At 45.5% G+C, this 60,948-nt stretch overlaps 2 protein-coding genes across 5 annotated transcripts; one reads left to right on the forward strand and one right to left on the reverse strand.

The window, feature by feature from the left end:
- Positions 1–3,633: 3,633 nt before the first annotated feature.
- Positions 3,634–21,355, forward strand: ZC3H12A (zinc finger CCCH-type containing 12A). 3 transcript variants are annotated; one of them, XM_003415305.4, is made up of 6 exons: positions 3,634–3,763; positions 4,603–5,077; positions 9,604–9,743; positions 10,725–10,959; positions 11,576–11,682; positions 11,879–21,355. In XM_003415305.4, the coding sequence occupies exons 2-6, from the start codon at positions 4,635–4,637 to the stop codon at positions 12,751–12,753; spliced, it is 1,800 nt and encodes a 599-aa protein (XP_003415353.1). In that variant the 5' UTR covers positions 3,634–3,763; positions 4,603–4,634; the 3' UTR covers positions 12,754–21,355. The 3 variants fall into 3 exon arrangements, with proteins under 3 accessions (XP_003415353.1, XP_023410313.1, XP_023410312.1); XM_023554545.2 differs by having other exon boundaries at positions 3,637–3,763; positions 4,358–5,077; XM_023554544.2 differs by lacking the exon at positions 3,634–3,763 and adding an exon at positions 3,827–4,471.
- An 824-nt stretch (positions 21,356–22,179) lies between these two features.
- MEAF6 (MYST/Esa1 associated factor 6) lies at positions 22,180–55,367 on the reverse strand. 2 transcript variants are annotated; one of them, XR_010321369.1, is made up of 8 exons: positions 55,241–55,367; positions 53,873–53,988; positions 49,068–49,155; positions 48,867–48,912; positions 27,679–27,871; positions 23,932–23,989; positions 23,278–23,311; positions 22,180–22,789 (listed from the first exon to the last, which is right to left on the reverse strand). XR_010321369.1 is itself a non-coding variant. In XM_064281740.1 (7 exons), the coding sequence occupies exons 1-7, from the start codon at positions 55,328–55,330 to the stop codon at positions 22,781–22,783; spliced, it is 576 nt and encodes a 191-aa protein (XP_064137810.1). In that variant the 5' UTR covers positions 55,331–55,367; the 3' UTR covers positions 22,180–22,780. The 2 variants fall into 2 exon arrangements, 1 of the variants encoding a protein (XP_064137810.1); XM_064281740.1 differs by lacking the exon at positions 23,932–23,989.
- Positions 55,368–60,948: the final 5,581 nt, after the last annotated feature.

Genomic DNA, 60,948 nt, shown 5'->3' on the forward strand with positions numbered 1-60,948 from the left:
GGCTAACTCTGGGAGGGCAGGGAGCTGTGTGACTCATCGCCGGTTCCTCCGGCTCCCGCTGGCACAGCGCTGGGCAGCGCGGGGGGGCCCCCGGGAGCAGGGGCGGAGTCCCAGCCCAGACCTGGCCCTACAGGAGGTCCCAGGTGGCAATTACAATACGGCACAGCATGTAGTGACAGAAGCTGGGTGTTGTGGGAACCTGGAGGAGGAAGCGACTCACCACGAGGAGTCCCGGCAGGCCTCAAGGTGGAGGTGACACCATCGAAAAGAAGAATGGAATCGGCTGGGCAGCAGTAGGGAGGGGAGAAGGGAAGGGCACTCCTGGCAGAGGGAGAGGCATGTGCAAAGGGACAGAAGCATCTGCAAGGCACCTGGCCCTGGCCCTGCTGTCTGCAAGTTAACATATTATTACTGGGATTGATATATCATCATTATTGTTAACTTGGACACGCCATTTAGTCACTTAATCTTTTTACTATCTTAAAGGTGGTTACTATTACTACAATGAATAAATGCCTGATGTCACTGAGCTCTCCTCTGTAAGAGGGGCTGTTGTGAAGACCAGAGATACAGTTATGTATAGCGCTCAGCTGGCATGGTGTGACACTTGTGGGGTGCCTAGTGTACAGGGTCTGACACACAGCCGGGGGACTTATGTTCCCTCTCTCCTTGGCCTGCCACCCCTGGGGTTGCTGTGCAGGAGTGGGGGGCACAGAAGAGGGGACACTTTGGGGTCTTCAACAATGAGCAAGTAACAAAGCAGGCTAGGTCGAGTCAGGCAAGCCCAGAGGAACAGCATCAGGACCCAGCTACAAACGTGCACTCACTCCTGCCCGGGATCTTCTGTGACCTCCTGGAACCAGCAGTGTAGACCAGCAGTATAGACTAGGAGACAGGCTGCCTTGGAGGGAGCTACGTGAAGTCCACTCCACCAGCTCAGTGACTCTAGGCAAGTCACTTCACCTTTCTGAATCTCTGAGAGTCACTTTTCTCAACTCTACAATTGCATTAAAAGACATACACAAGAACTGAATATCCAAAGCACACTCTTTGTAATAACAACAACACAAAAAACCCAACTAGAAACAACCCAAATATCCAACAACAGGAGCTAGATCACTAACTAGTGGTATATTCACAAAACGGAATACTATTCAATAGTTAAATAAATGAATTCAAGGTACACAGGCAACAGAGATGGATTCAAAAAAAATAATGCTGTGTGAAAAAAGGAAGTCATAGAACTATAGAATGATCCCAACTATATACACTAGAAAAAACAAAAAGCACAACTAAAATATCATCTAGAGATCCATACAAAGGTGGTAAAACTAAGAGAAAATCAAGGGAATTATTAGCACAGTTAAGACAAAATTAAGGAAAGTGTCCTTCAGGGTGGGGAGAAGAGGTTGTAACAGTAGAGGTAGAAAGGGAGCGCCCAGAGGACCTCAAAGGTAACGCTACTGGCCAATTTAAGTCATGTGATGGAAACATGAAGTCCCTGGGTGGTGCCAACAGTGAACACATTTACTGCCAACAGAAAAGTTTACAGTTCAAGTCCACCCAGAGACATCTCAGGAGAAAGGCCTGGAGACACACTTCCGAATGATCAGCTACTGAAAACCCTGTGGGGCACAGTTCTGCTCTGACACACTTGGGGTCACCCTGAGTCAGAGTTGATTCACGGTTTAGGGTTTTTTTTGAACGGATACATGGACGTTTTATTATGATTACTGTTATTCGTCAAGCTGTACGTGTGTTGTTGTTCTTAGGTGCCATCGAGTCAGTTCTGACTCATAGCGACCCCACGCACAACAGGAAGAAACACTGCCTGGTCCGGCGCCATCCTCACAACCCTTGTTATGCTTGAGCCCGCTGTCGTAGCCACTGTGTCAATCCATCTCATTGAGGGTCTTCCTCTTTTTCGCTGACGCTCTACTTTACCAAGCATGATGTCCAGGGACTGATCCCTCCTGACAACATGACCGAAGTATGTAAGACGAAGTCTCGACATCCTTGCTTCTAAGGAGCATTCTAGTTGGACTTCTTCCAAGACAAATTTGTTTGTTCTTTCGGCACTCCATGGTATATTCAATATTCTTCATCAACACCACAACTCAAAGGTGTCACATACATGTATACAAATTTGGAATATAACACTAATACCTACCTTATAGGAGCCCTGGTAGCACAGTGGTTAAGCACTCAGCTGCTAACCAAGAAGTTAGTGGTTCAACTTTCCCTCCACTCTGCTCCATGGGAGAAAGATGTGGCAGTTTGCTTCTGTAAAGATTTCCAGCCTTGGAGACTCTATGGGGCGGTTCCATTCTATCCCACAGGGTCGCTATGAGTCAGGATCAACTTGATGACAGACAGTTTACCTACCTTATAGGACACATGCCTATGATAAAGGCAGAGATAATGTATGTAAAGTATGGGCACACAGTAAGCACTCAGTTTTGAGTGTTTTGGCTTACTGGGCCTCAGTTTCCCCATCTGCAAAGTGAGCCGGTAGCACCGCAGAGGCTTTGTCCTCTAGCTTGTGGGTTCTGTGTTTTCTTTGTCCTGCCTCACCCCCCACACGGAAGGTCTCTTTGGGGCAGGTGTCAGCCCCCCCCGCCCCCGCACCAGAAGAGTCTCCCCTTGGCCCTAGGTCACTGGTGGTCACAGACGTGGCAGAGGAATGGGAGCTCTCGTTCCCAGTTTTAAGTCTTTCTAGCTGGGGCAACTTAGCCGTTTCTAGATTTGTCTTCTCTTCGGTTAAATGTGTATAATAACCTCTCCCTCACCTAAGCCCATACGTGGATACTGTGAAGTGCTGTGCATGTGAGGGGCCATGACTGATTGACCTGGGAACTTAAAAGCATCCTGGTGAAGGAGTGGGTGCTGCCTCCGGTGGGGGAGGAAGGGGGAGCCCATGAGTGTTAAGGCAGCATTCTGTGACCACTCACCTGGTGGTTGGTCTAAGTGTAGCTACCTTTGCCTGGTTTTCTCCTCAGTCATTGTGCATCTGCTGGTTGTACCTGTCTTTCTATCTCAGCACTGATTTCACAAAAAGTGTACCTGGCCCTGGGTGTGGTCCCACCTCTGTACACCTGCTTCAGTAAGGCTGTACCTGAATATACCTGCACCAGTCAGGGTGTACCTGTGGAGTGTTCCTGTCTCCATCTGGAAAGTGTCTGTCTGGAGTAACTATGGACTTACCTCTGTGTACCTGATTCACTCAACGTGTACCTGACTGTATCTTTTGTCCGTCAGGATGTACCTGTTAAGTGTTCTTAGGTCTGAATGTACGTGGCTGTACCCGTATTTGTATCACTGTATTTTTTTTTTTTTATGACTACGTGCGTATACCTGGCTCTCTATGGCTTACCTCACCCTTACGGCCGGGCTCCTCTCCTAGTCTCCTCGTCTCCCGGGCCTGGAGGCACCGGGAAGGGGCAGCGTCCCGGAGCCCCGACTCCGCCAGCGCCCGACGTGCCCCCACCGGCCGGATTCCGGGCCTGGCCGGGAGCCCTTGGGCCGCGGGGGCGGGGCCAGGAGCCGGGGCGGGGCGGGGGCGGAGCAGGAAGGGGCGGTGGCCACTCCGCCCCCTCCCTCCCCGCGGATCCCCCGAGCGGCTCTCGCCTCCTTTGCCCGGCTTCCGCGTCACTGTCCTTAACGCCACCTGCCCGCCCACAGTCCGGTATAAAGGCGCCGCCGGCCTCGCCCCCGGGACTCGGCCCCATGGAGACGCCGCGGGCCGCAGCTGGCGCACGGCGGGGTGAGAGCGCGCGGCGGGGAGGGGCGCGGGCCTTGGGGTCTGGTCGGAGGAGGGTGGGGAGGGCTCCAGCTGGGTCCGATTACAGCGAGAGGGACGTAGGGCTCGTCCCCCCGAGGCATATCCGTCCTCAGGAGCCCCTCCAACTTAGCTCAAGTTAGGAGAACCCGGGGAGCGGGGCCGAGGGACGGGCGGGGGAGCCGAGCGCGCGCGGGTCTCGGGGCCAGGACAGCCTTCGCGTCAGCGGCGGCCGGCGGCCAACCAGAGTTTCCCAGCAACTTTCCTCAACGGTGGGTCGCCTCGGAAACTTGCCCGCCCCTGGCCCGGGAGTGCGGCCCTACTGGCCTTGCGCCGCCTGGGCCTGGGCCCTGAGTGCTGTGCGGATAGGCGGAGGCGACGGCCGCAGAGGGGAAGCCCCGGCTTCCGAGCGCACGTCCAACTCTGGGTTTCCAGTGAAGGCTCCGCCCCGCAGCTGTCGGGGCGCGGCGAGGTCCTCTGAGGCCCCCCTAGCCTTTAGGTCCCCAGGGTTGGCGTGGGGGTGGGCGTAGGATAGGAGGTGGAGTCAGACCGACTGAGTTCAAACCCTTGCGCCACCAGTTAACAGCTGGAAGACGGGAGGAAGTTCTTAATGGCCCTGTGCCTCAGTTTCCTTCTCTATATGATGGGAAGAACACCCCCTCTCCCGGAGAGCTTTTGAGAGCACTGCATAAGGTAATACAGAAGGCGGCTCTAATCAGGGCCGTAGGTGGATGCTGCTTCATCGTGTTGGGTGGGGCAGGAGGGGGAGAGGAGGTGGGAGAGAGCACGGTTTCCCACCCCTGACCTTTACGTTTGTCTTGCAGGAGCTGACAGGTGCCTGCCAGGAGTCTGAACTATGAGCGCCCCCTGTGGAGAGAGGCCCGTCAAGGCAGCCAGCCCGGCCATGAGTTTTTGGGAGCCTGGGGACAGCCACAGCTGGCAGGGAACCTCCGGGCTGGCCCAGGAGCCGGCCACTGAGGAGGCATCGGCTGCGGAGCTACAGATGAAGGTGGACTTCTTCCGGAAACTGGGCTACTCATCGACTGAGATCCACAGTGTCCTGCAGAAGCTGGGAGTCCAGGCGGACACCAACACAGTGCTGGGCGAGCTGGTGAAACATGGTCCAGCTGCCGAACGGGAGCACCAGGTCTCATCAGACCCTTGCCCTCAGCTGCCCCTGGTGCCCCGGGGCGGGGGTACCCGCAAGACTGTCACTCTGGAGCCTTCACCCCCTGAAGAGGACAAGGAGAGCAGTGACCTGAGACCTGTGGTCATTGATGGGAGCAATGTAGCCATGAGGTATGTGTCACTTCTGTGGCCAAGACTCATGACTAGCAGCTGGGCATGGTGACCATGTCCTGGCTCTAGGAGTCTGACCTCTTCCCACGGACTGGTCTAGAAGAAGGGAAAGCCCTTTATTGAGGCCCTACTGTGTGCCAGCAGGCTCCCTTAATCTTCTGACATCTTGAGGTGGGTTTGAGAGGAATGTTTACAGATGAGGACATAGGCTCAAAGGCTTGCCTGTGGTTGCACTGCTGGTAAGTGGTGTGGCAAGGATTCGAACCCAGTTCTTTCTGACTCCAGCGGTCACCTTGTGCTGTGGATCTTTCCCTGAGTGCCACAACTCTTCACCGTCTCAATTCCTCTTCTGGATACGAGGCAGTGTAGTGCAGTGGATTAGACTGTGGACTCCAGTGTTAAAATGCCTGGGTTTGAATCCCAGCTTATTTGTGTAAGAGCTGTGTGACTATAAGCCAGTCACTTAACCTCTCTGAGCCTTATTTCCTCATCTATAAAATGGGCCTAACAGTACTCCCCACTCCCCAGGTGATAGTTGTGAGGAGTGAATGCACAAAGCCTGGTGAGTAGTAAGTGCTCAGTAAACATTATTATTCAGGGCTGGGACTTCTGAGACTGTGTTGTCCCAGACCCGGGCTCCCAGCTGCTGAGGCCTTTGTGGTTGTGACCAGGAGTCACCTTGAGGCTGGATCTGGCTCTGTCACTGGGAGGTGCAGGTGGTGGCCTGAAGCTCTGACTTCAGGTGAGCTGTGACTCAGGTCCTTCTGATTCTGCTGGAACTGCCTAGGAAGGACTGGGCTGTGCCAGGCTACCCAGAGCCAGAGCCAGGACTGGGCCCCAGTACTCCCAGTGCCCCGACACAGGCTGTCACAGGGGGTGGGGTGGGGGCAGAGGACCAGGCCACTGGCCTCAGGGAGCCCAGACTTCTGCCTTCACTCCAGGCCCCACCCTCTGGCCCTACTTTCTCCCAGTTTTCTCCAAGGCAGTGGGTGAGTCAGGGCTGGGTGGATCTCTCACAGGGAAGAGTTCCTGTTGGTGTGGCCAGGGAGACCCCAGGCAGGAAGGAACTCACAGGTGGGCTGCCTGAGGTGGCCATGACGTCAGCCTCTGCCCTCCACAGCGCTTGGCCCCTCCCACTCACAGCCTAGCCAGGCAAGTCAGCCTTCTAGCTGGTTCTAGCCCCGCTCCCTGCATTCATGCTGGCAGCCCTCTTGCTGCTGCCTGCCAGTCAGTCTTCCATTTCGGAAATGGGCTGAGATTGAGCAAAGCCAATTCCCATGTGCCAGGGTGGCTGGTCACAACCTGTGCTTTGCGTGTGCCTGGGTCAGGAGTTGGGATGGCACAGTGTCTCCTTCCTTGGGGGTGGGGGGTGAGTCTGGGCTGGAGTAGCTGAGCCCTTGGGGCCACCATGTGCTGTGTGTTTGTATCCTAGCAGGAGGAGGAGGGGCCTGGGAGGGAGGGGCGGGCGGTGGAGGGGGACCAGGGGAGCGGGCCTGAGAGGCTGAGCCGACAACGGGGCTTTCTGAGCTAGGGCAGTGGCAGGAGGGGAATTCCAGCCTCAAGCTTCCTGTCTGAGCTGCTACTGGGTTCCTGCCCTGCCGCCCCCTCGCCCCTAAGGGCAGGCAGGCCAGCCCCCACCATATGCAAATCGTGGGGAAATTCACCTCTGTTTCCTTCTAAGGGAATTTTTCTCCACTTGCGGGGCCCAACCCCGGCCTCTCTTCTCACCTGGAGAGCCTGGCCCAGCCCTACCCTGCCCTCTGTCCTGGACCTGGAACGGCTGAGCTGGGTCTCCGCACACTCACACGTCCATACCCGTGCTTGCCTTAGCTGGCTGGGGCCCTGACCTAGTGGGTCGGGGGATGTCAGTTCTCTCTGCCAGCAGGGCTTCCTTTGTTGCAGGGAGAGGGATGAAAGCTAGCTGTAGGGAGGCCTCCAGCCAGGCCCAGGAGAGCAATGTCTGGGCTCCATTCAAGGTACTAAAACCTGTGTTCTACTTCGACCGACTGTAGGGCCCTGTTGACTGCTGAGGGGCTGTTCCAGGGGCTGGTGCTGCTGACAGCAGACTGGTCCCCAGCCAAAGTTTTCAGTGCCTAGAGGCAGTGTACTGCCCTGGAAGCCTTTGACATCCCACTAGGTCCCAAGGCTTGACAATGCTGGCCTAGGATGGGGCAAATGCGTGTACACACATGTGTACCAAGGGAGGCAGGTGGATGCATGTGCCGACTACATACCTGAGACGGGAGCCACGCCGGAGATGACCGCACCCTCATGGGCTGTGGGGAGACCTAGCAGAAGGCCCAAGGAGGGCAGTAATGTGATGGGGGAAGCATGCGGAATTGTGACGGCACAGACCAGGGGCCTGACCCCTCCCAGCAAGTTAGGGAAGGCTTCTTGGAGGCGGTGACACTCATATGGGTCCAAAGGAGGACCAAGAGTTTGCCAGGTGCATTATTTCTTCTGTTCCCAGCCTGCCCCTCCGTTAACACTTGTCCTTTTTCAAAGGCAAGTGGGGAAGCTTCTTTCTCCCAAATAAGGAGCCCTGGTGGCTCGGTAGTTAGGTCAGCACTTTGAACCCACCAGCTGCTCAGTGGGAGAAAGATGTGGCAGTCTGCTTCCGTAAAGATTTTAGCCTCGGAAAACCTTATGGGGCAGTACTATTCTCTCTTATAGGGTCACTATGAGTCAAAATTCACTTGATGGCAACAATTTTTTTAAGCATCAGCACTTGTAGTGGTTACGAGCACAGGGTCTGAATTTGCATCTCTGTTCTACCATTACCGTTGTGTGACCTGTTGTGTGACCGTGACAACCTAGTCACCCTCTCTGGACTACAGTTCCCTCTGAAAACAGGGGATGATAGAGTAATACCTTCCTTTGCATTCTCTGGTTAATAAAATCTACTTTCTGGCTTTGTACCCCCCCAACAAAAAAAAGGGGGAGATATTGATAGTACCCTCCTCATAGGCTTGTTGAAGGTTAAGTGTTAAGCACCCAGAGCAGGGCCTGGCGCCTGGCTCTCAGTGAATGTTAACTTTTATTATGAGCAGGGCCAATGGATGGGAGATCATGCAGGAATAAGCGCTGTCTTGTGGTTGGACTTTGCCTCTCCTCCAGTTTACAGAGACCTTTAGCCCCTGGAGCCCCAGCCTCACCCCTAGACAGTCTCCATGACCCCCAGCTGCCCCGCCTGCCTCTGTAACTTTTCTGGGGCTCCAGCTGTCACCCCCCAAAGCCACGCACAGGATGTGGTCGGCCATGGACTTGTGTCTTTTGCGTAACGTTTATTCTGTTTTATTTACCAAATATGAGAGTCGGAGTTGCTCACCGAGGGGGCGGTGAGGGGGTTGGTCTGCTAGGAAGGGAGCCCCAGCCTGTCCCAAAGACCCTTCCCTGTCACCTGGTGTTACCTGAGAGCCCCAAGCCCTGGTCCGACTAGCACCCTCAGCTCCCAGGAAATCTGGGCTGGAACCTCACTTTGCTGAACTGTCTTTCGTCTCAAGCGAACAGGAGTTTTCTCACTGACACTGTTGTTGTCGTTAGCTGCAGTTGAGTCAGCCCCTGACTTGTAAGGACCCCATGCACTAGCCCTTCCTAATGAAGCTGCAGACTACTAGGCCCATTTTACAGAAACGAGAAACTGAGAGCCAGAGCAACTCAGGGGCACCTAAGGCTCTTTCCTGGATCCAGCCAGATTTGGCTGGGAGGAGGTTGTGGTCATCAGAGCAAGGCAGGGAGGACGTCCCAGCCTCCCCTGCTAGCCAAGTCCCCCAGTGTCTGCTGTCCTCCTGCCATAGGTCATGCCCTCCCTGAGAGGGGTAAAGAGAAGGCGTTTTGGGGAATTGGCAGTCTTGAGAGGAAAATAGCGTCCTTTCACTTTCAAAAGTTGAAGGTTCCAAAGGAGCGCTGCTAGTCTGTCATTTCCTGTTCCTTGTTTCAGGTCGTAATTGCTGGCCCCCTCCCCTTCACTCTCCCCAGGTCCCAGACCCAGGAGGTTTGTGCGAGCACTGAATTTTAATTCAGAACAATATGGTTTCTCTTCAGTTAGCCAGATCGGGTGCTTTCCCCGCCCCCACCCCACAGCACTGCCAGCAAGCGGGCCAGGATCACGGTGGTGCCTCAGTCGGCTATTGGTGTTGGTGTGAGTCCCCTGTGGTCTCAGCAGCTGCCTGGAGTGGGGTAGGGCAGGGACCATCCCGGTGCCTTTCCCCCACCCCCAGGTGTGTTGCAAGCCTCCTGACCCTCCCCCACTGTGGGGAGCGAGTGCTGCCAGATTCCTGGGTGTTTCCTCACTTTCAGGAGATGGAACCTCAGGGAAAGTCCCTAGCCTGGCCATCCTTGTGAGAACCAGGGCAGGGAACAGGCCTGGGGGCTCCACAGCCAGAGGGTGGTGGGCCAAGCCCCAGGCTCCACCAGGAAGGCCAGCAGGGGCTGGAGTGCTCCCTGCTCCCTTCTACTGCTCAGGCCCAGGGGATGGTTGGCCAGCTGCCCCTGGGGCTGACTTTGTCCCTCTTCTGCCCCCCTAGCCATGGGAACAAGGAGGTCTTCTCCTGCCGGGGCATCCTGCTGGCTGTGAACTGGTTTCTGGAGCGAGGCCACACAGACATCACGGTATTTGTGCCATCCTGGAGGAAGGAACAGCCCCGGCCTGATGTACCCATCACAGGTGAGTGCTCCACTGCCCCAGGAGCCCTGCCCCAAGAGCCCGGGGCTCCCCAGAGAGACCCTTCTAGACCTCACACAGGGACAGGCATTTCCTGTCCCAGCTCTGGCTGTCCTCAGCAACCCTGTTCTAAACAGCAGTCGCTGGGGGCACCTTGCCCAGCCTTCTGCCTCCAGCGTGAACAGTCCCCACATCCTCCTCAGCATCCCAGTGCAGGGAGGCTGTATGCATGGTGGTTACCTGTGGGCTCTGGGCAGAGGCTGCTGCCAGCGTTCTGCTTCTGGCTCTGTGACCCTGGATCAGTTACGCAGCCTTGCTCCGAGCCACTTGCTGTCATCAGTAATATAGCGGGGTGGGGTGATTAACAGCTCCTGCCTCACAGGGTGGTTGTGATGATCCCATGAGGAGTACCTGTGAAGTGCTTAGCGGAGTGCCTGGCGCACAGTAAGTGCTCAGTAAATGTTGGCTGTTATCACTGTTTTTACAAGGACCCCTATCCTTCTGGGTTAAAAACAGATCTGGGAGCAGGCTGGCTGGGGCCACCGGCTTCAGGGAAAGTAAACTTTTCCAGTTGGAGTCTAGCAGCCTCTTCCAGGCTAGGCAGGGCAGAGCCACGACACTCCCCGGGCGCGCTTAGGCTGGGGTCCTCCACAGACCCCTGCAGGACAAGGCTGGGTGACAGCAAAAGCCAAGACCACATCTGGCCCAAATAGGCCCAGTGGACAATAGGGGATAAGGAAAGGCCCTGCTCTGCCTTGGGCGCCCTTTCCGAGCAGGAGGTACAGCTCATTGTCAGGTGTTCTGGGTTTTCTGTCAGTAAGGTATCGTGCCCCTGGTGTGTGCAGGGCAAGTGAGGGGCTAGGGTGCAGCCATGGCCTCAGTAGACCTGGCTCCTGCCCTAGTGAACTTAGAGTCAACAATCCCTGGTTCGGGACCCCCTCGGGCCTGGCTCCAGGCTGGACCTGACCTCCACCCCCTCCTCAGACCAGTACATCCTGCGAGAACTGGAGAAGAAGAAGATCCTGGTGTTCACGCCATCACGGCGCGTGGGTGGCAAGCGGGTGGTGTGCTACGACGACCGCTTCATCGTGAAGCTGGCCTTCGAGTCTGACGGGATCGTGGTGTCCAATGACACTTACCGGGACCTCCAGGGGGAACGGCAGGAGTGGAGGCGCTTCATCGAGGAGCGGCTGCTCATGTACTCCTTCGTCAATGACAAGTACGCACCATCCTGGAGGGCACCTGGTGGGCCTCTGGTCCTGGTGTAACCAGAAATGCCCTGGGGAAGGGGTGGGCTGGGAGGAGCTCTGCGGGGCACCCTCTGGCCCTGGGGGCACTGGCCTTGGATCCCAGCAGCTTCAGGAAAGAGAGAGACATCCACCAGCATAATGAACCAGGGTGGGACCTGGTGGGGCAGGGGGCTGGGGCAGTAGCATTGATAACAGGATGTGGTCAGTGGTTCCAAGGCGACCTTCCTAGCTCCCAGCACTAGATCTCTGGTCCAGAAGCCAGTGGGGTTTGGACACAGGCCCTGGATTCAGATATTCGGGTTGCCGGTTGGAGTTCCCAGCATGAGAGTTGCCCCAAAGGTACGCGAGGTCTGGGGCCCGCTGGACTGAGGATGATTCTCCTCCACTACCTTGGAGAGACCCCACTGAGAGCTCAGAACAGTCCCGGGGGCCCTGCTGGGCAGCCACCGGTTTCAGGGGCTGTTCTCCTGTTCTTCCTAGCCAGACTTGCCTTCCAGCCCACGTACCCTCCCCACCCCGACATCTCAGCAATTAGAAATTCCCCTTCATGGCCCCCAACCCATTACGGGCTTTCTCCCTCTGCAGGTTTATGCCCCCCGATGATCCCCTGGGCCGACACGGGCCCAGCCTGGAAAACTTCCTGCGTAAAAAGCCACTCTCCTCTGAGCAGAGGAAGCAGCCATGCCCCTATGGTGAGAGACCCAACTCTACCCTCCTCGCGCTGCCCCTCCCTCTCTCACCTGTCTGCCTGTGCCCCGCCCCGTTCTTCCTCTCCGGGTCCACCATAGCTGGCTGCCCCAGCCCCACATTTCCGTGCTGCCGCCCTCCCCTCCTGTCCTGTTGCCCCAGAGCTCCCCTGCTCAGAGTCCCTTGTCATTCCTCTTCCAGGGAGGAAATGCACTTACGGGATCAAGTGCCGATTCTTCCACCCAGAGCGGCCAAGCTGCCCTCAGCGCTCCGTGGCTGACGAGCTCCGTGCCAATGCCCGCCTCTCACCTCCCAGGGCCCCGGGCAAGGACAAGAGCGGCCGGCGGCCCTCGCCTTCGCCTCAGCCTGACTCACTGCCTGCAGAGGGTGACCAGTGCAGCACCAGCGGGAAGAAGCTGGGGGCCCGGGCATCCCCAGGGCCCCGCCGGGAGGGTCTGACACAGACTTTTGCCCCAGCGGGCAGAAGCCTCCCACCTAGTGGGGGCAGTGGTGGAAGCTTCGGGCCCACAGACTGGTTCCCGCAGACCCCAGACTCCCTGCCATACACCTCCCAGGATTGCCTGGACTCAGGGATTGGCTCCCTGGAAAGCCAGATGTCAGAACTGTGGGGCGTTCGCGGAGGAAGTCCTGGGGAGCCAGGCCCCCCTCGGGGTCCATACACTGGCTATGGCCCCTATGGATCTGAGCTCCCAGCCACTCCAGCCTTCCCTGCCTTCGGACGGGCCATGGGTGCTGGCCACTTTAGTGTGCCTGCTGACTACACACCCCCGCCACCCACCTACCCACCTCGAGAGTACTGGTCTGAGCCATACCCACTGCCTCCACCCACCCCAGTCCTACAGGAGCCCCAGGTGCAGGGCCCGGGGGCTGATGGGCGCCCCTGGGGTGGGGCAGGCAGCCTCGCTAAGGAGCGGGCCAGTGTATACACCAAGCTGTGTGGTGTCTTCCCCCCACATCTGGTGGAGGCAGTAATGGGGCGCTTCCCGCAGCTCCTAGACCCCCAGCAGTTGGCGGCCAAGATCCTCTCCTACAAATCCCAGCACCTCAATGGGTAAGCCAGCCCTGGTGGCAGGCAGGGTGGCCATATCCAGCCTCCAGGGGTTGCTGGGCTGGGCTTGGGCAGCCCTGAGGCCCATATTGGCGGCTGGACAGACGGAGGACTAAAGTAGGGAAGGGAACCCACAAACCAAAGATACTGTAGGATTGATTCTGGCCCACGTGGCACCTCTAGCTGTCTGCCCAGTGGGTCAGAAGCGATCACCCTGTTGATACACATTGTATCTCTGTAGTTTAAGGAGACGCTGCCGGTAACGGCCGTCGGTCCGTGGCTGATGCCCAAACCCTCTTTTCTCTCAGAGGCCTGGGCTGGGGGCCCTGTGCACGGCCCCCTACCTCCGCCCCGTCCCTGGGACGCTGGCCTTGGCTGGCTAGTTGGGCACCATGTGCCTGCCCTCTAAGGGCCCCTCCTCTAAGCCAATGAGGCCTCATCCGTGCTCTGCCGGCACGAGGCTTCATGTTAGTAAGCAAAATGCTTCTTAATAACCCACCTCCTGTCCCAATGTGTTCACTTCGCTGCCCCTGTTGGGGGTGAAGGGCCTCTGTCCTCACCCTCTCTTCCTACCCCTTCCTCTGTACTGTCACCTTGCCCTTGCCCAAGGGTGGGGGGATGTGTATATGTGTATACAGGTATAAATGTAAAATACCCTCAGTGGAAAGTCTGTATTTCCCACAGCATATCAATAAAGTAAAACATGAGCCCTTTTGAGCGGTGATCTGTCTTTGTCGTGTTTGGAGGGTTGAGCTGGTCTGGGTGGCAGAAGCTCAGCAGGTGTGCCCCTCTGACCTGCCTTAAGCCCACACCAGCTCTCGGACCCCTTCTCTGGAACATTTCAGGGGCCCACCAAGAGTGCTGTCCGTTTGGGGCACAGGTATCTTTGCTGAGGCCTTGGGCTGGGGCTTGATAGTCAAGAAGAAGGATGTGGCCATTCAAGACAGAAGACACATGGGTGGGGGCGGACGAGCAAAAGTTAGGAAGCAGAAGTGTAAGTGGGCTTCCAGTCCTGTGGCAGGAGCCCAGGAAGGGTCTGTTTCCCTTTTCTGTGCTGTAACAAGACCGGAGGAAGGGGAAACCTGCCTGCAGAGAGATGGTGGCTTCTGGAGCGATGGATTGGATGGAATGTGTGTGGAGGCCTTGGACACTCAGCTCTTGGCCTGTCCTCCCAGCTATTACTGCATTCTAGACTCAGGCCTGCAGACCAGGGGAGTGCTGGGGCAGGAGCAGCCTGGAGAGGCAGCCATGGATGGACACAAGAGGAGGAAGACACGCTTCCGAGCAAGAGGTCAGGGGTCATGGTCCCAAATTCAGGAAATGGCTCTGCCACTGATTATGTCAGCTGCGGCAAGTGACTACCCCCCTCTGGGTCTCAGATTCCTCACCTATGAAATGGTGATAGTCATGGTGCCTACCTCACAGGGCTGTCACATTACATGAGATAGTACCTGTGGAGGCCATGACCCAATCCCTGGCACATAGTAAGTGCTCATTAAGAGGTGGCTGGTGTTACTCTCCGTGGAACGGTGTTTCTACCTCCACACTTCAACCTCATCCGACCTGAGAAGGAAAGAGGCTGCGCAGAAATACGTGTCTCTTCTTTTGCAGATGAAAAAATAAAGTGTGAAAGTTAAGTGAAAAGTTGGGCTGTCAAATGACCCCCACATAAACATCATCAGAAGAGAAAATAGAAAAAAAAATTTTTTTTAATAACTGTATCTTTGAATATCTCACCTAATTTGTCCTTTTTGTTTATGAAGCTTTTATGGCATCTGTATTTTTTTTGGAAACCGCTTTGCCGCAGAACAGCTGTGTGGCATGTTGGGGAAGCTTTTATAGTTGTCTGTATTTTAGAAACTGCTTCCCCAGGTAACAGCTGTGCAGCACGCTGGGGAAGATACCACACAAACGACCCCCTGCACACGGGGCCCCACCTTGTTCTGTACCCTGAACGTCCTGTAGAAGCCTGCACTTACAGCAGGGATCCATGCACAAGCTGGAAATCATTTCAGCCGACTTTAACTCAAAGCCTCCGCCCCCCACCCCATCTGGTGCCTCCTCAGGAGGCTTGGTCTGCACAAAGAAATGTTGCCTTATTTATAAAATATTTTTTTCCAATCAAGAACTGTATTCCAGATTAAAATGCTATTATTTATGGCCCCTTGTTTGCTTTATGGAAGCTAAAATACTGGATTGTCCAATTCATTATCAGCTACCTGGCAGTGCTGAGTGACTTGCCCAAGGTTCCTCAGAGGAGACAGACTAGGGCAGGGCCGTCAGGGCTGGTCCCCTGGCCCCACGAACATTGAGGAGGAGAGATACATTCTCAGGCCCCTGCAGGGATGAGAGATGGGGTACCCTCCACCCCACCCTTCACAGCCCTCTTAGGTCTACAACATATTCACAGAGGCATCTTCCAGCACGGTAGCTGAGATGGCCACCACCTCCCCCCGCCACACCTACTCAGCAGCAGGGGCCCCAGCAGCCCCAGCCTACCAAGTTCCCTCTGCCTCTGCACACTGTGGTGAGCATGGAGGCCAGTAGCCTCATGGATGGCCTGGAAGGAGAAGTAGGGAGCTCTCTCACCTCTCTTCCTGTCCCACCAGCCAGATGGCCACAGACCTGGCAGCTCACATTTGCTTCTTGACCATAGCTGAACTCTTGGTCATTTGCTGCTTCTGCTTCCATGTAGGGGCCTACCAGCAGGTGGTTAGTGGGCAGTAGGCCCAGGCTGGCTGTGGTCAATGTCTGGAGGCTGTGACTGGCCCTGTGGTCCACTGACAGGCACTAACAAAGGAAGGCAGAGCCCACGTGGCAGCCCAGGCTAGGCTTGGCTTGGGGTGGGTTGAGTCAGTTCATCCCCAGTCGGCCTGAGCCTGCATCCTGTGCTTTCCCAGCAGATCAAGCCATCCAGAGTTTGGAACCTCCCCTCAAGCCTCTTTCTCAATTTGACTTCTAGGCAGAGCCATTCAGAGGCTGCCAGGCCTAAGGCCCAGGCTGTTTGTTTCCCATGACTGGAGTTTTAACTTGGAATTTCTCCCCCTACGCCTACTCTGCCCGCTGAAGCAGCTTAGGCTGGTAGCATTCAATCCCAGGGCCTCAGTTCCCCCACCTGTAAAGTGGAAACAATGACCCTTGCCTCTCTAGGTTTGACAAGAAGATGTCTCAGTTCACATGGTGACAGCAGAGAGGAGGCAGTCTGGGTTCCAGGGCCACTCACTAGCTGTGTAGCCTGGGCCAGTGTCACACACACCCTCACAAAGCCTCAACTCCCTTGCCAGCCTCCCAAGATGGCTGCCAGGTCCACAGGGGCTCATGTGTGTGCAAGCTGTGAAGGAGAGGGCAACAGGGCTGGAATGTGATCCCTGACACGGAAGCTCAAGCCACTTAGGCGCTGGACGGGATCAAACTCCGAGTGGCTGCCCTGCTGCTCTTTCCTGCTCTAGTTTTCCTGGTTCCAGGTGCTGAGAAGCTGATGGGGAAACCAGTGAATATGCAAATTCTGGTGTTGTTGGGAAATGATCCTGGGAGCTGACAGAGGCTGGCCTCCTGCTGCCCTTCCTCCACCCCCACCGCCTGTCTCAACCTGACAGCTCTCACCAGCAGGGGCTGACTCTGGGTTTTCTTGCAAGTCCTGTCTCCCACAACAATTAACCCTGTCTTGGGGTACAGACTGTGGAAGCCAGGACAACTGTGGCCCATTTAACCTCAGGAAACCTCAGGCTTCCCTGGCAGAGGACCAGTCCACACTGCATGAAATTCCCTGTCCTGGACGTCCCCGCCCACACTTCGTCCCCATCTGCCCAGCCCACTTCTGCGGCCTGGGGGAAACCCGGCAGTCCCTAAGGAGCTGAGGTCCTAAGCGAGAAACAGGGGAGCTCTAAGGCTCCAGGGGGCAGCTCTCCCAAGGCCTCCCAGTGCTGCTAACATCCAAACACAGCTGGTCTCCTGCAGGGTCAGAGGGAGTACGGTGGCTGGGAAGACCACTCAGTGCCACAGCTGCCGCTTCCTCCATCTTCCTACCAGCAAAGCTCTCTGCTGGCCCTTCTCTCCTCCCTTATGTCTCCTGGAAAAGCCAGGGTTTAGCACCCTAAAAAGTTTTTTTGTTTACCCAGAAGGAGCCTTGGTGATACAAAGGCTAAGTGCTAGGCTGCTAACAGAAAGGTTAGTGGTTTGTTGAACCCACCCCACTGGGAGCTGAGAAGCTGATGGCGAAACAAGTAAGTATGCAAATGCCGGTGTTGGCTCTGAGGGAGAAAGCCCTGGTGATCCACTCCTGTAAAGATTACAGCAAAAAAAAAAAAAAAAAGCCATTACAGCAAAAAAAAAAAAAGCCCCATGGGACAGTTCTACTCTGCCACACGGGGTCACCATGAGTCAAAATTGACTCCATGGCACCTAACAACAACCCAGAAGGTCTTAACCTTGCAAGACCCATGACCTGAAGGAGGTGCTGGGCAGGCCTCCATCAGAGGCAAAGAAAGTGAAAAAAAAAACAGGACAGATATCTAGATATTGGGGGTGGGTGGACATCTGGTCCCCAGGGGCTCCTGCCCCCAAAAGGCAGCCGAAGGACTCAGCACTTTTACCCCAATTCTCAAACCTCAGGCTCATTTTTAACCTAGACCATAGCAGAGTGGGTGGAGCAGAGTAGGTGGAGCAGAGGGTGGTGAGTACGAGCCTGTTCTGGGGACCTTCAAGTTCATGGGAAGGGTGTGGGAGATTTGGCTAAAAGAGGCCGGAAGTAGGGCTCCACAGTTAAGGAAACTCAAGACATCCAAGGCCATGGCATGTAAATCCTTCCGGCTAGTTCCTGGAGAGGGGGAGGTTCCAGCTGTCAACCTGGGGTGTGACCTCTTGAAGCTCCTCTCCAGGCAGCTGCTGATGGTCTTAAACTGCTCACCTGTCTAAGAAATGGCTGCAACCATAGAGGGGAGAGAAGGACCAGGCAACTCAGCCCACCCCACACAGAGCTGGGCATATTGCTGAGAGGTCACTGGGAATGGTCCAAAGGCCCTGGTTCTGGCAGCTCTCCGGAGAAGAGCCTCGCTAAAAACCAGGGTGCTCGTGGTGCCCTGCCTGCCACCTGCTGGTACCTCCCGGTACTACTGCCTGTGAAGCAGGGGGCCTGCTAGTTCCCAGGGCCACCAGCACCGGCAAGGATCTTGTGGATCCGAAAACCAGAATCTAAGGAGAGTAACATGGCAAGTAAAGTGCTAAGGCAAAAGCTGGGAATTCATTCTTAACAGCATTTGTAGGTCCACCCTGGAAAGCAACACCAGAGGTCAAAGCTACACCTTCTACAAAGTTTAAAGTGCCAGAAAATTCCAGCTGTTCTGGGTAACAGATTATCCCAGAAAAGTTCATAGATAGGAACTGGAGAAATAGGAAGGAAAATGAGAAAAAATACAAGTATTCATATTTAAAGTATGGCCTGAAGAATAAAACACAATGATACACCATTTTTTCAACCCTGTCATTTGGGCACCGTCCTATTGCTGGTGGAAGCATCAGTGAGGGAGGGTCAGCTGCGGCTCCAGGTTACCTAAGGTACATATGCCCTCCGACTCAGCAATCCCACTGCTGAGAATTTATCCTACAGGCACTCACGTGTGCAAAACAATGTGTGTGAGGCTACTCACTGCAACACTGCCTGAAACAGCAAAAGATGGGAAACAACATTACCACCACCAACAGAGGATTGCTTACAGAAATTTTGGTATATGCATGCAAGGGAATATTAAGTAGCCAGTAAAAACGAGGAGGCAGCTGTATACACGGAGCGTTTTCTAAGCTATATTGCTAAAGGAAAGAGGCAAAGGGGAAAAAAAGCAAGGGCCTAACACTGTGGATGGTATGCTACCCTTTTTGTAAACACACACATGTATGCGTGCATATTGTTTACCTATGTACAAAATTCCTCTGGAAGGACACATGGGGAAACTGGTAGCCGTTGCCTCTGGGAAGAGGAACTGGGTGTCTGAGGGACAGACAGGCTGTTCGCTGAATATACTTCAGTACCATTTGCATGTATGCTATTTGCATGTGTTACTTATTCACATTAATAAGTTCCCCTTGTCGAGATAGAGAGAAGTCATTGGTGGAGGGGTGGAGAGGGTTGTATTGGTCAGGGGTCTTCAAAGTTCATTTCTGTATTCTAACAGTAAGAACTTGCCACATCATACGCACCCCCAACATACATATAATAAGTTGTTAACACACGGTTAGCTGCCATGTTTGTAGGTCAAAACGGTCAAATATCAGCAATTTTTTTGTGGGTCGACGTTTTATTTATAAATCTTCTACATGTACTACAGGACCAATATTTATGTACACTGCATAACACATTCAAGATGAGGAGCTAAATAAGGCTAACCTTGAAATTAAGTATAAATCAACCATCTAATATCGGCTTCTCATAACCCATGGGCCCTCTGGCACACCCCCTCCCTTCGGGGACACTGCCCTAATGAATGAGGACCAGCATCCACTCCACCACAGCCCGCTTCAAAGGTGAAAACTTTTATTGGACAAAAGTAGTTTTTTTTTCAAGTGAAAATTTTGTTTCAAGTCATGAAGCTTACCGCTTATCAAATTCAGACACGATGCTGCTAATTTAGATGGATGCTGGAATTCGAATTCTAATCCCTTCTTCTCATCGTCTCTGCATCTCGTGTTCACACCACCATCTAGGCACAGAATGTGACCCCACCCTGGGAGAAATCATGTTTACAAAGAAGCACAACACCCCTCCCTCTCCACTTTACCCAAACCAGTGCAGTGCCACACACTCAGGGCTTCAGACGCGCATTTTCAAGCAAAATAATGCCTCAGTAATTTGGAGTAAGGTTGAAGAGCAGAGGAGGCAAAATAAAAGCAAAGACCAAGTCACAGAATGTTTTGAAACAGCATATTTACTGCTTTCAAGTTTAGGCCATTTAACACTTGTTTTCATTCCCTTATTAGCCACATAGTAAGAAACGTCAAGCATACTCTTTATAGAATACTTACAGAGTACTACATCACCCCAGCACCCAAAGGCTCAACCCTGAAGTTGAAAATAATTCTCATGCCTGCTTCCTACTCTTCAAAACTAGATTTTCTTCTAAGCAAACGGTATAAACTCAATTGTGGGGAGAATGTCTAATCTACTTAATTATCAATTTCTTAAACCACCCGAAAGGCCCTAAGGTCTATGGCCTGTTCAGATCAGTATAACAGCTTTAAAGTCCATTGCTCTCCCAACCGCACTGGCCACGTCCAACTTCATCAAGTCCCTCCCCTTGCCCCAAATGGCTTATTTTTTCCTTTGTGGATTGTTTCGGCTCTCCATCTTCAACTTACAGAATCTGATAGTATTTAGAACATTTTGAGTTTGATTAGAATAAACTAGCTTCTCAGCCCCATGAAACAGTATACTTGAGACTCCTCATGAACCATGGGGCAGGCACAAAGACATTATAAGGCATTTTTTAATGTCTTATAACTACCAAAAGGAGCAAAGGAAGTCCTATTCCCATCTTAGTGATGAGGAGGCTAAAGTACAGAAAAATAAATTCACCCAGATGGCATGAACAAGCTGGTATGGCTCCTCTCAGCCCACCCATTTCCTCCTCTGTCCCTCTGGATTACAGGAAAGGAAAGAAGGGAGGACATATCATGGGAGTCAACTTCTTACAATTAGGCCACAGCTCTTTAAACCAATTCGTTTTCTGTCCTTAAGACATGAAGCAAAGTACTGCACCAAACCAAAGCAACCCAGTGAAGGCATGCCTGGAGGAAGTACCTTCGCAGAGGTCCCAGCAGTCGCCCCAGTTCAGGGATCACTGATGGGCTGCTAAGATGGAGGGACTCAGGCCACACAGCAAACTCTCCCTACAAATGCTATCGATGGGTACTGTAAAGGTAAATGCCACCTCAATTAATGTCTCCCTCCATGTCAGCACAATTGTACTTCTTGGTTGGTAATACACTTGATCAAAGTTATTACCTCAGCCTTGTTCAGAGTCACGCAATTTTAATTTATAACTGAAGGAGTTACAAATATCACAAGGATGGTAGGCAGGGACCCCTTGGTGTTTTCTAAGCCACCCAATGTAGGGAAACTAAGCAATCTCTCAGGACTTGAATATCTCCAGTATTCCTGGCCAACATACAGGAAAATTGGGAGGTCCCCTGATCAATGATTAAACTTTATAGAGAAAAGAAGTATAAGGCAAGCAGCCTGTTTCTAACCAAGATTATATATACACTCGAGTATGTACATAGACAGATATACTTTTAAATAATACATCTTTTTAAGAGTACTACTACTATGTCTCTAGCAAATGCCAAACTATGAGAGTCAGAAGTACGTGAAGGTTTTCTGTGTGTTTTCCTAAGAGGTGTCCTACCTCCCCCGCCCCAAAAAGAAGACAAAGAAGGGTACAGAACACTTCAGGTTTCCATTGCTGCTTTGTTTTTTTAAAAAAAAGAATAAATATAAGAAACTGTTTCCCTAAAAAACTCTGACATTGAGTTTTGCTACCAAAGACAGACATCTAAATAGCCAGAGTCAAAAAAAAAAAAAACGTTTATTTGAGAACAAGAGTAGTGAAAGCCTTTGCGCAACTGACAAGGCAGACTTGTTTTGACAAGGCACTGCCATCCATGCTGAGTTCTACTAAGATTACCACAAACGGAACACAGTGTTTCTAACGAAGATATGGGCATAAGTAAAGGACTATGGTTAATTAGAGTCAAAGGGAAGATGAAGCCCTAAACTTATCCCTTAGACTAATTCACAATATAGGATTTAAATCAGTCCCCTACTGCAGTAGCTCCAACTTGGCATCATATCAGATTCCCAGGGAACCTTTGACAGAAAATCCCAAGAACTAGGCTGTACCCTATCCAGTCTCCTGGGAGGGACCCAGGCATTCCAGGATTTTTTTAAGTTTCTCTGGAGACTCCAGGCAGCCAAGGTAAATCACCACTGCTCTAGAGGCATGCAACAATTACTAGTAGGGTCTGGGCCTAATCAACCCCCAGTAAGGAACAGCGGTCTGTGGGACATTTCACTCTGCTCAAGAAATCTGTACAAATCAGCATTTCTGAGCCTTTCCATATGCCTTAGTGATTTTCAAAGCAATATTTAATCAGGTAAATACCAGCAAAGATAGAAGAGATGGAAAAAGAAATTTCCATAAGGCATGATATGAATAAATAAATGGAAAAACAATCTCAGCTTTAAAAGTATAAGAACTCAAAGCCTGTGAAATTTTATTTATACAAAAGAATAAAAATATCTATTTTAAAAAGGACTGATTTAAACTCATGCTTTTCAGCTATTCCTATTCCCTGAACACGAAACTGCTTTCAACTCAGAAAGATTTAAGATAGGTAATTATTAAATAAACAATCTTTACCTTCCCCCTGCAAAAAGACAAAATAGCAAAGTTCTCCTTTTTATTTATGGAAAACCAGAGTATTTTCAGTTAAGAATATTGGCAACTTCACAAAACAGATTATCAGATATGTCAGCAGGAAGGTATGAGCTGTACAACGGCATTATAAAAAGTCCCAAAAGAAAATAAGATGGTAAAAACAATAGAAAAATAATAAAACACAAAGAAAATGCCAGATATTTACAGCCGCCATCTGAAATGCAACTTGTGTTCTATTTTCAGCACACAACAAAGCCAGTGAAGTTTCGGATGCGTATCACAGATGAAGCTGATGCCAACCACACTGGGGAGGCGTTCACTCCAAGAAGGGGGAAATGCACAGTTAGCAACTTGCTGGGATTATAACCATGTCTCGGTCTTGCTGCAGTTGTTACTAAAAATGACCCAAAGTAAATGATCCGGCCTGGTCTTATGGAAATGACTTTTTCTGTCACCACATTTCAGAACAAACTAAAGTCACAGGCACTGGGTGGAGGAAAGCAGATGTAGATGGCCACGCAGTCAGATGGGAGATGTTTATCTTTGTGAGGTCGGATAAGGGAAGCAGGGCTCTATAGCCTGGAAGCTTCTGTACTAATGAGTCTTCTAATAGTCCTAAAGAGAGAAAACAAAAGTCCCAGCTTACTCTCAGCAGAACATTGATTTGAACCTAAGAAAACAAATCTGATAAACAGCTCTGCTAAGTAGGTTGCTCTACAGCTAACAGTTCTATTTCACGTGTAATGTACCATATAGTGCACATGTGAAAATGGCCTGTCTTCTGAGTCCACAGAGGGAATGGAACATCAGTACTGCCCTTATTAGGCCACCTGAGCTCACCAGTCAATAAAGGCTAGTGGTTTTAACTTATTGTTTAATTGAAGGGAATTTTTCTTCAGTAGAAACGTGTATTATCTCTTTCTCTCTCCCCAACAAGTAAATAACAGCTAAAATAACACCTAAAAGTTAAGGTGGACATTCCAGACGTTAGAACTAGAGTTGTGACCCCAGATGAGCATCGCTCCGCCTCTGAAGACTGGAATGACTTTCTATATAATCTACAAAATCGCCAGCCTCTGTGGAACGGCCTGGCTGATACTTACAGCTCTTGGTTTTTTGTTTAACTTCAGATCAATCCTGTGATAGGAAAGATAAAAGATATTTGCATTTTAGTTTATGGAACAAAGGTCCAAGAGTCAGCTACTGCATAGGGTACAAGCTATAACAAAGACTATTTGGTTAAGTAAGGTTCACGTTCTCCATCAGACTATGCCATATTTAGTTGTTTACCCAGATGTTATTAAGCAAGTATCAGTTTAAAAAATGAGCAGATATTCTTGCCACAAGGCAAACTGAGATGACTCAGAGAGAAATATACAGCAGTTATGAAAGTCATACAAGTTTTTCAAATTATTCCAAAAATTACATGTTACAGGGACTGGATTAAGAGAGCATGCTCTACATTAATGTGTTAGCTCTGTCACTCTATCACCGAGAATTACTGAGACACATGGTGATTAAGATCAGGAAAGAGACTAGGAGTTTGTATTTCTGAATAAGAAACACAAAAGAAATTAAGAGAATTTCAATTTTTAAAACTTTCCAAAACGTCAAAATCTTAAACTATTAACCTCCTTATGAAGCAAAGCCAGAAATCAATTTAAATATGAATTAAAGGTTGTCTATTTAAAAAGAAATTAAGATGCATAAAAGTGAAGTTTACTTAATTTTGCTTAAGTTATTAAATAAAATGTTACCTCCATCACGTTTTTCTGTTTTTAAAAAAAACTTCCCAGCCTAACCTAATATACATACCTACAATTAAACAGATAAACTATGGGTTAGAAAGGTCTCAAAAAGGCATACTGGTGTCTACACACTAAACAACACAGCACAAATACTAATTCAAATCAAACTTACTCAAAGTCATAATCAAACATGCCAGACGGGCTGAGGGGCAGCATTTGAAAGGAAGAAAGCAATAGAAATTAATATACTAATTGAATAAATTAGTCAATTAGCCACCCTAGCAAGATTCATAGAAACAAAATCAGCTTTTAGAATCTTAAGCCATAAAGTTTCAAATATCAAAGCACCAAAGATTCTGTGGTCAGGAGATCCCCTTTCCTCAATGGATTTCATATCAGAAGAACAGATTATGAAAGGAAAAGTTATTTCATTAGACAACTACAGACACCTGGAGTCCTTTTATTAGCTGCCAGATTCAGAGTTAAACTTTTAAAACATTGTAATGAAAAAATATAATTAGAGCATTAGAGGAAACAGAGAAAGACAGGTTTAGTCATACAATGAAAGGTGCTTTGAAGACAGTACTAACAACTCACTGTTAATATACTTTCACTAAAATTAAAGATGACAACACTCTAAGTTTTGAAAAGAGAAAACATTTTGCAACATTTTGCTCAAGTTACATGCTCTAAACATGTCCAGGGAACATGGAGTTCCTTTTCTATGGCATTCATCCTAGGAGCCAAGAGTTGAATGAATGAACTTCAGTGGTAGATCCTGTCCCAGAAACTGAAGAGCTGAGTAACGGTGAACATCACTCTGGTCCCTGTACTGGTGATGACAGTTAACTGTTCAGGTCAGGGCTACACTTAAAGCACACCAAAGTCTGCAGAGCCCCTATTAAAACAAAGGAAAGTGGACATCCACAAGCAGCCCCAAACTTAGGGCTCTGGATGGGGGCAGTACAGAAGAGGAGGCCATCTTGTGCCATGGCTGCTAGCAGATGGTGGTCTGGGCAGACTTCCAAAGTCAACATTAACCTGGAGCATGACACCAGTTCCTTAGCTGGCCCCACACCTTTCAGACTGTAGACAGGTGGTAAAACAAAATGCAAATAGCTACATTTTCCTCCTAGCCAATGTTTGCATGGTAAAGCAGAAAGGAAGCTTAAATTTCAGTATCTCTTATGTAATAGTTTCACTTAAGACACTTAGGAAAGAGTATACATACAATAAGTGTACAAAGCAGGAGTTAGCAAATATTTTCCTTTTAGTCTAACCTACCTTTGTTCATTAAGTCAAAATAGACTGTACCTAGCTAATGAAAAGTTCACAAACCACTTGGAAGAATTCTAGAGCTTGGTGTAGTAAAACCTATAAGAGCGGCTATATGTTATCATTTCAAATTTTTTCTTTAAAGACACTGGGACTTAATTATTGTTCGGATATCATGTAAAACATAAGAATTCAGAACACCGTAACCATTTCTGAACTCAAAAAGTTGTTGGTTAGTTTTCACATTCTTGAAGAGGGCAAATTCAAGTTATTCCCTTTGGCTAAAGTAGCATATTTATTTCCACTTTGCTTTGTTCACCACTAAACAGCACCTGGCACACAGTGGGTAATCAAACATTTGTTGAAATAATCTACTACTGACTTTATCTGACTGCATGGGTGTGGCACCTTGGAGCAGAAACAAGTACTGTACTGGGTACAAACTTACAAACAGGTACAAAGAGCTCTACCCCCAACCCTGATCTGCCAGCCCCACTAAGACATGAGTCGGGGGCAAGGAGTTTGGGCCAGACCCAATTCCAGACTAAAGAAGGCAGAAATCCAAGAACCTTAAATGGCACCCTGGTGGCCCTGGAACCTGGCTTTTCTGGAAAGAAGGCAGCATGTGTGCCAAAGACGAAGGGAGGGGACTAGCCAGATATTAAACCAGGGGAGAGACAAAAGGACAGCTATCAAAGCAAGGTCCTGCTTTCCAAAGAGAAAACACCATTTTTGAAAGCAATAACTGACATCAAAGATCTTTATAAATCCTAGTATTTTCCTGGAAGGTGTTATCTTGTAGGGCCAGGAGAGGAAAGGGTATTATGAATTATTTTCCTATGGAAATTCACTAAAAGTCTGTAAGGAGAAAAGTTAAGTTTAAGACCTAACTCCCTTTATCAGTCATCAGCTGATTTATGCCATTAACAAAAATGATGTATTACCTGAAATAAACAATAGTCTATAATAGCAGTCAGTAACAGAAAAAAGTCCCAGAAACGTTCAAGGAATTTTCCCCTACTCTAAGACACTCTGAAATAGGAAAAGCATCATTCCTTAAAAATGACAGAGGAGTAAATTTAACGAAAGCAATACAGAGCATGGCATTTAATTATCTTGAATTCAAAAAAATATCTTTAAGAGTATGCTTCTGTGCTACCATCTGTGAGAAGCCAGCACCAGTCCCATCACAATAATCGAACAACCTGTGGCCCTACAAAGAAAAAAACCGCATGCGGTTTTTGCTATTTTCACCACTGTTTCAAGATTAGCATAGGAACTCTGCTTTGCAGACAAATCTTAAGGAAGCAGTAGTCCTTATTCACTATTTAGAGGAAACAGTTTCTGCAGTCTAAAAAACAACACAGCCATCAATTAGAAAAACTCTTAAAAGAATAAAAGATCAATTAGTTGATGCCAAAGAAGTTCAAACAAGACAGGGTTAATTCCACATTATCCCCACGTGCCATCTCCGCAAAGCTAACAATTTTCATACCTTGGGTACACAAAAGAATAGCCACAGGTTTGTAAGGCAACCAAACCCAGAAGCAAACTGGAGGGCGAATTCCACCCGTTTCTTGCATGCCCCCTTCCACCTCCTCCACGTGCAGATTTCCCATAGGAGCGGAACAAAAGCCACCTATGGGTACCTGGTTTCCATGCCTCCCCAAAGGTCTGAGGCCAGGGCAAGATTCTTTACTCTAAAACCATGCAATACCCTCTCTGTGTACATCCGCATAATTTCCAATTATCTTAGTTAATAGGTCCCAACATTATCATACAAACCCCAAGCAGAGTAAATGCTAAAATCCACTCTGGGCGACACCTGACCTCTCTGTCCACTGATGCCATTTCTATCTCATTACACACTGCAAAGAAACATGGTGGACAATGTTATCTAGGAAGGCACTCTCGTATTTTATAGGCTTTATATTGTTCTTCCAATACCCAAGGTCAGCATATCGCAGAGGCACATAAAAACAGAGAAACCACAAGCAATCAAAAACCTATACTTAAAAAAGCAAAAAAGGCATAACAGATCAGTTCTCTCCATCCACAAGGGAATGAGAGGAGGTGGGGATCAGGGTTAAGAGCAAAAGACTTTATCCCACTTTGCACCTTTCCTACATGTCTTAGTGGCATTTTTCAAATACAATTACACAGATTCCATTTCCATTTCCCCTTTTTCTCATGTAAAAGGATTCCAAATACACCATATTAAGTAAAGTTTTAATGGAATAAAATTCTTCTGCACTACAAAGAGTGAGACGGATGTCCTGGAGTCCTCCTTCATGGTTACCCTAACACCCACAATTCCTCCCGCTAAGAGAGAAAAATCAGCCCATTTCTTTTAGACCAAAGGAATTTCTTCCCACCAGCAAGAGAAAGACTTTGCATGTATCCTGAGGCATTTTATTCTAGGAAAGTCACTTTCCAGCAATGGCCATGGACGCTCTGGGGGGCGGTAGCACTGCCACTTACCTGTGCCGGTTTTTATTCTTTCGTTTTTTATGGCTGCTGTGATGACTCCCTGAGGAAGTGGAAGAAGCAGCCTTCTGAGGTTTCACTCCTTGCACAGATCCATCCAGATCCTCGGGGTCCTCCTGGCTGGGCTCATTTTCCTGATTGTGGAAGTCTGGAGATGTATCACTTTCTGTCCCACTTCCTGGCTCCCCTGGAGGGAATAAACACAAGTCCCTGAAAGCATCATCAGTACTCCTCAGGCAACCTGTCCATCAGTCAGGGAAGATTTTTGGAGCACTGCTGTTGTTGTTGTGTGCCATCGAGTCAACCCCGACTCAGAGCGACCACACGAGACAGAGTAGAACTGCCCAATAGGGTTTTCTAGGCTGAAATCTTTATAGAAGCAGATAGCCTGACCTTTCTCCCATGGAGCTGCTAGATTCGAACTGTCAACCTTTCAGTTAACAGCCAAGCGCTTAAGTGTTGAGCCACTAGGGCTCCTCTGATCACTAGTATGTAGAAAAAGACTATTCTCTATCCTCGAAGACCATACATTCTAATTGACAGAGAAAATCAAAGCATCAAAGTTCTTGGCGTTCCTGAAAAACACGTCATCTGTAAAAATTGTGCTCCAACAAATTTTAGAACTTAAAGGAAATGGACAAATTTCTAGAAACACACTGCCTACTTAAACTAACGTAAACTGGGATAGAAAAGCTGAACAGACACATAACAAGAGACTGAAGAGGTAAATAAAAACAAAAATCTCCCAACAATAAAAAAAAAAAAAAAAGATAAAAGACAGATTCACTGGAGAATTCTACCAAACATTCTGAGAAGAGCTCACACCGGTACTACTCAAACTATTTCAGAGCACAGAAAAGGGAGGAATCCTCTCAAATTCATTCTATGAAGCCAGCATAATCCTGATACCAAAGTCACCGCAAAAAAGAAAATTACAGACCAGTATCTCTCATGAATACAGATGAGAAAATTCTCAAAAAAATCATAGCCCATAGAACTCAGCATCATATCAAAAAAATAACACACCATGACCAAGTAGGATTCACACCAGGTATGCAAGGATGAGTGAACATTAGAAAATCAATCACCATAATCCACCACATAAATAGAACAAAAGCAAAGAATCACATGATCGTCTCAATGAATGCGGAAAGGCATTTGATAAAGCCGTTGATGATAAAAACTCTCAATAAAATAGGAATAGAAGGGAAATTCCTCAACATAATAAAGGGCACCTATACAAAACCAACAGCCAACATCATTCTCAATGAGGCGAGGCTGAAAGCATTTCCCATGAGAACGGGAACAAGACAAGAATGCCCTTTATCACCACTCTTATTTAACATTGTACTGAAAGTCCTAGCTAGAGCAATAAGGCAAGAAAAAGAAATAAATGGCATCCATATTCGAAATGAAGAAGTAAAACTATCCCTATTTGCAGATATGATGCTATACAAAGCGAACCCCAAAGATTCCATAAGGAAACTACTGGAAGTAATGGGAAGGTTCAGCAGAGTAGCAGGATACAAGATCAACATACTAACAGCAGCTGGATTCCTATACACCAAGAAAGGGAACTTCAAAAAGGAAATCAGAAAGACAATACCATTTATCATAGCCCCTAAAAAGATAAAATACTTGCTAATAAATCTAGCCAGGGACATAAATGACACAAAGAAAACTATAAAATACTACTGCGAGAAACCAAAAGAGACCTACAGAAATGGAAAAACATGGGCAGGAAGACTCAATATTGTGAAAATGTCAATTCTACCCAAAGCAATCTACACATATCATGCAATCCTGATCCAAATACCAACAGTATTCTTTAACAAGATGGGAAAACTAATCAACTTTCTAAGAAAAGAGAAGAGGACCTGGATAAGCAAAGCATTACTGAAGAAGAAAAACAAAGTAGGAGGCCTCACACTACCTGATCTCACAATCTACTATACAGCCATGGTAGTTAAAACAGCTTGGTACCGGTACCACGACAGACATGCAGACCAATGGGACAGAATCAAAAACGCAGGCATAAATAATCCACCTATGAGTAGGTAATCTCTGACAAAGGACCAAGGTCCATTAAATGGGAAAAGACAGTCTTTTTAACAAACGATGCTGACAAAGCTGGATGTCCATCTGTGACAAAATGAAACAGGACCATACCTTACACAACACACAAAAACTAACTCCCAATGGATCAAAGATCTAAATAGAAAATCTAAAATGATAAAGATCATGGAAGAAAAAATAGGGACAACGCTGTTGTCGTTGTCACTGTCGTTAGGTGCCGTCAAGTCGGTTCCAACTTATAGCGACCCTACGTATAACAGAACGAAACACTGCCTGGTCCCGTGCCATGCCCACAATCGTCATTACGCTTGAGCCCATTGTTGCAGCCACTGTGTCAATCCATCTAGTTAAGGGTCTTCCTCTTCTTCATTAACCCTGTACTTTACCAAGCATGATGACCTTCTCCAGGGACGGATCCCTCCTGACAACATGTCCAAAGTATGTAAGACACAGTCACAACCATCCTTGCTTCTAAGGAGCATTCTGGTTGCACTTCTTCCAAGACAGATTTGTTCTTTCGGCAGTCCATGGTATATTTGATATTCTTCGCCAATACCACAATTCAAAGGTGTCAATTCTTCTGTCTTCCTTATTCACTGTCCAGCTTCCGCAAGCACACGATGCGATTGAAAATATCACAGCTTGGGTCAGGCACACCTTAGTCTTCCAGGTGACATTTTTGCTTCTTAACACTTTAAAGAGGTTCTTTGCAGCAGATTTGCCCAATACGATGCACCTTTTGATTTCTTGACTGCTGCTTCCAAGGGTGTTGATTGTAGATCCAAGTAAAACGAAATCCTTGACAACTTCGATCTCTTCCCTGTTTATCATGATGTTGCTTATTGGTCCAGCTGTGAGGATTTTTGTTTTCTTTATGTTGAGGGGTAATCCATAATGAAGGCTGTGGTCTTTGATCTTCATCAGTAAGTGTTTCAAGTCCTCTTCACTTTCAGAAAGCAAGGTTGTGTTCTCTGCATATTACAGGTTGTTAAGGAGTCTCCCGCCAATCCTGATGCCCTGTTCTTCTTCATATAGTCCAGCTTCTCAGATTATGTGCTCAGCATACAAACTGAATAAGTATGGTGAAAGGATACAACGCTGACACATACCTTTCCTGACTTTAACCCACTCAGTGTCCCCTTGTTCTGTCTGAACGACTGCCTCTTGATCTATGTACAGGTTCCCCATGAGCACAATTAAGTGTTCTGGAATTCCCATTCTTTGCAACGTTATCCATAATTTGTTATGATCCACACAGTCGAATGCCTTTGCATAGTCAATAAAACACAGGTAAGCATCTTTCTGGTATTCTCTGCTTTTAGCCAAGATCCATCTGACATCAGCAATAATATCCCTGGTTCCATGTCCTCTTCTGAATCCAGCCTGATTTTCTGGCAGTTCCCTGTAGATATAGGCTGTAGCCGCTTTTGAATGATCTTCAGCAAAATGGGACAACACTAGGGGCCCTAATTCTGCCCAAAGCAATCTACAGAAGTGTTTTGATGAGCGTAAGTGTTTAAGTTTTAGGAGCTCCCAGTTATCCATCTTATCTTTTGGTGTTTGTGCACTGTTAGTTATGGTTTGTATTGCTTCTTTATGCCATATATTAGGGGCAATGCTACAAACCATAATTAACAATGCACAAACACCAGAAGATAAACTAGATAACTGGGAGCTCCTAAAACTTAATACTTATACTCATCAAAAGATTTCACACCAATCCAGACATAAATCTATCCAGAGATAAGCAGCTGATATTTGACAAAGGCCCAATGTCAGTTAAATGGGGAAAAGACTGTCTGTTTAACAAATGGTGCTGGCATAACTGGATATCCACCTGCAAAAAAACAAAACAAGACCCATACCTCACACCGTGCACAAAAACTAACTCAAAACAGATCAAAGGCCTAAATATAAAATCTAAAACAATAAAGATCACGGAAGAAAAAATAGGGATAACGTTAGGAGCCCTAATACATGGCATAAAGAGTATACAAAACATTACTAACAACACAGAAGAAAAAGTAGATAACTGGGAGCTCCTAAAAATCAAACACCTATGCTCATCCAGAGACTTCACCAAAAGAGTAAAAACACTACCTACAGGCTGGGAATAAGTTTTTAGCTATGACATTTCTGATCAGCGTCTGATCTGTAAAATCTGTATGATACTGCAAAAACTCAACAACAAAAAGACAAATAACCCAGCTAAAAAATGGGAAAAGGATATGAACAGGCATTTTACCAAAGAAGACATCCAGGTACATGATAACAGATACATGAGGAAATGCTCACAATCATTAGCCATTAGAGAAATGCAAATCAAAACTATAATGAGATTCCATCTCACTCCGGCAAGGCTCGCATTAATCCAAAAAACAAAAAATAATAAATGTTGAAGAGGTTGTGGAGAGACTGGAACACTCATACACTGCTGGTGGGAATGTAAAATGGTACAACCACTTTGGGAATCGATTTGGCACTTCCTTAAAAAGCTAGAAATAGAACTACCATACGACCCAGCAATTCCACTCCTTGGAATATACCCTAAAGAAATAAAAGCCTTCACACAAACAAATATATGCACACCCATAGTGACTACAGCACTGTTTACAATAGCAAAAGATGGAAGCAACCAAGGTGCCCATCAATGGATGAACAGATAAATAAGTTACGGTATATTCACACAATGGAATACTACACAATGATCAAGAACAACAATGAATCTGCGAAAATTTCATAACATGGAGGAATCTGGAAGACATTATGCTGGGTGAAATTTTCAGGTGCAAAAGGACAAATATCATATGAGAACACTATTATAAGAACTGTAGATAAAGTTTAAACATGGAACAAACCTTCTTTGATGGTCATGAGGGTGGGGAGGGAAGGAGAGGAATAGTCACGAACTAGATAGTAGACAAAAGATTACTTTAGGTGAAGGGCAACATACAACACAGGGGAAGTCAGCATAAGTGGACTAAACCAAAAGCAAAGAAGTTTCCTGAATACAACTAAACACTCCGAAGGCCAGAGTAGCAGAGACGGGTGTCTGGGGACCATGGTTTTAGGGGACATCTAGGTCAGGTGGTATAACAAAATGTATTAAGAAAACATTCTACATCCCACTTGGGTGAGAGGTGTCTGGGGTCTTAAACACTAGCAAGCAGCCATCTAAGATACAAAAATTGGTTTCAACCTACCTGGAGCAAACGAGAATGAAGAACACCAAAGACATACGGTAAAGATGAGCCCAACAGACAGAAAGAGCCACATAAACCAGAGATTCCATCAGCCTGAGACTGGAAGAACTAGATGGTCCCTGGCTACTACCGATCACTGCCCTGATGGGAACCCAACAGAGAATCCCTGATGGAGCAGGAGAGCAGTGGAATGCAGATCTCAAATTCTCATAAAAAGACCAGGTTTAATGGTCTGCCTGAGACTGCAGGGACCCTGACAGTCATGGCCCCTGGACCCTTCATTAGCCCAAGACTGGTACCATTCCTGAAGCCAACACTACAGACATGGATTGGACTGGACTGTAAGATAGACAATGATACTGGTTGATGAGTGAGCTTCTTGGCTGAAGTGGATACTTGAGTCTATGTGGGCAACTCCTGTGTGATGGTGAGACGAGAAGGAAGAGGGGGACAGGAGCTGGCTGAATGGACACAGGCAAAACAGGGTGGAGAGGGGGGATGTGCTGTCTCATTAGAAGGAGAGCAGCTGGGAATGCATAGCAAGGTGTGTATAACTTTTTGTATAAGAGACTGACTTGATTTGTAAGCTTTCACCTAAAGCACAATAAACAAATTAAAAAAAAAAAAAAAAAGTCTTCACACCAGAAGAGTAAAAAGAGGACCTAAGGACTGGGAAAAAAAGTTTGGCTATGACATATCCAACAAGGGCCTAATCTCTAAAATCTATAAAATACTTCAACACCTCAACAATAAAAAGACAAATAATCCAATTAAAAAACGGGCAAAGGATCTGAACAGACACTTCACCAAAGACGACATTCAGGCACCTAACAGACACATGAGGAAATGCTCGCAATCATCAACCATTACAGAAATGCAAATCAAAACTATAATGAGATACCATTGCACTCTGACATTAATGGCACTAATAAAAGAAAATAACAAATGCTGGAGAAGTTGAGGGGGGATTGGAGCTCTTATGTCCATTGGAACTCCAACTCTTATAAGAGTTCCAACGAGAATGTAAAGCGGTACAACCACTATGGAAAACAATACGGCGCCTCCTTAAAAAGCCAGAAATAGAAATACCACATGATCCAGCAATCCGCTCCCAGGAATATGTCCTAGAGAAATAAGAGCCATTACACGAATAGACACATGCACACATGTTCACTGCAGCATTATTCACAATAGCAAAAAAGACGGAAACAACCTAAGTGTCCATCAACAGATGAATGGATAAAAAATTATGGTACATACACCCAATGCAATACTACGCAATGACAGACAATGATGAATCCTCGAAACATCTCACAACATGGATGAGTCTGGAGGACATTATGAGGAGTAAAATAAGTTAATCACAAAAAGAAAAATATTATATAAGATCACTATTATAAAAACTCAAGAAAAGGTTTGCACACACATAAAAAAACAATCTTTGATGGTTATGGCGGGGTGAGAAGAAAAAATCACTAACTAGACAGCTGACAAATGTTAACTTTGGTGAAAGGGAAGACAACACACAATATAGGGGAAGTCAGCACAACTTGACCAAGGCAAAGTCATAGAAGCTTATTAGACACATCCAAACACCTTGAGGTGCCAAGGTACTGGGGCTGAGGGCCGATACCCGGGTCATTAGCATAACATAGTTCATAAAGAAAATGTTCTACATCCTACTTTGGTGAGTAGCATCTAGGGTCTTAAGAGCTTAAAAGCAGCCACCTAAGATACATCCACTGGTCCCATCCTGCCTGGACCAAAGAAGAATGAACAAAACCAAAGACTGTAGGAGAATATTAGTCCAAATGACTTAGGGATCACATGAACCACAGCCTCTACCAGCCTGAGCCCTGAAGAACTATATGGTGCCCGCTACCACCACTGACTACTCTGACAGGGATCACAATAGAGGGCCCTGGACAGAGTGGGAGAAAAACGTAGAACAAAATTCAAATTCACAAAAAAGACCAGACTTACGGGTCTGACAGAGACTGGAGGACCCCCCCAAGACTATGGCCCCTGGACACCCTGTTAACTCAGAACTAAAGCCACTCCTGAAGTCCACATTTCAGCCAAAGATTAGACAGGCCTATAAAACAAACAATAACACACGTGAGGAATGTGCTTCTTAGTTCAATCAAGTATACAAGACCAAATGGGCAACATCTGCCCAAAAGCAAAGACAAGAAGGCAGGAAGAGACAGGAAAACTGGACAAATGGACACAAAGACCCTGGGGTCGAAAGGGAAAGGGGGAGAGTGCTGACATATTGTGGGGAGTGCAATCAATGTCACAAAACAATTTATGTATAAATTTTTGAATGAGAAACTAATTTGCACTGTGAACTTTCACCTAAAGCACAATAAAATCTAAAAAAAAGTATCATCTGAAACAGGGTAACCAGAGGCAACAGATCTAAGTGCAGTTGGGAGATGGAAACATACAACTAGGATAACCTCACTGCATAAAGGTTATTTAAACACAGAATACACTAGTGGGATTAATGATCACATTAAAAGCATTACTGAAAACATCAGACAGATTTCCAGGAGGTGAGAGGTGGGAATACTGCCTACGGCTGGCCCTGATTCCTTCCCCAAACCATATAAGAAGCCCGTCTTTCTATCAAGAAAGAGGCCCAACAGGGAGAAGAACTCTATTCCCTTAATTACTCTGAGAAGTCTTAAAAATGTTTTTAAAAAGAAGTAACCGTACTCATCAGCTGGCACATAGTCTCAATTTTAAAAGGTCACTTAGTTATATTAAATAAATTAAAGCAAGGTCAAAAACAACTTGTATAAATATATTATTTTTAAGGATATAATTACATTTATTTCGGTAAATGTATAATTTTTTTTCCCTGAAAAGAAATTCTTGAAACTATTCAAAGATAAAGATGGGGGAAGATATTCACTTTACTGAACCACTGAAAGTTCCTAAATTTGTACATTATCTGCTTCTAAAAATTGTCTGTAAGAGTTATGTGGGTAATGGGACCAGATTTCTTCTTTTTATGTCTTAATATTATAAACTGCTGGGAAGAAAGCCCAAACCGAGCAGCACATGGGTCAGAGAAATAAAAGAAAGGCTTCCAAAAAAAAGAAGATAGAAAGACTCAGATCTCAAGGGTCATGAAATTTTTTTGTACGTGCACTTCAAAAATGCAACAGAAGAGGGAGCTCTAAGGCTATGAAGCTAGAAAAAGTATACTAACCAATCCTGCCTTTTTAAAGTTCAAGAAAACTCATCTCATATGAAAATCAGCAAAAGCTTTCCAAAAGTTACCACGAAGCTACAATAATCAAGACTGTGTGGTACTAGCCTAAGGATAAACACAGATTAATGGAATAGAACCTATTCCAGAAAATGAAAGTACAAGATCCAGAAATAAGCAGTTACACTTAGGGTCAAGGGTGTCAAGACAATTCAATGGAGAAAAGAACAGTCTTTTCAACAAATTGTGTTGGGACAACTGGAAAGCCACATGCAAAAAAAATGAAGTTGGAGCCCCACCTCACACCATACATAAAAATTAACTCACAATGGATCACAGACCTAAATGTAAGTGTTAAAACTATAAAACTCTTAGAACCAATTGCGTTTCTTAGATACAACAAAAGCAAAAGTGACAAAATAAAAAACAGATAAATTGGACTCTATCAAAATATAACATTTTTGTGTTCCAAATGATATCACAAAGTCAAAAGACAACTCATGGAATGGGAAAAAATATCTGCAAATCATGTATCTTATAAGGGACTTGTACCCAAAATATATAAAGAACTCTTACAACTCAATAATAAAAAGACAAAAAAAAAAAAACTTTTTTAAAAATAGGCTAAGGATTTGAACAGACATTTCTCCAAAGAAGATATACAAACGGCCAATAAGCACAGAAAAAGATGGTCAACATTATTAGTCACTGTTGCCAGGTGCCTTCGAGTCGATCCTGACTCACAGCAACCCTATAGAATGGCGGAGAGCTGCGCCACAGGGTTTCCTTGGCTGAAATCTTTATGGGAGCAGATTGCCAGGTCTTTTCTCCCACAGAGCTACCGGTGGGTTCAAACCCCAACCTTTCAGTTAGAGGCCAAGCACTTAACCATTAGGCTACCAGGTCTCCTTCATTAGAGAAATGCAGATCAAAACCACAATACCACTTTACATCCACTGGGATGGCTATTAGAGCCCTGGTGATACAGTGGTTAAGTGTTCAGCTCCCAACCAAAAGGTCATCAGTTTGAATCCACCAGCCGCTCCTTGGAAACCCTATGGGGCAGTTTTACTCTGTCCTACAGGGTCATTATGAGTTGGAATGGACTCAATAACAATGAGTTGTTTTTTTTAATATATACGTTTAACAACAATAAAAAAGAATCAGCTGCAAGAGAAAAAAAAAAGACTCTAACTGGCACTGAAGCCATTCCCAAAGACCATCCTTCAGCCAAACCACAGACGGGCCCGTAAAATAAATAATAACGCCTGAGAGGAATGAGCTCCTTAGAACAAGAAATGATACCAGATCGAAAGGGCAACATTTACACAAGGGCAAAGATGAGAAAGCAAGAAGGGGTAGCAATTCACACGCAAGGAAATGGGGACCTAGGATGGAAATCGGGGGAGTGCTGGCACACTGTAGGGGAACACTGTATGTACAAACTATTGAATGGGAACCTAATTTGCTTTGTAAACTTTCATCTAATACACAATTAAAAAAAAAAAAAAGTTGTCTGCAACCTACCCTAAGTAATCTGCAAAAAATAAAATAATAAGAAGGGTATACAGAGAAAAGGTCCTTGGGTGGCACAAACACTTGCACTGAACTACTAACAGAAAGGTTCGTGGTTTGAACCCACCCAGCAGCACCACCAAAGAAAGGCCTGGCAATCTCCTTCCATAAAGACTACACCCAAGAAAACCCTATGGAGCAGTTCTATTCTGTAACACGTGGAGTCGCTGTGAGCTAGAATCGACTCAACAGCAACAGGTTTGATTTTTTGTGGGGTTTATGTTGTAGAGGGCGAGTTAGAAAGCTAATGCATCATATTAGGAACTGGGGGCTCTAGGTAAAGGTTTTCTGCACTCTGAAATTGATCAAAGATGCAATCAGGATGCATCAATAATTACTGGTGATTGGAATGCAAAAGTCAGAAACTAAGAAGAACGATCAATAGTTGGAAAACACAGCCTTGGTGATAGAAAATGATGCCAGAGATCACATGACAGAATTTTGCAAGACCAACAACTTATTCATTACAAATACTTCTTTTCAACAACATAAACAGCGACTATACACCTAGACCTCGCCAAATGGAATACAAAGGAATCAAATTAACTACCTATGTGGAAAGAGACGATGGAAAAGCTCAATATCATCAGTCAGAAGAAGGCCAGGGGCCAAATGTGGAAGAGACTATCAACTGCTTAAATGCAAGTTCGAGTTGAAGCTGAATAAAATTAGAACAAGTCCACGAGACCCAAGTATGACCTTGAGTATATCCCACATGAATTTAGAGACCATCTCAAGAATAGATTTGACGCAATGAACACTAATGATCGAAGACCAGAGAAGTTGTGGAAGGACATCATACATGAAAGAAGCGAGAGGTCATTAAAAAGAAAGAAAGAAAAGACCAAAATGGATGTCAGAAGAAATTCTGATACTTGTCTGGAATGTCAAATCTCGCCGCCGTCAAGTCGATTCCGACTCATAGTGACCCTAGAGGACAGAGTAGAACTGCCCCATAGAGTTTCCAAGGAGCGCCTGGCAGATTCAAACTGCTGACCTCTTGGTTAGCAGCCGTAGCACTTAACCACTATGCCACCAGGGTTTCCCATGAATGTCAAATAACTAAAACAAATGGAAGAAATGATGAAGTAAAAGGGCTGAATGAAGATTTCAAAGGGTGTCTTGAAAAGACAAAGTAAAGTATTAATAATGAAATGTGCAAAGACTTGGAGTCAGAAAACCAAAAGGGAAATACACGCTCTGCATTTCTCAAGCTGAAAGAACTAAATAAAAAACTCAAGCCTCAAGTTTCAATATCGAAGGATTCTACTGGGAAAAAAACTAAACAACGCAGGAAGCATCAAAAGAAGATGGAAGGAATACACAGAGTTACTATACCAAAAAGAACTGGTCGACATTCAACCATTTCAGGAGGTAGCATATGATCAGGATCTGATGGTACTAAAGGAAGAGGTCCAAGCTGCACAGAAGGCACTGGCATAAAACAAGCCTCCAAGAACTGCTGGAATACCAACTGAGATGTTTCAATAAATGGATACAGAGCTGCAAGTGCTGACTCATCTATGCCAGGAAATTTGGAAGATAGCTTACCTGGCCAACTGACTAGAAAAGATCCCTATTTGTGCCTATTCCAAAGAAAGTGATCCCACCAAATATGGCAATTATTAAACAACACTATGAATATCACGCACAAGTAAAATTTTGCTGAAGAGCATTCAAAAGCGGTTGCAGCAATATACTGACAGGCAACTGCCAGAAATTCAAGACAGGTTCAGGAAAGGTAATGCAACGAGGGATATCATGGCTGATGTCAGATGGATCCTGGCTGAAAGCAAAGAATACCAGAAAGATGTTTACCTGTGTTTTATTCACTATGCAAAGGCATTCGACTACGTGGATCATAACAAATTATGGATAACATTGCGAAGAACTGGAATTCCAGAACACTTAATTGTGCTCATGAGGAACCTGTACATAGACCGAGAAGCAGTCGTTCAAACAGAACAAGAGGATACTGCGTGGTTTAAAGTCAGGAAAAGTGTGCATTAGGGTTGTAACCTTTCATCATACTTATTCAATCTGTATGCTGAGCAAATAATCCAAAAAGCTGGACTATATGAGGAAAAACAGCGCATCAGGATTGGAGGAAGACTCACTAACAACCTGCGTTATGCAGATGACACAACCTTGCCTGCTGAAAGTGAAGAGGACTTGAAGCACTTACTGATGAAAATCAAAGACCACAGCCTTCAGTACAGATAACACCTCAACATAAAGAAAACAACTGGGCCAATATGCAACATCATGATAAATGGAAAAAAGATGGAAGTTGTCAAGGATTTCATTTTACTTAGATCCACAAACAATACCCATGGAAGCAGAGGTCAAGAAATCAAATGACGCGTTGCATTGGACAAATTTGCTGCGAAAGACCTCTTTAATGTGTTGAAAAGCAAAGATGTCACCTTGAAGACTAAGGTACACCTGACACAGGCCATGATATTTTCAATTACCTCACATGCATGCGGAAGCTGGACAATGAATAAGGAAGACTGAAGAAGGATTGATATCTTTGAACTATGGTGTTGGCGAAGAATACTGAATATACCATGGACCGCCAGAAGAACGAGCAAATTTGTCTTGGAAGAAGTACAGAAAGAATGCTCCTTAGGAGCAAGGATGATGAGACTACATCTCACATACTTTGGACATGTTATCAGGAGAAATCAGTCCCTGGAGAAGGACGTCATGCTTGGTAAAGTAAAGGGTCAGTGAAAAAGAGGAAGGCCCTCAAAGAGATGGATCGACGCAGTGGCTGCAGCAATCGGTTTAAGCATAACAACGATGGTGAGGCTGGCACAGGACCGGGCAGCATTTTTGTTGTTATACACAGGTTCGCTATGAGTCAGAACCAACTCGAGGGCATCAAACAACAACAGGTGAAAGTTATATGGGAGGTAACTGTACTACTCTTGCAGCTTTTCTGTAAGTCTGAAATGGTTTCCAAATAAAAATGGTTTAAAAAAAAAAGCAATCATTTAGAGACACATACTGAAATATATATACAGAAAAAATGGTATGATGTCTGGGACTTGCTTTAAAATAATACAGAGATTAAGGGGGAGAGTGGATGGAGTGTGAATAGGGCAGAACTGGCCATGAGTTGATGGTTTCTGGGGTAGGGTGATAGGTACATACAGCTACTCGCCAAATCAATTCTAACTCATAGCAACCCCATGTGTGTCAGAGTAAAACTGTGCTCCATGAGGTTTTCAATGGTAATTTTTCTGAAGAAGTAGATCACCAGGCCTTTCTTCCAAGGACCTCCAGGTAGACTCAAACCTCCAACCTCTCAGTTAGCAGCAAACAGCATTAACCATTTGTATCACCCAGGGACTCTGATGGGTACCTAGAAGTGTATTATTTTATTCTGTTAAAGGGTTTTAAAAAATGTATTTTTTGCTTATTCACAATGATATCCATAACAAGCCTTCCCAAGCAATGTTTTTCGGAATGTGAATGGCAATAATCTATTTGGAAAGTAATTAGGCTAACAAACAAAACTATACCTATGAAAATCACCCTTCGACACCGTAATGCCACTTCTGGGACACCATCATTCAGAAAGAAAAACTCCATTATGAAAAGGCATACGTGTGCAAAGAAGTTTACTGTACCCCTGTTTACAGTGGGGAAAAAATAGAGACAACGTGAATAGGCACCGACAGAGGAGGACACAACCAGACTGTGAAATATTTTTCAGCTTTTAAAAAGAATGTAAGATGATGACAGTAGCTAACACATACAGTGCCACCGTAAGCCATGTGCCGTTCCAGGTACTTTGTAAATATTAATACATATAATCCTCACCACAACTCTGCAATTATAACGTCCGGTTTATAGAGGAGGGAACGGAGTCAAGAGAGGCACAGACTTGCACAACGTCACACAGCTAATGAGTGACAGAGTTGGGATTTGAATCCAGATGGTTTGGCTTCAAAATCCATGCTTTTAATCACCACCCTAAGCTGTCTCTCTCTGTATGCACTGAACTGACAAGGATATCTGTAATACAAGAAGTAAAAAACATACCGAGCCATGTGCACAGTCAGATCCAATTTCCAGACAAAGAAATCTCCAACCCTCTGTGAGTTGTACGTATATGCATAAGCACTGAGAAAGACGTGTTAGGACAATATCAAGCTATTACACTGGCCCCCTCAGAAAGTTAGGACTAAAGTAGGGCAAGAGATAATCAACCTTTTCATACTATTTCTGAATTCCCTGACTTATGACAATGAGAATGTATTACTTTTCCAGTTAAAAAAAAAAAAAAAAATCTAATTAAATACAAAAAGATGAGTCTAAGATGGAGAAGTATGATTAGGACAGTCTTCCTTTCCCATGCCCAATCCCAGTGAAAGCAACTGATTTAGGTAAAAAAAAAAAAAAAAATCATCTAAAAAATGCAAATGGTGGAGGCCCTGGCTGGAGAAGGAATAGGCTGAAGGGGGCATAAGGCCACAGAAGCTTTGAATCACAAACAGGATGACGGAAGGGACACAGGATTCACCGAGTTGGGGAGGCTAACAACAAGGTGAGAGGCAGGTCCCTGCAGGGTGCAAACAGTTTGAGCTTCACTGCTAATCTAAAGATTGGTGGTGTGAACCCACCCAGCAGTAACACGGAAGAAAAGGCCTGGTGATCTGCTTCTATTAAAATTACAGACAAAAAAACCCTATGGAGCAGTTCTACTCTGTAACGCATGGGGTCCCAAGAGTCAGAATCGACTCGGCCACAACTAACAACAACAACTAAAAACACGGATGGGCAAAACCAACTGTCCACTCATTCTGGACCAGCTGCTATGACAGTGCTGTGTAAATGGACAAGCTGGTCATATTCTAGAAGGAAGACTTTGAGTCACACACAAGTGTACACGCAAAGCATTGTAAATCAAATCAAAGCCCTATGAATAAAGAATCCTCCTGCGGACCTGAAGAGGTAACATCGCAGGCACCAAGAAGTCCCAAAGGACTTACATGGACGTTAAGGACCACAGAAGTCAAAGAAGAGTGGATTATTCAGGAAAAGCTTCCTTGAGGGGGTGGAATTTAAACTGGACTTTGAAAAATGAGAAACGAAGCACAAGAAAACAGCACAAGCAAAGACGCAGAGGTGAGAAAACACAAGGTGTACTTGGGACAAAAGGAATCGAACACTATCTCTTAAACAGAGATCTCAGGAAATGAGAGGTGAAATGGAAAGACAGGGTAAGAAGAGTCAAAAGCGTCAGCCTAAGGGACTTCATCTACAGAGACAGTACGAGGTGATGGTTAAAAGAACAAGTTTGTTGCTTAACCTTTCTGAGCCTGTTTCCTCATCTGTAAGACAGGAATTCTTTCTCTCACGTGTCAAGTATGTATGTGTATTTCTTATGGACCAGACACTGGGCTAGACACTGCGGCTACAGCAATGGTTCCTACTTTTACGGAGGTTACAATCTGTATCTACCCTCAAGAAGTAGCTTTAATGAGTGTTTGTTCAGTGTCTGGAACACAGTAAGTGTTCAAATCTCAACATACTTGAGACGTAAGGGCATGCACATCAAATTATAAACAAACAGTAAAGACTGCAGTAGAAGTTATTAGCAGGACATAAAAAGGGGAAGCCACTAAGAATTTCTGAACAGAGGAGTGACATCAAACAATGAATATTTATTGAGACCTCTGTGTAAACCTATGTTTTAGGGTTATTAGGCTAGAAGTGGTTTATAAGAGCAGCTGAAGACAGGGAGACTAGATAAAACACTATTAAAATACAAGTGAGGCTGCAAAGTGAGAATGGTTTTCTTCTTTGGCTCATAGAAGCCAGAGAGGAATGACTGCAGAAGGAGCAAATTACAACAATTCCAAATGCAACAGCAAATCAATTAGTAAGTCGTGTAATGTTGCCACCGTGTGAAGATGCTTAAGTTTGTTTCTCATACATGAAAGTAAGCAACTCATTTTTACAGCAAAGAATGTCAAGATTTTGACTATATTTAACAAATCTATAAATGAGACTTTCTGCTTATTAAAAAAAAGGAATGGATATTAAATAGTGTCAAGGTATAATTTGTGACTAATACAAAAGTTTACAAGAGAAAGAGAAGATCTGAGAACGATGCTTCATGCTGTCATTTATTTACTTACTGGAATGAGGTAAATACCGAAGAGAGATTTGGCTTGATGAAAACTTCAGAGAAGTCCAGTAAAATAAACAGTTTTAAAGGAAACATAGCAGATTTAAAAAGAATAGAACCTCTGCAAACTAAAAATCAAACAATTTTCTTTTTTTCAATCAAGAGAAGATTCAATAGTAGATCAGGCGCAGGTGCAAAGATTAGTGAACTGGTATAGAGAAAAAAAATAATTCAAAATGCAGCACAAAGAGAAGAAAAAGATATGGAAGGGTTGGTAAAAGAAATAAAGGATACAGTGAGGTTTAATATACACTTAACTAGAGTATCAGAAGGAGAGAATAGAGAGCGCAGGGGGCAAATGCAGTATCTAAAGAGACAAGAGCTGGCAACTGGCATAACACAGTTTATAAAGAAAATGTTCCACATTCTATTTTGGTGAATAGCATATGGGGTCTTCAAAGCTTGACAGCAGCCATCTAAGATACTTCACTGGTCTCACCTCATCAGGAGCAAGAGAGAATGAAGAAAATCAAAGATACAAGGGAAAGATTAGTCCAAGGACTAACGGACCACAACTACCAAAGCTTCCACCAGACTGAGTTCAGGAAAACTAGACAGTACCCGGCTACCACCACCAAATGCTCTGACAGTGATTACAATAGAGGGTCCGGGACCGAGCTAGAGAAAAATGTAGAACAAAATTCTGACTCACAAAAAAAGACCAGACTCGCTGGCCTGACAGAGATTGGAGAAACCCTGAGAGTATGGTCCCTGGACACCCTTTTAGCTCAGTAATGAAGTCACTCCTGAGGTTCACCCTTCAGCCAAAGACTGGAAAGGCCCATAAAATAAAACAAGACTAAAGGCGCACACCAGCCCAGCGACAAGGACAATGAGGCAGAAGGGGACAGGAAAGCTGGTAATAGGGAACCCAAGGTTGAGAAGGGAGAGTGTTGACGTATCGTGGGATTGGTAACTAATGTCACAAAACAATATGCATACTAATTGTTTAATAAGCAGATAGTTTGTTCTGTAAGCCTTCATCTAAAGTACAATTAAAAAAAAAAAAAAACACAAGTGATAAGAGAGGCAGAAAGGGACAAGAGAGAAACATTTTATAAAATGAATACAAACATCTCATTAAAAATGAACTATAACAATGCTTTACATTGAAAATTTACTTTTCAATTTTAAAAAATTCTCCACATCTCATCTTATCCAATGAAGAAGAGTGCAAGTAGAATGCTACTTAATAGTGGTCAGTGCCCCTTCCTAATTTTGACTCAAACTGTGCTAAATGTATTTTCCACATTAAAAAAAAAAAACCATACCCATTGCCATCGAGTCAATTCCAACTCATGGCAACCCTACAGGACAGAGTAGAACTGCCTCACAGAGTTTCCAGCGAGTGCCTGGTGGATCTGAACTGCCAATCTTTTGGTTAGCAGCCGTAGCACTTAGCCACTACACCACCATGGTTTCCACATAAGCCAAGTTCAATCCCAATAAGACCAATTGTGCTTTTTCATGATATGGTCAGAATTGTCAGTTTAGCTTGGTAAGATGGGGTGGGTCTGAGAAGCTCACTGGAAGAGCAGCAGGTGTGTGGGTGGGTGGGAACACTATAATGAAAAAAAACGTGTCGTCTAATATACAGCAGAATGTATAATCCAGAATGATGCCACTGGCTATGGTTCTGACAAGCAGTTGTTATCAGGTGGTTGAACCAGAGATAGGAGGATGCCCCATCCAGCCCATGAGCAGATAATAGCAACAAGCAGGAAAAAGTCAACACAACACACTCTGTTAGTAGGTAATGGCTCCCTGTCCCCTGCTGAGTCTGGGTTTCAGATATCACCAGAACAGATGGGACCTGACAAAGAGGAGACTGGTCTCGGTAGATATGACAACTGGAAAAGATAGTTTGGACTTATTCCTAATAAAAAGGTAGTGACCAGGTCCCTAGGATTATCAAACAAATCCTGAACCAGTAGAGCAGCAGAGCTGCTCACTCGAGTGTTGCATGGCATCTTGGTTTCCCAGGACTGCCAAAATAAACTACTACAACGCAGGTGGCTTTGAAGAACAGAAATGTATTGTCTCACAGTAAGAGGCTAGGAGTCTGAAATTCAAGGTGTCTGCAGGGTTACACTCCCTCTGCTGGCTCTAGGGGATGGTCCTTCTTTGTCTCTTTCAGTTTCCGGAGCCCCACGGCATTTTCTGGCATCCCTCAGCTTACAGGGGGATCCAGATGTGTCTTCCACCTGTGTGTGACTCTGTTTTCATGTATGCCCTTCTCTCTTATAAAACGCAACTCAGGAGGGATCAGGATTAGACTCCCCTGTACCCCATTATGCTGCATTAACTGATTAAAATCGGGAAAGAAAAACCCTATCTCCCCAAACAAGGTCACATTGCTGTTGGAGGGAGGGTTAGAACTTCAACATATCTTTCGGTGGACACAATTTAATCTGTAAAAAATAAAGAGATAAGAGCTGAGAAATTTTCCAGAACTGAAGAAAAATACCAAGCCACAGTTTCAGGAGTCCAATAAACCCCAAGCCAAATAAATAAAGAGAAATTCATACTTAGACATATCGTAATGAACTGCAGAAAATCAAGACAAAAATAAAATCTTAAAAACGAGTACCCACCATATAAAGGTGGTGGTGGTAGAGGTGGTAACGCAGAGTGCAGGAGAACACTTTAGAAGGGCTCTGACCATCTGAATTCATGAACTCCAGTATTTATGTAAACTCTTGCTTTATTCCAAAAAGAATTCAAGGAAGCTTACTAAGCTTTATATAATTAAACCCAGTGAAATAAATTTTAAATGAGAAAAGCAAGCAAAGGGAAACAGAATAGTATGTGGGGTACCATACTAAGATTCATTTCCAAATGCTTGCTATAAATTCCTATTCACTTGCTATGAGGGAACCATAACTTTGGCTTTAAGCATTTTAGCAGCTATACAAAAAGTCAATTACAAGATTTTCAGTCAATGTCACCCAGTTGTTCAGAGAAAACAGCTATACTTAAAGAAGAGGATAGTTAGCAATGATAACAAATAACAAATGCAACTTCTTCTTACAGTAAATACAGTCCCACACTTTACAGGACCAAAGTATAATTCAGCAAAATCAACTTTATGAGGCAGACCAAAGAAGAGCAAGATGACGCATTCCAGGGGTGTAGCTCAATCCAGGAAGAAAGTTTTGGAGGAATGGATGGCCTGCATGTGCTCCAGAAAATCTTTAATACGTAAGTATTTGTCTCCATCAGGCTTCTGAAGGCAGTGACTTTAAGATCTTTTCCCTGCAAGTCCCCAGGTGCATCTATTCTGTGTGGGTCGTTCCCTACAGAGTGATATGCTAAAGTATGAGCTGAGCGGGGGTAGGATCACAGGCCCTCACGAAAACTGAGGAGTCAGTCAAGGATACCTGCCTGAACAGAAAGCCAGTCCATCTCACGTGAAAGGAGTAAGGTCCGGGATGCCCCTTAACCAGTCTCATTACTCAACAAAGAAGATGACAAAGGTCTACATTCTAGGTGTGGCAATGCAAGTGAAAAGAAGTAAGGTTTAGCTGGGAGTTACAATGAAAGAAAAATAAAATCAACTTGGTATGACTTATTAGGTTGGGGAGAAGGGAGTCAAACATGCCTACAAAGTTTTAAACACGGAGGAGCAGAAGTACTGTAATAGAAAAACTGGGCAGACAAATTTTGAAAGAAAAGAACGGCTTGGCTTTAAACAAAATGTTTGAATTTAAATACCTGCGTGGATATTTCTAGAACAAAATGCACGACTAAAGCTCAAGAAAGAGGTTAGGGAGAGAGCTAGAGATCTGGACATGGAGATGATAATTGAAGTCACTGAATGGTTTTAATTTCCAAATTACCAAAATCCTTTGCCTCAAAGCACTGCTCAGATGCAGTCAAAAGAACTGGATTCCACAACAAGATGTCCCATCTGAAGGAAGGATACAAACAGCACGCTGTATCTCAAAGCGATCCAGTGCAGACAGACAGCATCCAACACAGCCACACAGAGTCTGACGCAGAAAGATCAACATGCAGCTCTCTATCCTGCTGCCAGAAGTCAGAAAAGAATAGACTGTACGGCTTACAGACAGAGAATGACACCATTTGTCTTCAAAGTAAATACTATCTAATCTCCACTCTATAGTTAGGGACGACTAAGAATACTTGGTTTACAGGATCAGAACTGTCTAAGACTCATTTTTAAAATTAGTTCACTGGCCTTTATTAAGTTTGAAGTTTTATAAATAAAAGATTGTTCCAAAAAAATGTTTAAAGAAGTTTGAGGGCAGGGAGGGTATTCCCTAAAAATTCATAAGCCTTCTGAGGGGTGCGGTTCCTGGGTGGCACAGTTTGTGCTAGACTATTAACCTAAAAGTTGACAATTTGAACCCACCCAGCAGCACCATGAAAGAAAAGCCTGGTGGTCTGCTCCCACAAGGTTTACAGCCAAGAAAACCCTATGGAGCAGTTCTACTCTGAAACACACAGGGTCGCTATGAGTCAGAATCAACTCAACGGTAACGGGTTTATCAGGGGTAAAGACATATCTTTGTGTCTCCGAACAACTAAAGTCAACCTTCGTGTGACATAAAAGGTAGAGCATGGTAGTTTCTTTCTGAAAAGGCAGACATGATTAGACACACTCGAAATGGCTCCTAACCTCTACAAAGAAGAGGCGAGGGTATAAGAGACCTAGTTCTCAGATACACAGTCAGACAGGAGTTAAATACAGGGACAGCGGTAGCCTACTGCAGAAAAAGATGGGGCAGTCCGCTTCTGTAAAGATTTACAGCCTTGGAAACCCTACAGGGCAGTTCTACTCCATCCTATAGGGTCACTAAGAGTCAGAATCGACTCACGACAGCAGCTCTGCTTTGGCAGTAGCTTAAAAACGATGAAAAAAGCAAAAAAATAAACTTACTCTTTTCAATGAGCTGGTCCTGAACTCCCGCCAATGCGCTTACTGCCTAAAAGAAAAAGCCACGGTTACCAGAAAAATTACCACAGGCCTCAGGTGGTCACTCAGAATAAGGGAGGAAGGGAAGGAGAAAACTCACAGAAACTGAACTAAGGTCTTCCTCAACAATGGGCCACAAAAGGATCTACCCCCAACGTCACTTACAGCTGCTGAAGTAACCGAGGATTTACTGAAGAGCCGCTCAGCTTCCTTAAACTTCCGGTTCCTTCGATCATTTTTGCTATTGGAGTTTCTAAAACACACAGAATAAAGTCACTGTAAGCACCAAGCTGTGTCTACGGTTCAAGCTGGGGGTGCCCCAGGACAGGTTTAAGGAACTTTTTTTCCTACTATGTTCCATAAAGCAATTAAGGGCCACTCACACAGAAGAATTATCTTCACGTAGATTTGTTTCTTAGAGTAATATAAAACATTCAGTTCATCTGTTTTCAAAATTAAAAACAGGGAATATGAAATTTTATTTAATAAATAATTACAAAAAATATACATCATTTAACAGAAGGGAAAAAGGGGGGGGCAGGAAATAAAGGAGAGGGAAGAGCAGGGAAAAGAAAAAGAGATTTAAAAAGACAAAGAATACAGATGAAGATTAACAGAAAACAAACTGGAAAAGAAACATACAACATTTAAAACAAACAGGGAAGAGATTTATAAAGAGGATACACACACACACACACACACACACACACACACACACAAGTACAGATAGCCTGCCAACTGGGTGAGACACAACATACAGACAGGCAGATACCTAGAAGAGTGGAGACCTACACACACTTACATGCCCTCAGGGGAGAGATGAGACAACCAAGAGATACACCTAGAATTAGAAGGCGGAGGATTCAGACAGACAAAGAGGGAGAAGAGAAGGAAAAGACAGACAGACAAACATACAAGGGAGGGGAGTGGGCTGTAGAGGCAAAGAGATCTATACCTACAATCAGGACAGAGACAGCTGTATCTCCCCAAGCAAGGAAATAAAGAAACAAAGTTACAGTGAGGTGTGGCTCAGAAGTAATAACCTAAACACACTGATATGAATGAATGAAACAGGTGAAGGGGTTGGCAAGAAAGCAAATCACTTAAGAAGGGAACAGAAAGCAAGTATCAGGAAGAAAAATAAGAGGGGAGGAAACACTAGAAGAACTAGAAGGGTTCAGAAATGTTAACTGAGGTTAACTCTTCCCATTCCGCCTTGCATTGTCGCTAATCATTGTCTCCAACAGCTCAAGTCTATATTCTGAACTCTTTAATGGCTCCATTCTGAATGGAATGAAACATTACTAGGATGGAGTTTATTTACATAAGCAAAGGAGGATCTTGCAACCCCAAATCAAGCTTTACTCTAGGAATCACTAAAAAAAAATCACTAGTTCTAAGTTAAACTTGAGGAGCTGAGGCTAAAATAAACATTGTATTTCTACTACAGTGTTTGTTCTCAAGTCATCCCCAAACATGACAAAATCTGAATGACAATCGGACAACTCTAAGGTCTCCAGAAGGAGCCCTGGTGGCACAACAGTTAAGCACTCAGCTGCTAACCGAAAGGGTGGGAGTTTGAACCCACCCAGCACCTCCGTGGGACGAAGACCTGGTGATATGTTCCCATAAAGATTACAGCCTAGAAAACTCTATGGGGACGTTCTACTCTGTCACATGAGGTCACTGTGAGTTAAAAATCGACTCAAGGGCACCCAATAACAACATGGTCCCTAGAGGAAGCTGTGTAGTATAATTTAGATGAAATAGGGAACTAGGAATTAGGAGACTTGGGTTGTTGTTGTTAGGTGCCATTGACTTGGTTCTGGTTCACAGCTTGGGTGCTATTCCGAAACTCACGAGTACCTAGCTGTGTCTCCATACAATACCATTCAACCTCTCGGGCCTCAAGTTTCCTTATCTGGAACAGGTTAGGTTAGGAGATAAGATCGGTCACCACAATTTCGTACTGTGTGTTGGAATTTGCGTTATGCAATCTATATATATTGCTTCATATTTCTTACAAAAATCTAAGAATGTAGGTGGTATTATTCCCATTTTACAAATAAGGAAAAAGGCATAGCAAGTTAAGTAACCTACCAAGTTCACAGCCAGTTAAAGTGGTAAAACTGGGAAGAAACACAAGGCAGCCTGACTCCAAAGTCTGTGCAATTAACCTCACAGTCCCTCCCAGCTCTAAAATTCTATGATTTCACTCAGAAACGCTGACATCTATTGAAGCAGAATATGACCTCAGTTTAAAAATGATAACTACCACAGATAAAGAAGTTTGGTGAGTTTCGACTTTTGGTCATTAAAGGATCCACCAGACTCCGGCATCCAGCGGCTGGATATGAGAGAAATAAATGATTTTGTGTGGCGAGCAGAGCATCCCTTCGTGTTTAGGTAAGAAATAACCCAAAGAGAGGCTACATTGTAACAAACGGGAATTAATGAGGATTTACCACTTGGCTTGCCCAAAACATTCTTTATGCTGAATGCCTACAAAGCAGCATTTTCCACAGTGTGGTATGTGCACCGCCGCAGGACATGAGATCATTTGGTTGGTTCACAAACACTTTTAATACGTATTTATTTGAATGCTTATTATTAAAAATGGCTAGAACTACTGACATGACACTATTTCTGCAAATAACCTTCATTTTTTAAATTTAAAGGAAAAACTAGGGTTCCTTAGAGAAATGGCTTATACAGGTCTGGGGCAGAGAAAGGACAAGGTGAGCCTGAGACATCTTTTTGGGCCAGAAAGCAAGAAAGTGCTCAAAGACTAATAGAGTTATGTCAAAGGGACAAAGGAACCAACCTGAAAAGGCTCCCTCTGGCCATGTTTGGGATAAACTAAACATTAAAAAGGATACTGACGGCTGCATTCACTCTGTGAAGTCACCCAGCTTATGATTTGTGCACATCTCTGTATGTATTTCAAACAAAGGTTTTCTAAAAAACACTGATACGGCAGGCAGAGAGGGGGGGAGAAAGAGAATGAATGAAAGGTAGGGGAAGACAAAAGTAGAAGGCTCTTCTTTCAGAACACGAGTAAGAAAAGTAAAATAAACCACTGAATAAAAATTCTGAGAGAGGAGTATATTCATTCACACTGTCTAAAAGTATAACCTAAAATCTGTTAGCTACAGAGGGGCCAACATCAACTTTTACAACAGAGACATCAAAGGACCACACTTAGCAGCACCCCCAGTGATACAATTTGACAGTATGTGGCTCCTTGGTTAGAAGCTCGGCTGCTAACCAAAAGGTCAGCTATTCAAATCCACCAGCCTCTCCTTGGGAACCCTATGGGGACAGTTTTGCTCTGTCCCATAGGGTTGCTATGAGTCAGAATCGACTCGACAGCATCAGGTTTGGGTTTTTGTTTTGTTTTCTTTTCTTTTACCAAACACCAGAGGAGCCCTGGTGGCTCAGTGGTTAAAAGCTCGGCTGCTAACCAAAGAGGTCAGCAGTTCAAATCCAGCAGCTGCTCCCTGGAAACCCTACGGGGCAGCTCTACTCCGTCCTATAGGATCACTATGAGTCGGAATCGACTCTACTGCAAGGGGTTTGCCTTTTTTTTTTTTTTTTTTTAAACAAGAGGTACACAACATCACCTATATGCAGCATTTTTGCCAAGAATGTTTATGAGTTTCTCATGAGATCACAGTAACAAAAATCCTGAAGGTGGGGCATTCTACAAGACAATGTCATCAAACAAAAACCAAGGGTTAGAGACTCTCCTAAATTAAAACAGACTAAATAGACACAATGACCAAATGGAATGACTAAACACTGACTGGATTCAGGATCTAAACAAAGTAACAATGCATTCGGGGGATGATTGGAAATTTAAATAAAGACGGTGTATGACACTATTAACATAATGTTAATTTTCTAGGTGAGGTAATTGCAGCCAGGTAGGAGAAACAGTCTTAGTCTTAGGCAGTACATGCTGACATACTTATGGGCAAAATACCATGACATCTGCACTGAACTTTCAAATGGTTTAGGAAATAAACAGTGTACGGGGGAGGGAGTGGGTATGATGATAAAGAGGGAGTATGAGGGAGATCTCTGTGGTGATGGAATAGTTCTGTATCTTGATTGTGCTGGTGGTTACACGAATCTACAGAACTATACACACACATTATATCAATGTCAGTTTCTGGTCTTGATATTATAATGTAGCTGCATAAGATGTAACTGCTGGGGGAAACTGGGTGAAGGTACACCAGACCATTCTCTACCATCTTGAAACTTCCTGTGAATCTCCAATTATTTCAAAATAAAAAAAGTTGTTTTAAATTATGTATAGATATGTATTTCAAGCCCTGGTGGCACAGTGGTTAAGAGCTCGACTGCTAACCAAAAGGTCAGCAGTTCTAATCTACTAGCCACTCCTTAGAAACCCTATGGGGCAGTTCTACTCTGCCCTACAGGGTCACTATGAGTCAGAATCAGCTCAATGGGTTTGGTGTTTTGGTACTGGTATGTGTTTATATATGTTACAAAGAGAGAAAAAGCCAATGTTGCAACATGCTAGAATGTAGGTGGAGGGTATCCAGTGCTTATGTACTATTCTGTCAACTTTTCTATAGATTTGAAAATTTTCGAAAAGTTGGGAAATTTTTAAATAATAATATTATTACATAAATAGTGGTACAGTGTGCACCCAGGTATGGCAAAAGCTGTGAAGGTGGAACTCATGACTGATTAAAACGTGGAAAACACTATTCCCCATGTTGTATTTCATTTACACTGCACACAACCCTGCGCCATAGGTTGGCTTTCTCTGTTTTACAGATGTAGAATCTGTCCAAGGTTACTCAGTGAGGCAGTGAGGCTGAGCCAGAGTTCAAGTCCTGATCTCCTGCCCACAAAGCTACTACCAAGAAACATATAGTCCTAAAAACAAATATTACTAGGGCACATTACAGAACACTACAGCTGCTGACACTCACTTCTGGTTGGTCAGATACCGATCCCAGCCACGAATAATATTGCCATACATCTGAGTGTCTTCCAGGTAGCTTCCTTCAAAAGCATAGATCTGTCTTTCCAAGTTTGCCAGTGTTTCCTGGTAGATGAAAAACAGGGAAATGGATAATGCCTTTTAAAAGCACGCTTTAAGTCTGACCAAACTGAAATTTTGATATGAGACTTATAAACCTAAGCTCAACTACAGTAAAACACCCTTGTGGAGAGAAAGAGGATAATGGCAGGGGCAGATTGTTACGGTCTAAGGCAGTCTTGACCTTTTGGGGTAATGGACCACACTGAGAAGAGAATGGAATATACAGACTCTGTCCCCAGAAAAATGCATATACATGCTTAATTCTGCATATACATTAAAGGGTTCATGGAACCCCAGGTGTGAAAAACCCCCGCTGAAGTAGAACATGGGCAGTCTCCTCTCTCAGGCACAAAAGGTATCACCAAAGAGAAGGATGGCTGAAGAGCCTTCTAGCGCCAACGCCTCCCCTCCCCGCAGGCTCTGAAAGGCCGCCAGCCCACTACGCTGCCAGGACTAGGCTGCCGGTTGCTATGGAAACCTGGAAGGGCAGCTGCAGGTGAGATGAGCCTCCCCCATGCCCAATCCAAAACGCGGGGAGGAGTGTCTTATCCACCAAGGCTCAGGGGACCCTGGATGAATATCACAACTCCCAATTCCCTAGCCTGAGTCTCCCCTCATCTGTCACCTTCCAAACGTTCCCAAACAAACCAAACCCTTGCCCATCAAAAATCCCATCCAACGGATCTACTCCTAGTCCCCAAAAGGTCACACCCCCTATCATCGTCCTAAGGCCAGACTGGGAGTCCTTCCCACATGTGCCTCGTACCCTATCCCCCTCAAAGCCCACAGACAAGCCCGAACCAACCACTCAACAGCCCACCGGCAAGCCCGCCCCCCGCTCCTCAAACATCAAGGGGACGCCCGCCCCCCTCGCCCCTCCAAGGGCCACGGACACACCGCGTTCACCCCCAGAGCTCACCGACACGCGCCTTTTCTCGAGTCCCACGCACCCTCCCCCAGCCCCGGCCGCTTCCTTCTTCCACGCCCCCCTCCTTCCTCTTCCCCCTCCCCCTCCCCGGCTTCCGCGCCCCGCCCCCGGGCCCCGAGGCCCGGCCCCGGCGCCCAGCTCCGGACCCGCGCAACCGGGAAATGGAGCCGCCGCAGGCCGCGGAATGCGCAGCTGGGTCCCAGGTCCCGGGACTCGTCCCGCCGCGCTGCGTCCCCGGAGTAACGGCCTGGCGCGGCTGGCCTGGGACCCGGAGGCGGGGGCAGGCGCGAAGCCTCAACCTGGGCGCTCCCGGCCCTAGTCCCTCACCGCCAGCTCCTGCTTCCGCTTCACCAGCTCGGCCAGCTCCCGCCGGGTGTCCGGGATCTGCGGCGGCGCCGCCTTGTTGTGCATCGCCATGTTGGGCAGAGGCGGGCGGCGGCGGCGGCGGCGGCGGCGGCGGCGGCGGGAGGCTGGGGGCGGTCCCTGCGCGCCGCGGCCGGCCCGCGAGGGGGCGCCCGCCGCTGCACTGCGCCTGCGCGCGCGGCTTCCGGAGCCGCGCGTCGCGGCGCCGGGTGCTCTGGCCCTGGGTGCTCTGGCCCTGGGGTGCTCTGGCCCTTTGGCGCTCGCAAACCCAGCTTGGAAGGGTCCAGGGGTCCGGGCTTCTTCTGGTCGTTCTCCTAGCCGCAGCTCTACCCGTCAGTTGACAACTGGGGTTTAGAGATACCACAAGGTGACTACGTCCCAAACCAAACTTAAGTCTGCTCCAGTGTTCCTCACCTTAGTGAATGATTTTCACTCTCCTTCCTGTTGCCAAAATTGGAAACCGGGGTATCATCCTTCCCTTTACCCCCTAATCTGATCCAAAAACCAAGCCCTGTGGACCCTGGAAGAGCTCCCAAATCCACTCACATGTCTATCGCCTCTGCTACCTCCCCATTTCATCCAGGCCCTCCCTATTTTTGACTACATTTTTCAATAGCCTCCTTACTTCCACTCTTAGCTTCCTTCAATCCATTGTCCACAGTGAGGCCAGGGTGATCTTTCAAAATGGAATCCGATGTCATTCTTCTGGTTAAAATCTTTCAATGGCTGCCCTGTTACCCTTTTAGAGAAACAAGTATTATGTAGGGAGCACAAACTGGAACCAGAACTACCTGGTTGAAAATCTTACCTGTCCACTCATAAGCTGTGCCACCTCTGGCAGGTAACTAAATTTCACTGTCTCAGCATCCTCATCTGTAAAATGGAGGTAGTAATAGAACATACATAATACAGTACACCACTCATCTGTCAGTGTGTCCTACTGTGGTGGCTTGCTTGTTGCCGTGATGCTGAAAGCTATGCCACTGATATTCAAATACCAGCAGGGTCACCCATGGTGGACAGGTTTCAGCACAGGTTCCAGACTAAGACAGACTAGAAAGAAGGACTTGGCAATCTACTTCTAAAAAAAAACTTTGCCTGTGAAAACCTTATGAATGGGCAAAACATTGTCTGATACAGTGCTGGAAGATGAGCCCCTCAGGTCAGAAGGTACTCAAAATACAACTGGGAAGGTTGCCTCCTCAAAGTAGAGTAAACCTTAATGACCTGGACAGAGTAAAGCTTTCCGGACTTTCATTTGGTGATGTGGCATGACTCAAAGAAGAAACAGCTGCAAACATCCATTAGTAATCGGAACATGAAATGTATGAAGTATGAATCCAGGAAAATTAAAAGTTGTCAGAAATGAAATGGAATGCTTGATGACAGATATCCTAGGGATTGGTGAGCTGAAATGGACTGGTATTGATTATTTGGAATCAGGCAGTCATATGCTCTGCTATGCCAGGAATGACAAATTGAAGCACAGCTTTGCATTCATAATAAAAAAAAAAAATTCAAGATCTGTCCTAAAGTACAATGCTGTCAGTGATAGGATAATATCATATGCCTTCAAGAAAGACTAGTTAATATGACTATTACTCAAATTTACACACCAACCATTAATGCCAAAGATGAAAAAATTGAGAATTTTTTCCAACTTCAGCAGTCTGAAATTGATCAAACATACAATCAAGATGCATTGTTACTCGTGATTGGAATGTCAAAGTTGGAAACAAAGAAGGATCAGTAGCTGGAAAATAGGATCTTGGTGATAGAAATGACGCTGGAGATTGCATGATAGAATTTTGCAAGACCAATGACCTATTCATTGGAAATACCTTTTTTCAATAACATAAACGGCAACTATACACCTGGACCTCGCTGTATGAAATACACAGGAATCAAGTCAGCAACATCTGTGGAAAGAGACAATGGGAAATCTCAATATTATCAGTCATAATGAGGACAGGGGCTGATTGCAGAACAGACCATCAATTGCTCATAAACGAGTTCAGTTGAAGCTGAAGAAAATTAAAACAGGTCCATGAAAGCCAAATCCAACCTTGAGGATATCCCACCCAAATTTATAGACCATATCAAGAATAAATTTGAAGCATTGAACACTAATGATCAAAGACCAGACGAATTTGGGATGACATAAAGGACACATGAAGAAAGCAAAAGGTCATTAGAAAGAAAAGATCAAAATGGATGTCAGAAGAGACACTGAAACTTGCTGTTGAGCATCGAGTAGCTAAAGCAAATGGAAGAAATGATGAAGTAAAAGAGCTGAAAAGATTTCTAAGTATTATAATAAAAATGCAAAGACCTGGAGTTAGAAAACCAAAAGGGAAGAACATGCTTGGCACTTCTCAAGCTGAAAGAACTGAAGGAAAAACTGAAGCCTCAAGTTGCTATATTGAAGGATTCTATGGGCAAAATACTGAACAAAACAGGAAGCAGCGAAAGAAGATGGAAGGAATACACAGAGTCACTGTACCAAAAAGCACTGGTTGACATTCAACCATTTCAGGAGGTAGCATATGATCAAGAACCAATGGTATTGAAGTAAGAAGTTCAAGCTGCGCTGAAAGCATTGGTGAAAAACAAGGATCTGGGAACTGACAGAATACAAATTGAGATATTTCACCAAACGGATGCAACGCTGGAAGCACTTGTCTATGCCAAGAAATTTGGAAGACAGCTACCTGGCCAGCCAACAGGAAGAGATCCATATTTGTCCCATTGCAAAGAAATGTAATCCAGCAGAATGCATAAATTATCGAACAGTATCATTAATATTACACGCAAGTAAAATTTTGCTGAAGATGATTAAAAAATGGATGCAGCAGTGTATTTACAGGCCGGATTCAGAAGAGGAGGTAAAACAAAAGATGTTGCTGATGTCAGATGGATCTTGGCTGAAAGCAGAGAATACCTGTGTTTTATTCACTATGTCAAGGCATTCAACTGTGTGGATCCTAACCAATTATGGATAACATTGCGAAGAATGGGAATTCCAGAACACTTAATTGTGCACATGCAGAACCTGAACATAGACTAAGAGGCAGTCGTTCAAACAGAATGAGGGGATTCTGCATAGTTCAAAATCAGGAAGGCTGCATGTCAGGGTTGTATCCTTTCATGATATTATTCAACCTGTATGCTGAGCAAATAATCTGAGAAGTATATGAACTATACTGGATTGGATTGGAAGAAGACTTATTAACAACCTGTAATATGCAGAGGACACAACCTTGCGTGCTGAAAGTGAAGGGGACTTAAGCACCTACTGATGAAGATCAAAGACTACAGCCTTCAGTATGGATTACGCTTCCACATAAAGAAAACAAAAATCCTCACAACTGGACCAATAAACAACATCATGACAAACGGAGAAAATATTGAATTTGTCAAGGACTTCATTTTACTTGGATCTACAATCAACACCCATGGAAGGGGCAGTCAAGAAATCAAACAATGATTGTTCACAATAGCAAAAAGATGGAAACAACCTAAGTGCCCGTCAGCAGATGAATGGATAGAATTATGGCACATACGCACAATAGAGTACTGTGCAACAATAAAGAACAATGATGAATCTACAAAACATCTCACAACATAGATGAATCTGGAGGGCATTATACTGAGTGAAATAAGTCAATCACAAAAGGACAAATACTGTATGAGGCTGCTATTATAAAGACTCATGAAAAGGTTTACACACAGAAAGAAATGATCTTTATTACTAGGAAGGGAGCCCTGAGGTGGGAAAAACACTAACTAGACAATTAAAAAAATCAAACCCGTTGTAATCGAGTAGATTCCAACTCATAACTACCCTATAGGACAGAGTAGAACTACCCCATAGAGTTTCCAAGAGACACCTGGAGAATTTGAACTGCTGACCCTTTGGTTAACACCCATAGCACTTAACCACTATGCCACCAGGGTTTCCAAAACTAGACAATAGATGAGTGGTAACTTTGGTAGCGGGTAAGACAGTACACAATTCTGGGGAAGTCAGCACAACTTGACCAAAGCAAGGTCTTGGAACCTTCATAGACACATCCAAATCCCCTGAGGGACCAAATTAGTGGGCTGAGGGCTGGGGACCACAGTCTTGGGGAACATCAAGCTCAATTGGCATAACAAAGTTTTTAAAGAAAATGTTCTACATTCTACTTTGGTGAGTACCGTCTGGGGTCTTAAAAGCTTGTGAGCAGCCATCTAAGATACTCCACTGGTCTCATCCCATCAGGAGCAAAGGAGAATGAAGAAAACCAAAGACAGAAGGGACCATAACTACCACAGCCTCCACCAGACTGAGTCCAACACAACTAGGTGATGCCCGGCTGCCACCACCGACTGCTCTAGCAGGGATCACAATAGAGGGTCCTGGACAGAGCTGGAGAAAAAAGTAGAACAAAATTCTGACTCACAAGAAAAGACCGGATTTACTGGTCTGACAGAGACTGGAGAAACCCTGAGAATATGGCCCCCAGACACTTTTTGCTCAGTACTAAAGTCACTCCTGAAGGTCACCCTTCAGCCAAAGATTAGACAGGCACACAAAACAAAATGAGACTAAATGGGCACACCAGCCCAGGGGCAAAGATGAGAAGGCAGGAGGGGACAGGATAGCTGGTAATGGGGAACCCAATGTCGAGAAGAAGGGAGTGTTGATATGTCATAGGGTTGGCAATTGAAGTCACAAAACAGTGTGTATTAACTGTTCAATGTGAAACTAACTTGCTCTGTAAAACTTCATCTAAATACAACTCTCTCTCTCTCTCTCTATATATATATATATACACACACACATAAAGAAAATAAATAAACAACGTACTGCATTGGGCAAATCTGCTGCAAAAGACTAAAGTGTTAAAAAGCAAAGATGTCACTTTGAGGACTAAGGTGTGCCTGACCCAAGCCATGATATTTTCGATTGCCTCATATGCGTGCAAAATCTGAGCAATGGCGAAGGAAGACCAAAGCAGAACTGATGCCTTTGCATTACGGTGTTGGTGAAGAATATTGAATATACTGTGGAATGCCAGAAGAATGAATAAATCTATCTGGGTAGATGTATACCCTGAATGCTCCCCAGGAGCGAGGATGGCGAGCCTTTATCTCCTGTACTTTGGACATGTTATCAGGAGGGACCAGTCCCTGGAGAAGGACATCATACTTGGTAAAGTAGAGCGTCAGTGAGAAAGTGGAAGACCTTCGATGAGATGGATTGATACAGTGGCTGCAGCAGTGGGCTCAAACACAGCAACAATTGTGAGGTTGGTGCAGGACTGGGCAGTGTTTCGTTCTGTTGTACATAGGGTCTCTATGAATTGGAACCAACTCGATGGCACCCAACAACAACTACCTAAAACAGTTGTGAAGGATCTCTGGTGGTGCAGTGGTTAAGTGCTCAGCTGGACTGAAAGTTCTGGGGTTCTAACCCACCAGCCACTCCCACTAGCCACTCTGGGGGAGAAAGATGTGGCAGTTTACTTCCATAAAGATTTACAGCCTTGGAAACCGTATCGAGCAATTCTTCTTTGTCCTATAGGGTGGTTGCAAGTTTAAATTGACTCAGTGGCAAAGTGCTAATTTTTATCTTTAAGTCTAGTATCAACTTCGTTTCCATTTGGCCTCCATTTTCTTCTCCAGCC

Source organism: Loxodonta africana, chromosome 3 (assembly GCF_030014295.1).
Source record: "Loxodonta africana isolate mLoxAfr1 chromosome 3, mLoxAfr1.hap2, whole genome shotgun sequence".
NCBI lineage: Eukaryota > Metazoa > Chordata > Mammalia > Proboscidea > Elephantidae > Loxodonta > Loxodonta africana.

Bases quoted from the DNA above. Each gene is read 5' to 3' on its own strand.
- ZC3H12A (XM_003415305.4), top strand. From the start codon at position 4,635: ATGAGCGCCCCCTGTGGAGAGAGGCCCGTCAAGGCAGCCAGCCCGGCC. The intron at 5,078-9,603 runs GTATGTGTCACT...CTGCCCCCCTAG, and splicing joins GGGAGCAATGTAGCCATGAG to CCATGGGAACAAGGAGGTCT. The intron at 11,683-11,878 runs GTGAGAGACCCA...TTCCTCTTCCAG, and splicing joins GAAGCAGCCATGCCCCTATG to GGAGGAAATGCACTTACGGG.
- MEAF6 (XM_064281740.1), bottom strand. From the start codon at position 55,330: ATGGCGATGCACAACAAGGCGGCGCCGCCGCAGATCCCGGACACCCGG. The intron at 27,872-48,866 runs GTAAGTTTATTT...TATTCCCTCCAG, and splicing joins GGACCAGCTCATTGAAAAGA to GGGAGCCAGGAAGTGGGACA. The intron at 23,312-27,678 runs GTAAGTGGCAGT...TTCCTATCACAG, and splicing joins AAGAATAAAAACCGGCACAG to GATTGATCTGAAGTTAAACA.